Source organism: Larus michahellis, chromosome Z, assembly GCF_964199755.1.
Source record: "Larus michahellis chromosome Z, bLarMic1.1, whole genome shotgun sequence".
In the NCBI taxonomy this organism is placed as follows: Eukaryota; Metazoa; Chordata; class Aves; order Charadriiformes; family Laridae; genus Larus; species Larus michahellis.
Genome location: NC_133930.1, coordinates 38,777,958 through 38,850,046, shown reverse-complemented (window position 1 = coordinate 38,850,046; position 72,089 = coordinate 38,777,958). Strand labels below are relative to the sequence as shown.

At 39.7% G+C, this 72,089-nt stretch overlaps 2 protein-coding genes across 3 annotated transcripts; one reads left to right on the top strand and one right to left on the bottom strand.

The window, feature by feature from the left end:
- Positions 1-35,633: 35,633 nt before the first annotated feature.
- On the bottom strand, positions 35,634-50,970 carry CZH9orf85 (chromosome Z C9orf85 homolog). The gene is made up of 4 exons (XM_074570047.1): positions 50,762-50,970; positions 41,152-41,258; positions 38,107-38,220; positions 35,634-37,332 (listed from the first exon to the last, which is right to left on the bottom strand). The coding sequence occupies exons 1-4, from the start codon at positions 50,861-50,863 to the stop codon at positions 37,155-37,157; spliced, it is 501 nt and encodes a 166-aa protein (XP_074426148.1). The 5' UTR covers positions 50,864-50,970; the 3' UTR covers positions 35,634-37,154.
- Positions 50,971-51,085: 115 nt separating this feature from the next.
- Positions 51,086-69,178, top strand: ABHD17B (abhydrolase domain containing 17B, depalmitoylase). 2 transcript variants are annotated; one of them, XM_074570046.1, is made up of 5 exons: positions 51,185-51,437; positions 57,849-58,082; positions 58,170-58,323; positions 66,649-66,828; positions 67,656-69,178. In XM_074570046.1, exons 2-5 carry the CDS (start codon positions 57,857-57,859, stop codon positions 67,873-67,875), a joined length of 780 nt encoding a protein of 259 aa, XP_074426147.1. In that variant the 5' UTR covers positions 51,185-51,437; positions 57,849-57,856; the 3' UTR covers positions 67,876-69,178. The 2 variants fall into 2 exon arrangements, with proteins under 2 accessions (XP_074426146.1, XP_074426147.1); XM_074570045.1 differs by having other exon boundaries at positions 51,086-51,437; positions 57,849-58,323.
- The last annotated feature ends 2,911 nt before the right edge of the window (positions 69,179-72,089 follow it).

Here is a 72,089-nt window from a genome sequence, read left to right as displayed (position 1 = left end):
CAGGACTCTGCTGAGGTAAAAGTGCCTGTGGAACCTCAGCATCAGGATACAATAATTATTGGTCTGGTATAGAAGTGGATGTTCTTATTGCATTTTATTGTCAAAATGTACCCTGTATATAATTTGTAACATAGCAACTAAGTCAATGGAGAGGCAAAATGTAATTGATTTATCTGCTATTGAGTGATTTTTGTCTGTAAAAGAGAGAGATGAGTATGCAGCAAATACTCGTGAATATTCAGAAAAAGAAAGAAAGTGAAGCATATCTACTGTCAAGTGTGAAATTACGTTGGGAGCTAGGGTTAATTCAGCACAGGCTGCCTCAAGCACCTCATTTTCCCTGAAACATTTATATCATCAACATCTGTTTACAATACTTTATCTTTCAAACTCCATCTAAAACTGAAAATTACCCCACCCAAAAAGGGGAAGAAGCAATGACCACACATACAAGCTCCATTTCATTTACTGCTATGGGCATTCACTCTGCAGGTCCCAGACAGAGCTTTCAGCCTTTGATTCCCAAGTCTACAAAGGCTTGGGAAGGCAAGGCTCAGACACCTCCGAAGGAAGCTGGAGTTACCTGCTGATGTTTTCAACTTCCAAAAGGGGCCAGTACTGGCATAGTACTGTTGTAAAACATTGCATCATTAGGATTTGAAGATAGTACATCTTACTTGTTTACTGATACATAAATACCTTAAGCACAGGTTGGCTGATGCTAATTTTAACACTGATAAAGGTTTACTGCCTTGTTCCTAACAGGAATTGTAGTAACTAAGCCAGAGGTTTACTTAAGAAAAGCCAGGAAATACTACACAAATATCAGTAAAACTCATTTTTCACTAGAAGTACAAGCATGAATGGGTGCAACATGCCAAAAGATTTTGTTGGCAAACTTGTTTTCAGTTTCCACGGAACATACAGGATGAATCAGTACAGTTACTATACTTTGTGGTAAGATTGTGGTAAGAGAGAACAGAACAGAACTTGGGTGTCTGCTGTTGTTAACAGAGGTTTATGGGCAACAAATTGGACCAGGACTTGGTGTAGTTGCCTGAGCCCTTTCACTGAGAAAAATTCATCTGTAGAATTACATTACAAGGTGAATGTGTATTTTCCTCAGTCCTCCCAGTAATGGGTGGAAACAGGAGACACCAGGATATCAATACCTGGCTCCAGGACTGGTGCCTCTACCAAAACTTTGGGTTTTTAAACCATGAAGAACCTTCAAGAGACGGGTATGAAGGTCAAAGTATGCTGGGACCTGACAGGATCCACCTGTCCTGATGGGGAAACTCTGTCCTTGGGTCTTTGGCAGGACTGATTGAGAGAGCTTTAAACTAGAATCAATGTGGGGAGGGGATACCAACAGGATTGCAGTAGGTAAGCCAAGAGCTAGCATGGCGTCACCTGGGGGTGACAATGCTAGTGGGAACATTTACACTGCTTCTGGGAACACAGAGGGCTCAGGAGTGCATCTGAAATGCTTGTACACCAACGCGCACAGTGTAAGAAACAAACAGGATGAAATGGAAGTGTTGGTCACTTCCCAGAGCTACAATATCATTGGTATTAGTGGCACTTGTTGGAATGAATCACACAACTGGACTGCTGGGATGGAGGGCTGCAGGCTGTTTAGAGGGATAGGCAGGGCAGGCGAGGTGGAAGTGTTGCACTATACGTCAGGGAGAAGTTTGATTGCAGAGCCCTTACAGTTAGTGAGGATGTGGTTGAGAGCCTCTGGGTGAGGATTAGGGAGGTGGAAAACAAAGGAGATATTGTAGTGTGTGTCTACTACCAATCGCCCAGCCAGGACGTAAGCACCGAGTTATTCCACAGGCAATTAGGAACAATTTCTGGATCAGTAGCCCTGCTCCTTATGGGACATTTCAACTTTCCACAAACCAACTGGGAATATCATACTGGTGTGATGGGCAGGTCTTAGAAATTCTTGAAGTTTGTAGGAGATGGTAACTTCTTGTCACAGGTATGCAGTGAGCCAACTAGGAAAGATGCCCTCCTAGACTTGCTACTTGTGAATAGAGAAGGACTCATGGGGGATGTGATGGTAGGTGGCTTTCTTGGACACAATGATCATGAAATGGTTGAGTTTAAAATTTTCAAAGTATTGAGAAAAAAAGGACAACAGGTTTCCTACCCTGGGCTTTAGTAGCGCAAACTTTAAGTTCTTCAGGGAGACACTTAGTAAAGTGCCCTGGGAATCTGCTTTTGAGGGCTTAGGAGTCCATGAGTGCTGGTCAGTCTTTAAGAACCACCTTTTAGAAGCACAGAGCTGTGGTTTGTATATGCAGGGAGAAGGCATGAAAGTCCAAAGCTCAACTAGAGCTGAAACTGGCCAGTGTGGTTTTGGATAACAAGAAGGGCAGTGAATGTAGTTTTTCTGGATTTTAGTAAGGCTTTGGACACCGTGCCTCACAGCATCCTTCTGGACAAGTCGTCCAACTGTGGGATGAGCAGGTTCACAGTGCGCTGGGTGAAGAACTAGCTGAAGGCCAGGGCCCAAAGTGTTGTAGTGAATGGGGCTACATCTGGCTGGTGGCCAGTCACCAGTGGTGTTCCTCAGGGCTCAGTTCTAGGGTCAGAATGGGGTTCAATATTTTTATAAACAATCTGGACGTAGGAGTTAAATGCACCTTTAGCAAGTTTGCTGATGATACCAAACTGAGAGGTGCTGTTGACTCTCCTGAGGGACAAGAGACCTTGCAGAGAGATCTAGACAGAGTGGTGCATTGGGCTATGATTAATTAATGGGATGAAATTTAACAAGTCCAAGTGCCGGATTCTGCACCTAGGATGGAGTAACCCCAGGCACAAGTCTAAATTGGGGGAGGAGTGGATGGAGAGCTGCCCTGCAGAAAGGGGTCTGTGAGAGCCGGTTGACATCAAGCTCAGTGAGAGTCAGCAGTGTGCCCTGGCAGCCAAGAGGGCAAACCCCATCAAACACAGCACAACCAGCTGGTCAAAAGAGGGGATTATCCCACTGGATTCAGTGTTGGTGCAGCCTCACCTTGAGTATTGTGTGCAGTTCTGGGCCCCACAATTTAAGAAGGATGTTCAGGTCCTCGAATGTGTCCAGAGGAGGGCAACAAAGCTGTGAAAGGGCTGGAAGGAATTGCCTATGAGGAACAACTGAAGACTCTGGGTTAGTCTAGTTTGGAGAAAAGGAAGCTGAGAAGTGACGCTGTCTACAGCTTCCCAAGGAGGGGAAGTGTAGAGGGAGGTGCTGATCCCTTCTCCCCAGGATCCAGTGATAAGATGTGTGGGTATGCCTCAAAACTGCACCACAGGAGGTTCACACTGAACATTAGGAAGCATTTCTTTACTAAGAGTGTGGTCAAACACTGGAACAGGCTTCCTAGAGAGGTGGTTGATGCCCCGAGCCTGTCAGTCTTTAAAAGGCATTTGGACAGTGCCCTTAACAATTGGTTTAACTTTTGGTCTGCCCTGAATTGCTCAGGCACTTGGACTAGATGATCACTGTAGGTCCCTTCCAACTGAAATAGTCTATAGTAGTCTTCTAGTAATAGAACAGCATTTCTAGTCATCATAAACAACTGTACTTAACCATTTTTAAAAACTGTCTGGCTAATCTTGTTTCCATTCCTAAAACCTATGTATTATCAGTGACTAGACATTTATCTAATTCTGCATTGCTAGCAGAAGATAAAACCCTCAAGACAAGCAGACAAAAATAAACCGTCATAAGGAATTGAAGTGAGCAGTTACTATTGATTTCCTCTTTAAAGATGTCCACACATGAACACCTTTCCTGCTTTAAAAAGGAGCAAATTACTGCTTCTTCCTCCTTTAGCCTTGCCTGACAGTAGTGATGGATAATCATGAGCTTAGTTGTCCAACGTGCTTCCACTTAATGCTGGAATTCATTTTCTTCTTGAGTGATTTGTCAACTTGGAACGATGAAGAATAATTTAACTTACAAACATAATTAATAATGCACGCATCCAAACCTACGCCTGTAAAATAGCTTAATAACTGCAATGTATTAACAAGCAGTAGCATTTCTAAGCTGTATGCAGGACCTATTCATGTGTGCACATCCAGTCAAATAGTAAAATCATCGTGAAAGGTTTTGAGATCAGGTTGGAGGAAATCTGCTAGAAATATAAAAATAATATCACAGTGTTATTATTTCATCACTTTTTTCCAGAAGACATTAAAATATAAGCATATATACTGTGAGAATTAAAAAAAAAATTCAAACACTATGGTAATAGCGATGTGCATAAAATGAATTAAGCAGCTTATTTATTCACAGCTACATAGTTTTATGGATTACCAGCTCTGGAATTGAAAAGCAATTTATTTCTATGACCTGTTGACAGAAAGTTTCCTCTTTCCATCCAAAACAGAATTTCTAGGCCTTCTAAAAACGGCAGTGTCCTATTTGAGGTATACAACATTTCCAACTTCCCAATAGTTCCTCTTAGAGAAGAAGAGGGAGAGGGAAGCGAGGGAAGGAGGAAGTGGGGGGAGAAAGCAAGGACATGCATGTCAGTATTATTTACCCAGGTTCAATCTGAGAAGTTGATAAAAGCCTCCTTACCTCCCAAAAAGGCAAATATGTACGACAAGTGGGAAAAGGTGGAAATTTTGGCACTTAAAGTTCGATCAAAATATTAATTGTTTCACATATGCTTCCCAGCCTCACCCCTTTCCTAGCAGGGTTTTGTGGGATGCTGCCTACTGGCTAAGAAGCCCTATAACCTAGAGTACTCATCAATATCCTCTGTAGGGATCATGTGGACATGTCAAAAAAATATGATTTCCTAAGGCCGGAAAAGAACAGGTGTTGATGGGCCTTAATTGTTCCTATGTCCATTTCCTTAGTCCTTAGTTTTTGTCTACATTTTGCTTGTGTTCTCCAGAGGGTCTTCAGTAGTTATAGTCTTCCTCATAAGATGACTATTTTATCTTGCTTGCTGACTCTTAAGCACTCAGTGGTATAATTTCAAAGTAAAGTACTACATATGCATGCCATGTTGTCACCCAATAAATGTGTTTATGTTAGCAATTTCGTGTGTTGGACATGTAAATTTCCTAGATAGGATTTTTATTGGGTTTTTGTGCGCAGATTTGCCTTGTGTCTACAGTTAGAGTAACGCAGCATTCACTTGTGTGCACCACTTGTGTGCTTGGCAGGGTTTCTCTACTGGTTGGAGGGAACCCATGATGACATTGCATGCAGGAAGCCACGTAGAGGTCCCCACCTGCAATGTGTCTGCAAGGTCCTTCAGTAGTTTGCTTTTTACAAATGCACCGGTGTCTGTTAGTAAAGGCAGTCTGGGATGTTTCTACAGAAACCTGGTTTCACTTATCAGCTATAGACGTATTCATCTGGGAATCACTTACTATGTGTAGACACATGGTGCATACTAAAGACAAGCAACTAGCATGAATTCTGTTGCTCCTAAACACAACTTCTGAATATGATCCTAGAACCACATCAGATAGCATCAAGTCAAACCTCTATCCCTTTGAATCACACCAGTAAGTAAGGTAGGATCCTTATGCCATTAAGGACATCATCCCACACAACATCCTTGTAGCTAAATTAGACAGATGTGTGTTTGCAATCAATGCCTCGATGTCCAAACAGAGGTCAGTAACAAGTGGTGTCCCTCAGGGGTCTGTACTGGCACCAATGCTGTTCAATATCTTCATCAATGACATAGAGAGTGGGATTGAGTGCACCCTTAAGCATGTTTGCGGATAACACCAAACTAAGTGGTGCAGTCGATATGCTTGAGGGGAGGAATGCTATCAAAAGTGACCTTAACAGACTTGAGGAGTGAATCAATGTGAACCTCATGAAGTTCATTGAGGCCACGTGCAAGATCAGGCACCTGGGTCGGGGCAATCACCGGCATCAGTAGAGGCTGGGTGGTGAATGGATTGAGAGCAGCCCTGCAAAGAAGGACTTGGGGAAACGGATGTATGAAAAAATTAGATACAAATCAACAATGTGCACTTGCAGCCCTGAAAGACAGTTGTATCCTAGGCTCCATAAAAAGAAGTTGGGCCAGCAGGTCAAGGGAGGTGATTCTCCACCTCTACTCTGCTCTGGTGAGACTCCACATTGAGTACTGCATCAAGTTCTGGCATCCCAGCAGGTCCAGAGGAGGGTCACAGAAGTGATCTGAGGGCTGTCTCCTGTGAAGAAAAGCTAACAGGTGGGGTTGTTCAGCCTGGAAAAGAGAAGACTCCAAGGGAGACTTTATTGTGTCCTTTCAATATCTGTTCTCTGTTATATGTATTTTATATAATTATTTCTTGCAAGAAGTACAGAGAAAGACTTTTTACTAGGCCCTTTAGTGATAGGACAAGAAGTAACAGTTTTAAACTAAAAGAAACAAGATTAAGATTGGGCATAAGAAATAAATTCTTTACTGTGAGGGTGGTGAGACACTGGAATAGGTAGCCCGGAGAAAGTGTGGATGTCCCATCATTATAAGTGTTCAAGGTCAGGTTGGACAGGGCTCTAAGCAATCTGGTCTAGTGAAAGATGTCCCTGCCCGTGGCAGGAGGGTTGGGCTAGATGAACTTCAAAGGTCAAAAAAACACCAACCATTCTGTAATCCTAAGTATCTGCTTGCTTCTGAAGATACCAGTCTATTTTCAAAGGTCATAGCAGTGTTCACAATTTTATAGCGTGCTATTTCTCTTGAATCTCAAGTTGACATCTGGGAAACACAGTCACACACTCCGTGCTGTTGTTGACACCTCCAGAAGGGAATCCTGACAGAATTCACAAAAGCATCACAAAGGTTCTTCCAAAACAAATACCAAGGCAAAATTGTTCTGTTGGAAATGAGCCTGCAAAAGCTGTGGAGAAACCATAGTGACCAGAGCATTATGAACACATACACAGACAGCATACCACCACAAAGCAGAACACCATGACATGGAACCATGTTGTAGAGGCCACGTGTCAGTGGTAAGAGGCATTCAATCAGTTATCTTTTTTAGCCAAGTATTGTCCAAGAACCTTGTTTCATCGTGCTTGTCATTCTTTTTTGATTCACCTCAATTTTTTGACTAGGATCATAACTAACAGCTCCTTTTCATCTCTGTTTTTATGTGACTCCTATTTACGCTACAGCCTTTCTGCTGCTTATGAATACTACCAGGTGCGGGTTTGTTGTCTTGCAGCATTCAAGGATTTCTGTGGTTTTTACAATGTTTTCTTCAGTCTTCTTTAAAACTTTCAGTAAAATTTCCTTTTTTTTTTTTTTAAAATGTTTTTCAACTTTTCACGTTAATGATTATAAGATATTTCCTTTTCTTTCAGATTTTAAGCTGAAACACTATAGTTGAGGTTGTTAAAATATGATGTGTTCCATGGCAGTTAACTTCACCCATACACACAGCAAAATTTATATAAAGAAGAAGGGACAATTGTGATCCTGTAGTCTCATCATCTATGTAAAATGTACCATTGTCAATGCCTGGGGTTATGCATGTTTGGGTATGTCTCTAGGAAGATCTCGATACATAATTTGCCAGTAATGGAGAATTCGTTATGGCCTTTAATAAGATGTGCCAATTTATTTTTATAGATAATTATCTTCCCTGGCAAAAAAAAAAGGAAGAATACAAATCTTATTTGTAATTTGAATTTGTTTACCTTGAATTTCCAGAGACACAATATATTGAGTGGTAGAAAGCCTTATGCACTTTCATTGCAATCAAGCAGATCCCTTCACTCTCTCTTTGACAACCTAAATAAATTGTGGTTTTTGTCTTTCAATGTATAGCTCATTTTCTCAGCCTTAAATGTTCCTTACGGCTCTTTTCTGGATCCTGTCTAATTTCAGTGTCTTTCATGGACATTGAGAGCTGGACACCATATGGCAGAAGCAATCATGCTAACGCCAAATGCAGAGGTTATGCAACGTCCCTATTTACACGTCTGAAACTAGCATATTTGCTATTTTGCTTGTGCTGGTGCCCTGGGAACTCATATTCACTTGATTATCAATGACAGTCAATCCTATGGCACAGTTAGCTGCCAAATAAATACGTCCTACATTCTTTACACCTAAGCATACACCTTATATTTGGTTTTGTTGAAATATGTACTATTTCTTTGAATCAAGGCAGTTAAGCTGTCCAGATCAAAGAACTGCACTCTATTATTTACTACTCTCCCTACCTCCATGTCTTTGGCAAATTTTACAATGACAATTTTGTATTTTCTTCCAAATGACTGGTAAAGGTAGCGTAGAGCCAAGCAGTGGTATCTGCACAATTCTAGCAGAGATACACCATAATGTAATTCCACATTTATAGTATGCCTAGAGATCTGACTGCTTCCTCATATGAGTTGGTGGGGTGGTCAACAGCAGACTGTGTATGGTACCCTGTCTTGTGTTATATCTGATAAAATAGATTTGCTAAACATTCAGTGTCAGGTTTTTTTCTGAATTTTCAATATTTTGAAAACAGAATTCTTTTTTTTTTTTCATTTTATCACTTCACTATAGCAGAAAATTCTGATTTCCCAAAGAAAAAGAAAGCAATCAAAACCACTGAGGTAGCTGCTTTCTGCACTTTTTTTTTTTTCTATCACTTCTTTCAATACTTGTGGAAAAGAACAGTGGGATCTCCACTCCAAAGCATCTGCGTGCATCATCTGGCACACATTAGTAAATGTCAGCTCTGAAATGCTTTCAGAATCAGTTGAAAAACGTATGAAGCAACCTGTCAAGCTGTCACAGATGAGGCAGATTTGAATGACAACCATCCAGGATCCGGGTACTGGGTTTTGTTTAAGACCCAACAAGATAAAGGCTTCTTCATACACTCACGCCCTCACTTCTTCCAGTGTTAGGTTACCAAGCTCCTAACCCCCTTCCCCAGCAGGGAGGTCACTGCTAATCCAGTACGGTTGGAAAAAAAGTTGTGTAGGTTCCTGCTGTGATGCTGCTGGCAGTTACCTCTCTTGGGTGCTTACTGACTAAGGACGCTGGACATCCCCTGACATTCGTCTCCACTCAGTTCTCTGATTTTCAGGATCTTCCCACACTTCCAGGATGTTTCCTTCAGCCAGGATCTTCACCCGCTCCTTTCCAGGCCCCAGCTTTCCCAACCTGAATAGTCCATGTGCAGAAGCAGGATGTGCGATCAGCCTCCTAAGTGGTGTCTCATGTCCCTTCCTCAACTGGAGGATTCAGGATGTGCCACCTGTGTTTAGACCAGGTGTTATCAATATTTACAACTGTCCCCCATGACAGTTGCAGCTAGCAAGTAGCTGGCTTCTGCTTGGGAGTGTGAAAGTTCAGTTTCAGACATCTACTTCCATATACACATGCATCTAATTATCTGCCACCTGCTAGTATTCGCAACTAAGCTATTTTTTCCTCCATGGCACAAGCCAAGATTGTTTTTGTGATTCAGAAGTACTGTCGTGACTCACAGGCCCTTTTGCTGTGCAAGTACGACGCTTTAAATAGTACACTGTGACAGAAAGACAGAGCAGGCAAAGAGGTTTGACTCCTTTGAGCATCTTGGTCCCTGGTAAGTCACACTCATTCGCACAGTTTAAGTGTTAAACTGCTGTATTTTTGTAGTTTTTTGGATTAGATTTTAAAAAAAAAATCTAAGCCTTCATAAAAGGCAATTAGTTTATGCAAATCAAATGGGGTCCTGTTTCTCAGTCCTCCACGCAGAGTTGCAGAAAAACAGCCAAGGCACCTACAATGGATTCTCGGTGAGTGCTTCATCGTCTGGGTGTAGAGCAGTATTAATCTACTGCCTTGTCAGTGCAAGAGAAACGGATGCCTGGAATAACAGGCAAGTAACAGCCAAAAGCACTATTTCTGCTCTGGCTGTGTCATTTGAGAAAGAGGACTTTTTGACTCTACAGCCAGACTAGTTTTGGTGTATCCCTACCCTACGGCTCCCAAGGCAGATAGTGGCAGAAAGACCTGCGGGGCTGAGGGAGAAGAAAAGAAACTCCCATACATTCCCAGGAGGAGCTCTGCAACTCCCACAGTATCAGCACTAATTTCTAGTTTTGTTCTCAAAATAGATGTTAGAGAAAATGCTTCTCTCTACTTTTTGCTTTTCAGATGTTTTTTTCAAGAGATTTAGGTAAAACATTACCTTCTGAAAAACGGGAGAGTGAGACAAGGAGCTCATAGCTGGTTTTGCAGCAACTATATGCTTCCCAAGGAGCCTCCCAAGGCTGCTAGATCAGGGGTCATGTATGTGTCTTGTTCTTCAGGGGAGGCTCTGGGTAGGTGGATTACAGGATAAAGTCGGAGAGATTTTGAAACTGTAATATAACTGGACTCCAGCAACGGTTCACAAGGAGGACTACATTCACCATGCAGAAGTGGATTGCCAAAACCCAGAGAGAATACCAAGCAGCTACTGATCACCTAGTTGGTGGTCGGTAATAGAGAGATGTGTGGTAAATTCTGGTTTTCTAGGCAACACATAATAAGTTTCAGAGGCATTTGCACAGCACAGCCAGTGTGTCAGGGGACACTGAGAACTAAAGAAGTTAAATGTGTCTGGGCTGTTCCAGAGCCGTGTGCTAGCAAACCCTAGAGTGCTTTAAACAGGAATTACCACTCTCCAGTGATGCCAGATTTGGTGTGTCACACCAGAGGAATCGTGCAGAAATGTAAAATACCCAAGCAAGTTTCTGACTGGAGAGTTTCGTGAACCTCTCAGGTACTAGATATGAGTGGTGATCCTCCTTAGACTCTGACCTCAAAGTACGCTCTGTTGTTGCAAAAACTAGGTCCTATGTACATTTGGGAATCCTGACGCATGCTGGAGCTGGCTGAACCAAAATAATGGTGAGATTTTGAAATGTTTGCTGTTATACCTCCTGATTTTACATTGGCTGTGTAACCGCAGAATTGGTTTTTAAAAATGTAGCGACTTATAACAGAAGGCCGACTGTCACAGGGAGACTAATCTGTATCATTCAGTGTACAGCTGAACAGACAAGTTTGAGCTGAAAATGCCAGGCTACATTGCCACAAGCAAACTACAAAAGAAGAAGTGATCAGTTGAGGATGTTTTTCATCACAAAATGAAACTGGGGGTTAAATTTGTGTATACTTTTGGCAGTAAAGTAAAAAGAAAAACAAGATTTTGTGTTATTAAACTTTTCTTTTATTCCAGACAGAAGATTCATAAGGAATGTTTATATTGTGAAACAACTTCGTACAGTAACGGAGTTAAGGAGAAAAGACAACTTCTACTTCACTTTCTAGGCAACTTAGCTTACCTAGTTTGAGATTGAGCAGATGCCTTTTTTAATAACCTGTAATGGTTAAAGATTAAGCAACTGATCAGTTGAAGATTGTATTAACACTAACAGCAACTTCAGTTCACGTGCCTTAAACAAAAATAGCAATGCTCACAAGTATTCGTTAACTCCTCACCGCCAAATACTTTCATTCACTTCCCACATGCAGCCACCCACTCTGTGCATAACTCATTCCTTTAAATCATGCTCAGATGCACCAGATTAAATACAGTCTTGAGGTTTTTTAAGAGCGATAACGCACTATATACTGTCACAGTGAAAGTCTGTCTGCTAACAAAATATCAAATTTCACAGGGGGTGCTAAGCTTGCACATGCAAGTCTAATTAGTGCTTTTGGCCTGTTTTTTTTTCCTATTTTCTGATTTAAACTTCTGAAATTACATGTTTCACTTAGCTGCAATTCTTTTCGTTGTCCCTGTCCAATCTCCACAGGGTACTTGCTTTCACCTCCAAAACCAGAAAGAGTTTTAATAGCTTTCTGCCTAACAGACGGCCAACTGCAGTATAAAAAGTTACAGAGAGGTGGTTTCAATATGGAGGATGTGAAACAGCTTACTATTCTAGCCCTGTGACTCCTGCCACTAAAGTGTTTTGTTAGAGGGCTTATGAGATTTCTATTTAAGAATTGGAAAGTTTAGTTTTACCTCTGCAAGAGAGTTCAACAGCTGTGTAGGGAGACAAAACCAAGGTCACCCTGGCCCTTATAATAGAGTGGCCTCCACAATTAGTTGTTCTTTCAGTTGGTTCTTTGAGCTAATAAGTTGTTCTTTCATAATCGCTGTTCCCTTACACTCAAAAGCTGCACCAGTTTCTGCCACGTCAAGATCTGGCTTCAGATCATATGCCCGTTCCCTAAGTCATTTCAAGGCCCTAATTACAACAGTATGTGGTTGGATGGACTTTAGATTAAGATTCTGGGTTTTCAATAACTTGAGGATGAGAAGATAGTGGAGAAGAGAAAAAAACTATTTGCCTCTTTTACATGCAAGCTAAGTTCCTCATTTCCCACTAGAAGTTCCACAAGCAAAGGTTGTAGTGCAACTCTCACCTGCTATGCACTCAAACCATAAATCTCTGCAGCCACAATAGTAAGAGTTGTTTGATTAAGACTGCATTTATAACATTTGTGACTAGCACAATGAATAGCACAATGAAAAAGGACTAAATAAACAAGCTGGCTGTGGGTTTTTTTCTGGAAAAAAGTCAGCCCCGTGTCCTTGAAGAAAGGGAAGGGAAGTTTTCCTTAATATGATTCCCTTCTTTCTCTCTTGGGACACTGGTTAAAACTGCTTCTTTGTTCTTCCCTATCTCCCTTTTGTAGATGCATAGGTAGATGTTTGAGCAACTGACTGATTTTGTATTTGAAAGACAGTACTTGAAAGATTAGGGACTGCTTTTTGCAAAAGGGAATCTTCCTAGAATTACTGAGTATGCCATGAGTGTTTTCATACCATCCTTCTACTTCACAGTAACATCATTTTCTTTATGTTTTTCAGTTAGCTATTTGAGAAGCATGATTAAATTTTAATTCCAGTTCTTCCTAATGGGAAAGATTAGTCTTTCTCTATGTCCTATATCAGCTCACAAAAAGAAGTAATTTTCATGGCTATACTGAATTTTCCTTACAAAGACCCTCAGTGTTGCATGACACTCACAGGCCACCTTGCCTTATAGATTGGTGCATAATAGAGCTGATCTGACTCCCACTAGTTGAAAATGAAGCCTTGTATTTCCAATCAATCATCCCAAAGGCTCACTGGGAGAATGCATGTATATTCAAGAATCTAAAGTATTGTTACAGTTCTTTCATTTTTGGATCTTTTTCTTCCTTAACAAACCAATATGTTTTATTGAATCATGACTTTGCAGCTCTTATTCAATATAAAGAAATAGTGGGAAAGCACTTTGCATTTTACCGTCTGTAACTGTATGGAAATGAGAGTGGCTAGTGCTGCTACTAGGATGGTACATATTGACCATTTCGTAGAATGATCATTCATTGTATCCAGGGAACCTCAGTAGAAAGTAGCAAAAGGGATATTCTGCATAATATGAACCCTAAGCGTTCATACATTATGCAAGTATTTCAGCAGCCCACGTAGCACAGCCTGCATACAAAAGAATAAAAGTAGCAAAAGAACATTCCTGTTGGAAAAAAAAATAAGAGTCAGGTGATCTTCCATCTAGTCTTGAGAAGTTGGCATTGGCTCATGCATTCCAACTGTTGAACCTATAATAAAAAAGTAAGCATTTCACAGCGGGAGTAAACATTATATAATTCAATATGTGTTTACTTCAGCAGAATGCCTCATTTATTTCTGTGCAAAGTAAATGCCTTGGATTGAGAGTTTTACTGAGAATCTTTCTCCTGCAGGAACAAATACAATCCAGGAGAGACACGATAAGGCAATAACAGCACTTGGTGCTGGCACGAAATCAGCTCAGTGCAGTGTTTACTGGTGCTGAGGCAGTAGGCATTTCAATAGAGCCATGGCTAGTCTTGGCTTAGTCTTTTCTCCTTCCCACATGTAATAGCATTGCTTGCTTCAGTCAAAGAACACAACTTCCAGAAAAACAGAACCTGCTCCTTTCATTAGTGTCAGCTCTACTGATGCTTGCAGACATAAGACCTCCGGGACCCTTGCTGCAAAGAAGTCACAAAATAGGGGTGAACATTGATATTTCACCAAATGAAGGTTTTTCCTTCTTGCATTAGAGCCTGTATGAACTAACCTGTTCTACACCATTGTTTTTGAGCTATTCACCTACTGAATTACTTTGAAAAGCAGAGCTGACTTTGCTGTGTGTTTGCAGGGCTGGCTTAGGCGTATGTTGGTAACTGTTTAAGCCAGCAGGACTTGACAAGTGATCGTTATGACCCTTTCAATCATTCCTCCCACCAAGGCACATTTCAGTTATTGCACTGTGTTTGAAGTAACACGATTCTTGCCATTATTAAGGAACAGATGGAAGGATTAACTCATAAAGTTAGGAGCCTCGTCATACTGCACAGTCAATGGAAAACCTCAGGTAAATGCTTAAAGACAGATACTTCCCATTGTTTGTTACATCCTAGGGTAGCTTTGTACTTATTTTAAACTAGAAACAGTAAGCTTCTTCCTAACGTATCTACAGTTAATGTCATCCCAGACTGAATTCTATAATCATTTAAAGATTTATTATATTTATGGTGATAAAGTGGACCTTCGCAGTCACTGAGATCAGACAACGGATAGCACCTCACAACATCAATTTCCTTCTTAAGCCAGCTAGGATTTCTGTCCTGACTGTTGTGAACTGGCAGCTCTTCCAGTTCCTCCTTCCTCTAATGGGAAGGATTTTTCTTCTGATTTCTAGCCTAAATGTGTTCATGGACATCTTGTAGATTGGATGCACAAGGTCTCTTAGTTTATGGATGAAGTAAAATTTTTCAGATACAGATATATTCTTTCCATGCACCAACAGGTTTGAAATCTTGATTGATTCCTGCTAATGATCAGTTATAAACTATTTCTCTTATTTTTTTCTTTTTATTCATGCAACATTAAAACTGTAGTTAAGAGTCACAGCTACTATTACTGCTTGCTTTCTACTGGTTTCCAAATTTAAACATTTCTATCAAAACTTACACACTTTTTATTTGTTTTAATTTCTATGAAGAGAACAGTAACAGAAGTATGAATGCTTCCAAAACATGGTATCATGATACAGAACCTCTGTAATTCTAGGCTGTCAATAGCATATATAACTCCCTGAAGGAAGCATAATGTAGGGCAGGAAGGGGATTTTTGGCCTCAGTCTCCATGACTATGGACACGATATACAGTCAGCACTTGAGAGGCTACAGTAAAGGGCAGAGTAAGCAAGCTTTCATTGCTGCTGGTCCTGTGGTCAAGAAATAGATTTGTGAATTGTAAAATAACTGTGGCAGCTCAGCACTGCCTATACGCATGGTGTATTTATTCATCTTTGCTTTTGTTCATAGGCAATACATATTTTCTTAAAACTTTATGAAGTAAATGACTTCTACATGCTGGAAGAAGAAATCTTTCACTTTTTTTTTTTTTTCTAAATTTGTTATTTACTACAGCACTGAGGCTAGATGAAAGCAGATAAGGCTTGTAAGCACGAAAAGGGCATGCTTTCAGACTGTGCTTTCAGAGGCTGCACTGAGGCTGTTACATGCTGCTGCCCTCAGAGGCACAGTGCTGTGGCTGCAGATGTGCGATGGGTTTTCCATCTGTTTTATCCTTCTGCTTTGTTCAGGGGCTGCAGGCACATAACCAGGTCCTCCTTTTATTTGTTTAACAGCCAGAAGGACAAATAGTTACAACTGCTAACATAATAAACAAACATAAAATCAGAGTGGACATTAAGGCATTTTGTTTGACCAGCAGTGTGTGTCTCCATGACAATGATGACTGAATAAAAGCTGAGATTAACTATTCAAATTTAGATAAATAGTTCTCACAAGGTGTATGTAAATAATCCCCTAAGGAAAAGTTACCAATGCTCCCAAAAGATTTCTGTTTTCTGGATATGCACAAATCCACCATTTTGGATTCCGGCAGTTCAAACACAGGTTGTGGTCTGATGAGCTGTTCGGGGCTCTGGCTTTGCAGCCAGATATCTTGATATCTTTCAGGTTGATGGCAGCAGTGCCCTTCTGTCGATACGTAGCAATGCTTATCAGGCCATAACAAATTCTTTCATAGTTTTTTTTTTCTTCTTTATACGTCACATTAACTGAATCCTTGGATGAGGAGAAGTGGGAAAGGGGCTGAGAAAGGAGATAATGGGCAGAATGGAGTTGAAATCCCCATTATAAATGTAATGGCTGGGCCCTTGTTAATCAGTAGAGACAGTTTACTCCCACGGTGCTTCCACTGGGTAGACTTCCATCCTGCTTCAACTACCAGAATCTCCAGAGTGGTCTGAGGCTCACGCCTTCTGAGCAGTGTAAACCCAATGTAAAAATTTGCCCTGGCTGTAGTTGCAATGGTAGTCCATTGCAATTCACCATGCAGTCTAGCTTTTTGTGAAATAAGCAGCTCAGTCTGTGCACTAGCCTTGAAATTATTATGTCTGCTCCCCCTCAGGCACAAGGTGACACCTTTAGCGCTGCTGTTTGCTTTGCCTGACCCGTGCCAGTGCTCCTTTCGATCCAAGCATCAGCTAGGTCTTTTGCCAGTTCCAAGGTGAACGTGAACACCTGAGTTTCTTCTCAGGCATGGTTTAACTGCTTTATTGCTCATTTGAAGCTGAAGGTGATGACAGAGAACACATGAAAGAATGGTGAAAAAGTAGGCAACTCTTAATTTCAGAATTGGGTATTTTTGCTCCTGTGTGAAAGACTGCAGTCTCATGACTGGGGATTTTGCACTAACATGGGAGTTAAAATGCTAACCATGGGCAGGTGCTTTTCTCAGAACATGGAAGTTGCAGACAACCTGTTAGGATGATGGGATCTTAGGAAATTCAGGTTGGAGTGAGCCTCGGGTATGTCCAACTACCTGCTCAAAGCAGATCAGGGCTTTCTGAGATCAGTTTTTGTCAGGGCTTCACCCACTTGGGGCATGAAACATCCCCCAAGCTGGAAACAAACCAAGCCCCTTAGGTCCCGGCTCCACCACTGATCCAGCCCCAGTCCTGCAGCCTCTCCTCGCAGGGCAAGAGCTCCAGCCCTATCATCTCAGCGGCCTCCCCTTACCACCCACCAGTTTGTCAGGGTCATTCCTGCAATGGGAACCCAACATGGAGGTGGTACGGATGTGGGGTCTGGCAGGCACTGAGCAGAGGGGACAGTCCCTGCCTTCCCCATGCTCTCAAGGCCATGTCCTGCTCACATCAGCCTCTGAGCAGTGTCTGACCCATAACCACCACCATGTGAGCCCACCACCCAAATGGGCCCTCAACCACCAATGTGTCCTCCTTCCCAGACTGTAAAGTCCCAGCCCAGGTCCAAGAATATTGGGGGAGACAGTGCCAACAGCCTGACTATAGCAGAGGTAGGTGGCATCTGCTACTCTGCTCTCGTCCCCATGGTTTTGCCGCAGAAGGCAGTCAGGTGGGTTAGGCATGATTTACCCTTGGTAAACCCTTGCCGACAGCTCCCTGGCACTGTCTTCTCCCTGCTGTTCCCAGATATGGGTGCCAGGAGGTCTCACTCCTTGATTTTACCTGGTAGTGACAGGAAGACCGCTCACCTGTTGTTCCTCAGGGTGGCTTTTGCCCTTTGTTGAAGGCAGGTGTGACATTTGCCTCTCTCCAGTTGTTGGGGACCTCCCTGATCTCCACAACCTTTGGGAACTGATGGAGAGCATCTGCACGAGGACATCAACCAACTCCCTCAGCACCTTGGGATGCAGCCTGACAGGTCCCAGGGACATGCGTGGGTTGTGTCCTCCCTAGCAATCCCTGACTCAACCATCATCCCCAGCTGGTAGCTCCTCTCCTCCTTGAGCCCTGTTACTAAGCACAGAGGCCTGACAGACATTGCTGGCGACAACAAAGGTGGCAGTGAGGACCTGCCTTATCTGTGTTTGCTGTCACTAAATCACCCACCCCATCCTGCAATGTGCCTACATTTTCCTTAGTCAGCCTTTTGTGACTAATGTAGCAGTAGAAGCTCTTGCTGCCCTTGACATTTGTTGCGAATCTCAGCTCCAGCTGAATTTTTGGCTTCACTGACAGTGCCCCTACATGCCTGGTCAGTGTTTTGATTACTCCTTTGTATCCAGTCCTTGTCCCTCACCTGTACACTGCCTTTTCGTGTTGGAGCTGTGCCATGACTTTCTTGCTTTGCCAAGCTGGCCTCCTAATATGTCTCCTTGTTTTCCTGAGGATGGACCATTCTTGCGCATGGAGAATGCTGTCCTTAAAGGCCAACCAGCTTTGCTGAGGTACTTTGACCTTCAGAGCTTCCTCCAATGGGTTCCCACCTACAAGTCCTCTGAATAAGGCAAAGTTTTTGAACTTGAAGTCCAGGGTCTTTGCTTTGATGCTCACCTTCCCTTATATGGAAAAAAATTTGCTATTCGTGCTAGACACATATTTGACCCTTTAAAAAAACCCATCAATTGTAACTCCAAAAGAATGCCATCTTCAACACACTTGTGAAGTTTTCTGTTCCTCAAAGGAAAGAACACATTCTGTTTCTAGAGAATTATTTTTTGTTTCTTCATTTTCCCTGTAAAATCACTTCAATTTTCAATGACAAGCATGGAAAGGGGAGCAGCTGTAGAGAACATTAAGCATAATCGCTACGTAAACTCAAACTGGAAAATATATGTGCAAGCATTTGTCCTCCACCACGAACTTTCTGTGAAACAACCAACCAACTAATTTCCTATTACTGTCTCAGCTAAGTTTGTGTAGGAAATAAATCTGTGCCTCACACTTTCTGCAGGGTTTGAAGTGATATAGCAGTTGCTTAGATAATGCTAATTTCCCAGAACTCAACAAGACACATTGAATACACAGAATTTGTCAGCTTGACATTTCTGACATTATTCTCCTTCATTTTACTTTAACACAAAAGAGGGTCTCATTTTCTACTTTATTTTTTCTGAACATACAAACATAAAACATAATAATTGAGTCACATGGTATTTTTATTTGTTCATTTATATGTATGTGATAGGAGTTGCCCCTCACAAGGAGTTCACTAGACTTATAGTAGTTGAAAAAAACAGTCACGTGAAAAGGGGTATTTTCCTAGAATGTTTCTTTACTGACTATGATTTAAAGTAAAACAGGCAAACTCACCTCTTGAGTTTTATATAAACTTAATTTGGAATCACACTGAAAATTTTGCACAGGGCAAGGCTGAGAATTCAAATCGTACAAATTTTGGGGTTTTGGGTTTTGGTTTTGTTCTGTTGTGTTTGGTTTTTTTTTTAAAGGGACAGTGCTGTATGGTCATTTACAATGCATGTTTTATACTTGTAACCATGAAGCCATACATACCAAAGGTTTGTTCGTCCGTCTGTCCGTCCGTCTGTCCATCCATCCATCCATCCATCCATCCATCCATCCATCCATCCATCCATCCATCCCATCATCTCAGATTCTGTTTCTTTTCCTTGATCCAGACCTGATGTGTCCAAATAGCCATATACTACTCCTGCGTCTTGGAGACCAAGAAAAAGGTCATTTTTTCCCTATGTTCAGGAGTTTTAGGAATTAGAATACTCTTACAGCAATTAGTATTTGGCTTCTTTAGGGTAGAAATGTCAGAAATGAGGTCTTTGCACAATGACGCAGAGCAACTAACAGGATTGCAGAGTTGTCTCAACAATAATGTGTAGCCCTGCAACACATTATTGCCAGTGTTAATTACAGGCCTTATGCTTTGTACTGAGTTTGCAAGGCCTCAGGGCTAAGGCTTGTGAGATTTGTGCTGTCTGAACTTTTTTTGACCTGCAGCTTTGTTTTATTTGGCTTAGCTGTGAAAGCAATTTTTCTACCCGACCAGGTACTGGTTTACTTGTGTGTAGTAGGACCATATTTTTGTACAGTAAGCATTAATGAGCAGTTATTCTATGCAGAATGGGATATTTACACCTCTGACGCAATCATGCAGCCCAGAGAAACCCAAGTCTGGTGCAACAGCAGAGGCCCTGAGAAGTAAACATGCACAATATGGCCCAGAGGAGTACAGGCATGGGGTGATAAGAGCTAGGGCTCAGGCTTGGCACTGAAGAGAGACTCCACGTCTATGAACAACTCTCCTGTGATCAGTTAAAGAAATGGTCTGCTCTGGATTTAAAGAACTGGTTTTGGAGATAACAAAGAGAACAAATAAACAGCAACTAACGTGTAGAGGGCACCATATATAGTAAATTTGGGTGTAGTATGGCGGTACAGACCACTGAAGGTAGAGGAAGATGTAGTAAAAAGCATGTTAGAAAATATGTACAAGTGGCCTCAAGAGAATCCTGGGGAGAGAAAGAAGAAAGCAGCAACATCAGCATCATTTTCCTCCCAAAGGACTCAGGGGGGGCTGACAACTTCTGGTATTGTCCCCTCTAGGAGTCCAAAGCTATTAACTTTAAAATGCAGGGGAGCAGTGGAAAGGAGAGCATAACACCAGGAAAAAGGGAATAGAAACTACAGAATGTGTGCGTTTCAATTTTAATTTTAGTATTACTGAGACTTTTCCATACAGAAGTAATTCAACAGCAATATTATTCTTTAATTTTCTGCAATAATTAGATCTAGATGACTAATGATTCTTGAATTAGACTTTTAAGATTTCCATCATCCTAAGAAGAAATTTCTGGCTTTACTTGTGTGTAAGATATGATTCCTCTTTCCCATAAATAAGATCTTGAAAATAATGCCTCACCAGCTCCCAGGGCACAGAGAACGGACACATCTCGGAGGGACATGGGGCTGGTTGCAGCGGGGGTGCAGCAGGTCCTGGGGTCTTTGCTGAAGTCTGAGCTGTGATGGTGATCATGGGGTCTATGGTGACGTCGGAGTGAGGAGCCACCACACATCAGCAGCCTCCAGCCAGTCATAAGTTACCTTTTGACCTTTTCCCGTTTTCGGAAGCAGAATCAGAGAAAATTAGTCCTAATAAATCACAAGGTTTGCTGCACAAGGATGAGTTGTAGGTACAACCTACAACTGTACCTACAACATTCAGAAAAAGCTACAGTTAGACCAACTGGACTGTTAACCAGCACTTCTGACACTAGCACTTTTGAAAGCCATCAGCGAGATTAAATTGTAATAACAATGTAACCATGGCAATCATGATAGTGTTTATGTTCTGTTAGTTCTGTGAAGGTTTTGAATATTAGCATGCATAACACTGGAAAATAAATATGTAAGGGCAGCTAAAACAGGCTGTAAAAGACACCATTTGTGGGAGGAACGTTTGCTCCTCAGATATTCCTTGTGGTAATGTTTATCTCAGGTTCCTGGTGTATTAAATCATGAAGAATGTTGTGGGGACGTAAACAATGGTCTGATATTGCAGTTAACCACCTGTTGTGTAATTTGTATTTTGGCGGTCTTGCAACTGTTATTAGTAGGTGTCTGTGGATTGCCTAACAACCTCAAAACTTCCAACATGCTTTTATTTGTGTTCAATGACTAGGCAATCTGTTAGCAGCTAAAATTCAATCATTAATCAAATATATTGGTCAAGCCGTACATATACCACACCACACGTACATGATGTTCCTTTTCTGGCACTGATGTTCACTGGTGTTTGGTCTCTGAGGCCAGGATTGTGATGCTCAAGACCTCTTTGATGAAAGAAAAGAGAAACAAAGTTGGCTGATTTGGCCCAAATAATTATTTCCTCCTTTTGTCAATCAAAACCAGTTCATTGTGGCTCTTACAGGCATGTGTTATTGGTTTGCCAGAAGGATGTTACCTGTTGGGTAGCCATTATTTTATTCCTTCTAATAGTTGCACAATGTCCTTGCCTTAGTTCTACTGGTTTTATGCAACTATACCAAACAGGCAAACCTTATGAAATCTAAAACTTCTTCCCCTGCATCAGTCAGTCTTTTGACATGTGTGGCTGCAAGGCAAACAGAACAAAGTCACTAACAGGTCTCAGTTCTGGAAGAGAGGGTAGCATTTTCATTTCATTAATAAAGAGTGTCAAGCCATGCATAGCTTTTGGCTGCAGTAAGGCTGTGACTTAAAAGAATTCCAAACGAGTCCAGATCCAACCTCAGAAAAAATACAGTTCTGTCTAATTTGGACCTTATTTGGTGGTCAAGAAGTGCCACAGAAATGAAAAGAATAAAAGCCGTCCCTCCCACCAAACACGTCCTCTAAAAATCTCCCACACCCTAAATTCAGAAGAATTTGATGAAAATTAGGTAGAACAGAAACATGAAGAGTGTGCTCAGAATCTAGCACACATTTTCTGTGTTCACATCTTTTTTCTCTGACTCATCCCTTTAAGTCTATTTTCATTAATCAGCCATGCATGTTTAGTAGAGAAAAAAATACCCTCATTAATTCAAAGACTGGTGTAATTTTCAATTTTTTTTTTTAATATCAATTTTATTCTTTGTAGCTCAGGGAGTGTGGTAAAAAAAATAAGTTTCCACTTAGCAAACAGTATTATTACACTTATCAAAAATTCCTCCATCTTTATTCAAATGGAACAGGAAGACCAGTCAAACACATACTTGTTTTCCACACAAAAGGGCTGGAACACCTACAGGCTATGGGATTTGAAACATTAAGCACTTTAACTCTTTTTTTTAAATTACAGGAATTGGTTTAGATGTCTTTTGACAGGTAGCATACAACAGAAATGCTAAATGGCATGGATGTCGTTTATTACATCGCACTAGTGAATTGCAAGGAGTAAAACAACATTGCCGTTTCCAAAGCAGTTTGCATTATAAACCAAAACAAGAAATTGTCTTTTCACATAGATGGCCCCTCTCACCTGGTAACTTAAATTCTGTTAAAGCTCAGTGATGTGTTCTTCAGGGGAAGGCTTAGCCAAAGTCAAGAAGTGAACCACCAGGCAGCAGCAAGTCTTTGGAGATATCCTCAGCTTGGGGCTGGTAGGGTTTGGCATACTCCCAAAAGAATGAGAGCTCACTTTATATCCCTTATTTTTATCCCAGCTCATGCATCTCCAGTTTTGGGCATAGGCAAGGGGAGATGCTCACCTAGCCTGACCCACTTCTGCTGCCTGACCATCTGCCTGCCTCTCAAAACCAGCACTTTGTTCACAACACGCACAGGCAAGTGAAGAGAAGTCTTCTCCTTTATCCTGACTGGACCCCAAAAGACTCTTTGGGCCCCCAAAACCATACTGACCTCGCCACAATCCTTTCTTCCAGTGCTACAAAATTCAACTTACATTGGCCAACAATGAAGGAAGGATAATTTATTGTGTTCCTTTTACTTAGAACAACAAAATACAATTTTAACAATGCAGATCATCCCTACAATTCTGCAAGCATTGTGTGGGGTTTCTCACTCCTTCAGGAAAAGATCTTGTAGCTAGCAGCACCCTTCCTCTGTTTCTCATCCTCCAACAAAATGCGGTAATATGGGACTCTGTCCACCTCTGGTGTTAATCCAGTCACTGCCCTATGGAGGTGAACTGTTTCAGATTTCAAATCAAATCTGGATTACAGCAACAGGCAGCCTCAATTTCTGTTTTGCTGTCACAGTCCAGCAGATATTTAAAACGCAACCTTGAGACTTTCTTCAATGAAGTATAATTAAGTGAATCTTTGTCCTTTTTAGAAAAGGCTGTGCTGAAACTGCTTGAAGAAATGTGTTGTGTAGATATACAACAAAATCACTATGGCAACTCTGTTTTTACCTTGTTCTCAAGGTTTTTTTTCTTATCTTTCAGAATAATTGTATAACAAAGGTTGTTAAAGTCCTGGAAGGTTCTTTGCAAAACGATTTTGGAAGATGGTGTCATGGTTATCTTGATAATGCAGTTTCTTCTTTCTGACAAGGCTATTTAAGATAAAAGATTTTCAGATTAGCCAATTGCAACTGAAAAAATAAAAGTATGTTTGATGTTGAGTACAAAAGCAATTTTATGCAAAAGTCTTTTTTTAAGCTTCCAAGAGGTAAGCAATTCATAGAACCAAGGAAAAAATAAAAGGAAGGTACATTCACACCAGCTGACCTCAGCCATCATGTTGATCCTAGACCAGCCAATCAGGTAGAAGAGTTGCTGCTCCAATTTCGTCAGACAGAGCCACATCAAGTGATACATCTGAGCACAATTCCTGTAAACAGAGCATTTCACTAGTAGACGTCCCTTTATTGTAAGGGTCCCTTTATTGTAAGGATCACTTACAGACATGTTATTAAAGGTCATAAAGGTAATCTGTAGATGAGATATCACACTCTTTATAATTTTATAAGGGGGCAAAAGGTGTGGAGATTAGACCATGATCTTTCACAGAGTGAACATGCACAGTCCACACTGATGTATATACTGTAAGCAGCAGACGTATACAGAAAGATAACTTTGGGGGGATTGTCAGTGTTAGGCACAATTCCTCACTGGACAAGAAAACCCAGTATGCATCTCCAAATGAAGCAAGCTGGTGCCCTTTGCTGAGGAGAGGCTGTTGGGGTGGTTGGGAGTGGTGGCAGCACTCTGGCTTGACCGGGCTGGGGCGCGAGGGGCTCCTTCTGCTGCCACCTGTCCCTGCCCCACCTCCCTCTGGGCACCACCAGTCATATGGGTGCTTTTGAATGTCTTATCTTGCACATGGAGAACGTCCTTTGGACTTGTTTGGTCAGCTTTTCTCCAGTTTGCCATCAGAATTGCCATGTAGATAGGAGATTAGAGGTAATCTGCTGCATGATATAACAACTGCAGTTTGAAGTGAGGATGAATTATAAGAAGCTTTGCTATTAGCATCACGTTATGGAGCAGTGGAGTTATTTTGGCAAGGTAATTCTGGGGAGTTAAGGAAGGAGTAAAGCTGTGAGAGATGACAATCTCAGAGTCTGTGCAGAAGTTAAGCTTTTGCAATCACCATGGTTACTTACTTCTAAGCCAGAAACAGGAAGGGAACGTATAATTTATTTCCTGAAACTGGCCTGCCCCACTGAAATGATATTGCGTTCTACGTTGGCCCCACTTCAGTAATACTGTTCAAAGGGATGGGCCTGTGTTAGATGTGAAACTCCACAGCCATTAATCACAATGTTCCTGCGCTCTGCAAACAGCAATCGTAAAAGACAGGAACTGATAACAGGAGCAAAAGAAACTGAACCGACCAAGTCAAGGCTTTTTTTTTTTATTTTATTTTTTTTAAGGTGGCACAAAAATAGATTTGATTATTTTCAGAAGGTGAAGTTAGACTCCAGTTGATTGTCTGCACAAGGCCAAGGGAACTATTTAGGCTTTTAAAGCAAGTTGCTTGTGATGCATGGAACATTTTCTAGGCCTTCTGCATTGATGTGTTTGTTCTTGTAGCTGTCTTCCACATCAGGAAAAAAAACTGCTAGTAAGGAAATTAGTGTCTGAAAATTATGATTAAGAGAATATTAATGAAAACAGTATTTCTATTTGTTAATTTCTATCTACCAGACAAAGGAAGGACTGTCTTTATCTCTTCTTGTCCATTTGCTCAAATCCTCATCAACTCACTCCTAATTAGGAAGGAAAAGAGCTGGTAGCTCTCAGAGAGGATTTTTGTTCCATGTGTATTCTGCTTGAATTTAGGAAATTCTTCAACTCCAATTCTTCAATAGCTGCATACTTAACTGAGAAATGCTTATCTAAAAATTGAATCTTCACTGAAAGTTTCAATCAAAGCATGCAAGCAGCAGGAACTCCATACCATACCTGCATCACCAGCCTATTAATATACCATTTGAGGGCCTTGTCGTTATAAGTGTGGCACTTATTACTAAACAACATTGTCACTTTGCTATGTATTTGCTTACTTAACTAAGAAACAATCTAGAGAGGAGACCATAAATTTCTTTTACTATTTCCTATCTGATCAACTATGTTAGACCAGTGATTTAAGGCTAGACCACATTGGCGATAGGTAGAGTCTTGCTGCACAAAATGATGCAAGGCTAAAAATGTTAAGTCCAGGTCTGTAGAGAGATAGATTGTCTTTTTCTAGATAAAAATTCAGCAAATGACCAAATACAAATGTCTGCCACTTGATAAGCACAAATCCTCCTGTTACATGTTATTTTATGTAAACCAGCAAGAGCTTGCTGAGAGAAATTACTTTGCCATGTCACATCCAATTCCTAAAAAGTTACATTACACCTCTTTACAGAATATGACTTGCTCGATCTTCATGCACGTAAGGTAAAAATATGTTGTTCCGTATACAGTTTAGTCATGTGATGGCCTGTGTCCTTTACTGCAGTGTCATTTGCAACACAAGAAGCAATGTGGATCAAATATTCCTTGAAAAAATCTGCTTTCAACATTTACCAGCGACTTAGCCACTGCCTTATCCATTTTATAAAGCCTACCTAGAATATCTGATAAGACACCATTAGATTTATTCTGTGATAACAAAAACTAATTTTACATTATTAAAATATTAATATTTTTATTTGTCCATTTGCTATTAATACTAGCAGTAAATCAGAACCACATTCTGAAAGCTGTAGTTTTCACGTGCATCTTCATTTCATGTTTTTCATTTGCTCTTTAATTATAAATGTTTGCAATGTAATTTGTGGTACAAATATTGTGACATCATCGGTCATGATTGTGACCAGACATTTGATTTTGATACTTTTACAATTTCCTTTATGTAAAGGAAGAGTTCTTGACAGCCGAACATTGCTGGTGTAGCTAATTCAGTCACCACATATACTGCAGTCAAGGGAAGTGATTCATGAGATAAATTGTGAACAAAAATGAACTTTTTGTCTGCTATATCTCCTCTACATAGTCAAACAATAAAAAATGCATCATTTGTTTTAAGCAAGTCTTAGACTTTACCTAAAATGGTTCAATTGCAATTACCTTTCAACAGAGAAAAGCGTTGATGCCCACCCCCAGTGTGATGTTTTATATATAGAAATACTGTTCTGCTGTTACCATAGAAATAGTTTAAGATCACAACAAAAAAATATTGGGGAATGTAGGGAAGATTTAACAGATGCTGTTAAATTTAATCTATTTTGCTTTCAGTGCACAAAATACCCTCAGAAGTAAAAACAGTCAAGCCTCTGTTCATAGCAAGTGTCCTAACAGGGGACCTAGGGATTGTCGTGACAATGTAAAGTTGTGTAGATCATGGTCATTGGATTGCACACAGGGCTGTGGGGAAGTCTGGTCAGCAACAGGAGGGATGTCCTTCCTGTTGGAAATCTTTGGTGCTGCCACTCCCTGAGAAAGGGACAGAAAAATAAAAGCATGGATGATAGCTGTCTTATCCAGCTCTTCTCTGGCTACAAGTCTCACACCGTTGGAAGATGGATCCTTAAGATCAACTTTCCCAAGATCTGGGTCAGAGAATTCACTTCAGGGATGAACAGGAGTTACATCATTTTTTTGGGTTGGAAAGACTTTTACCCCCAAATCTGCCTCATTTCAGAGTTGAGACCTCCTCTGGAACAATAGCCTTTCCACCAAGAAAACTTCACATCACAAATGTATACTGACATAACAGCTTTTCAAAGGAGTCTCTGTGTGACCAATTTGTATAAACAAGGTTTTTACCATTTCTGAGCAAATACACTTGCAAATCGTCACATTATAGTGAGACTCCACATGCCCAGGAGGTCTTCTCAGTAGAAGCAAGTTTTGCTCTAAGTGTCTACATATGCATAAGGCTTCATAGTCAAAATTGCCATTAGTACAGTACAAATTTAAAATGCCAGCCCCTGAGACCATTAGATTCAGTAGCGACACTCCCATTAATTTTTATAGTCTGGTCTTGACCCAAGATGAATGAACAATTCCATAATTCTCAGAAAAACTTTCAGTACTTCCAGAACAAAAATCTTATGCAGTACTGCTCTATGAATTACTATACTGACCTTTAACACTAATTAAAACTACAAAAGACCAACCACCTGCTGCTCTCCACAATTTCATATGTCACTCTTTGCATCCAAGTCTTAAACATCCAGCACCTTATAGGTATTTTTTTTTCCCAAAAGTCTTCAAATACCTAACTAGTAAAGGAGACATTGATTTTTTTAAAAATATAGGTTCAGGTCTTTCTTTCAAGCAAAGAGATGCTTATCATGCATTTTACCCCTTAATGAATACAGCAATTAACTTTTAGTGAGAGGCAAACATTTAATCAGATTGGTGCATATGGATCCCCATGTGTATGCTCATAAATTTTTTTACAAATTTGTTCAGTCTGTACCTAGAAAGATCCGTGTTGACAATTTTACAATAATTTATATTTTTGGCACTCAGACCGAGATTACTGTGACAGTGAGACAATGCAGAAAGCAAGCTCAGTACATAGATGTATGGGGTCTGGCTGGGATGTGGTTGACTTTCTCCACAGCAGCCCGCATGGTGCTGAGATTTGAATTTGTGACCAAAACAGAGTTGACAAGCACACCCATGTTTTGGCTGTTGCTGGAGAGTGCTTGCACAGAGTGAAGGCTTCCCCTCTCTTTCACACTCTGTCCCCCACCAAGGAGTAGGCCAGGAGCGGGTGGGAGGCTGGGAGGGCACACAGGTGGGACAGCCGACCCGAACTGGCCAAAGGGATAACCCGTACCATATCACATCTTTGTGCTCAGCAATAGAAACTGAGGGAAAGGAGAAGGAAGGGAGGGGATGTCTGATGGTGTTTGTCTTCTCAAGTCACTGTTAACGCATGAGGAAGCTTTGCTCTCCAGGAAAGGAGGCTAAACATCTGCCTGCCCACGGGATGTGGTGAATTGGGATGGTGTGATTGTATGTGGTTTGTGCAGTGTCATGTTTTGTTGTGAATTGTTAGTTTGTTTGTTTGTTTGTTTTTTAAATTTGCATGACAGGGGGGCGGAGTACAGAACGAGCACATTAGCACTGACTGTGGAAAATTCAGCATCTGTCTACTTGTGTTATTGCAGCTGCAGGTGTGGAGGCCAGGCTGGGAAGCATGGCCTTTGAAGCTTTCCCTAAAAACAGGCACCAAGTTAAAAGCAGAATTCCCAGCTCGGGTGTCCGCCCTTGATCCCAGCTCCTCTCCTGAGCAGCTTGCTAGAAGTGCAGATCACCTGGATGGCAGCTCGCTGCACAGATCAGGGAGGGTTTCATCCCTGTGAGGTAAAAGCTGCTCCGGGGCATTTAAGCCACCCGCTTTCCAGACACCCAGCCTGGACCCCTGGGACTGCTGGTGGGTTTTAAAGGCATTATCCCCGCGCAGTGTGAAGACAACTTCCAAGCCAACTTTTTCACTTTGTTACAGTGACACCTGGTGTTGTACCAGAGCTTCTTCGAGAGAGACACGTGAGGACGTCCATAAACGCAACTAGCAGAAATGCTTGCATCTTTGCTCAGCCATTCGCCATATGTCACTGGCAAGCAAATGTGCCGATTTTTGAACACAAGTTTGGGGGTTTTTTTGGGCAATGTTTTCTTTGTTCCACATTCATTAAGTGAAAAAAAAAAAAGAGCTAAAAAGAGCCACATCCTTTTTTTTTTTTTTTTTTTTCCCCTTACATCCTTAGTCTAAGCAAGGTCATACCTCTCATTTGTACATGTATAGAAGTCGTATGGTGGGCAGCAGAATCACATGGGTAGGGCATCAGAGTAGGATGTAAGAGTTTTGGGTTCTGCCGCTCGTCTCTTGCTGGCCTTGTAGCTCCTGTGACCTTACACATTTACCCTAACTGATTTACACAGTATTCTCTGGAACAGCAACTGCCACACGGATTTGGGGCCCTCATCTATAATGGGGTACCAAAGCACTCTTGTAAACTAAAAACACACACATAAAAAAAACCAACCCATCCTTCAATGAAAATATGTCAAATATAAAGCCCAATGGACTATCTTGGTATTAAATCAGTTACGGAAGATATATTTAGCCACCACCAATACAGTTTACTCAAGATCAGTAAATCAAGCTCCCTTGTAACACAACTTACCTTTAGGAAGGAGCAAAGCACTCCCAGCTGCAGAATAACACAACCCAGCGGTGGTGGTGTTAAAGCAGGAGCTTTGTGCAGAACATTGCTACGCTCAATAGTGTAACTAATGGCAAACACAGCTTTAATATGAAGGAAAAAAAAAAAAAGTCATGAAAACCCCCTCAAATTACAGAGCTAAAGTGGCAGTAACTCTGTATTTTGTCACTCTGAAGGTCTCACTTCAGTTCCAGGAATGGGTTTCTTCATCTGAATTATTCTTTTTAGGTAACTTCCATTTAGGCCCCAGGAGAACAAGTACCTTACAGCATACTTACTGTCCATTACAAAGTTTCATTTAAGTTGCTTTCCTTTTCACCTAAAATTAAGAGAACTCAAACAGTAACGAGGTATTTCGTTCCTTGGAGCCTGCTTGCAAATCTCCTTTAAAATGCTAGGGGGCAATAAACACTAACTTCTTGTCAGGCTAATTATGGTAAAGCTGTAGGTTTATTATTTGCGGTAATTTCCATGCACATTACAGTGACAGCTGGAGACTGTGAGGATGAAGAGAGGCAGTTGCAGCCTGTGTGAACCTCTGTATTTCCACACTCACAAGCTCAGTGCCGTGTTTGTTTCAGTTTGAAGCTTTTTCTTCTTTTTTTTTTTTTTTTTTTCCCCCCCTTCTTCTTTTTTCTTCTAAATGGCATTTTTGACAGACCTGGCTTGGGCACCCTGCCTGTCACCCTCAGATATTTGGCAAAGAACCCTCTCTCCATTTAAAGGCTAGAGGCATGTACATTACCCTTCCTTTTGAGCCACACACTGTGTTCTCATTAATGGCAAGCAAAGCATCTCTGCTTAGTGGGAGAACAATGCACACTTTTAATTCCAGCCTCTATAGCAGAGAGAGGTCTGCACTGCCACGCGCTCGGAGTGGCAGGGGACAAGAATGCCCAACGGGACGCATTTCTGAAGTGCGCTGGGTGAGGGCTACAGTCCTTTTTTTGTCACAGCCAGTCAGCTGCTAATGTGATTTTTTTGAAGTATCGTAGACAGCCATCACCTTTCTTTGGTCTCCACAGACCTTAGAGAGAAGTTCAGCAATAACGATGTGAAAGAAGCCACTAGTTGAATGTGGTGATCCCAAACATAATTCTTTCTCAATGCAGAGAGATCCACATAATGTCAGTACTACTTACACCCAAATGCAACCTAAGCTAATACAAAAACTGGAAAAAGTAGAAAATTTTCTGCTGAAACAGAGCAAAAACAATAGCTCTGAAGTTCCAGTCACTACATAGTTTTGAGATGGCTTAATGCTTCATGTAACACTTCCCTAAAATAGGAAGATTTTGGCATAACACCACCAGTCTGGCTAGACATAAATTCCTTATGGTCTTCTCAGAGCATAGGACTATGGTTTTATAACATAAAGAATATATTATGTCTTTTCCCCAAATAAGGCAGGTACAAGCTTGTTCCATTCTTGCAGGTTCCATCACTAACTTATTATAAGAAGGACTGAGCTAATACTGAAGAGTTGTTATCCTTTGAGAATGAGATATTAGCCATTCCCAGAGAATAACTTTTTAAATCTTTGTCATGTAAGCAATAGCAAATTTGCTGTTGATAGAAGAATAGACGTAGTCTGATTTTATGGGTTTTATTTTGCCTTGGAAATGGAAGGCTTAGCGTTATTCTGCATTTCTTTACTATAAAAAAAAAAAAGATACTGTACGGCCCTTTTATCCTTTTCCCCAAGACGTGCGGCCTCATTTCATTTCACATACATCTCACAAACATCACTACTTTGAAGCAAGCAGTTTGGTTTATGGTTCTGGCATCAGTTCTGTTGCTGATACTGGGAATAACCCAGAATAATCTATTGTTGCTGTCAGTCAGAGGCTGTATCAGCTCTCATTCAAGCTAGCAGCTTCTACAGTTCTATAGTGCAGAACTACACGCTGTGGGACAAAGAGAAAATAACCCTAAAAGGAACAAAACAGTCAGGGGACAGAGTAAAGTCTATGAGGAAAAAAAAAGAAAAAAAAAATTAAACTGCTGCACGTATAGCTTGCAATTACTGATTTAATATAAATGCTACAAGTTTCACTGCTACTACATATGCTAATATGTAAACTATGGATACTCATTACAGATTCTTTTCATACATTATGTCACACTTGCTCATGTAAGATTTACGAAATAGCAAGCCAAGTGCAAGGAGCATAGCTATGACAAACTGGAGACTCAGAAATGCAAGCTGTCCTAAAAAGAGATTTCAGGTGATGCTGCCATTCAGGGAGATGCCTAATCCATACATTTTTTTATACAAAAACATGGTCTTCTATGTTGCAGTTTTAAGAAAAATATTAAAATATTTGGTTTCATATAATAATATAAGTGCTTTCAAAGCACTTCTAGTTACGAGACTACACCAGACCCTTTTAACTTGGGTTTCTAAAGCTGTATCAAAGTCAAATGAAAGTACAGATACTACACAGAGGTGAAATTCAGGTCAAACCTTAATGTGTTGGATGTGGTCTTCAGCCCCTGTTTTCAGATCCTCAAACTCAAGCTTCTTATTGGTGACTGAATTATGACTCCTATCCCCACTATTACAAACAGTTGTTTTCTCACTGACTTCAGCGGGAAAAAAGAGAACTCCTGTCTGATTGCATCTTAACTATTTTAGAGGCTCCGCCAGGAAAATCTGCTACCTGAAATATGCCAAATATTTCATTTCTAGTCTGTTATAGGTCATTTGTCTGAGAATGTGTTATCAATCCCTAGACAGATCTACCTTACTTCGAATACTAGTGTATTTTCAACTGGTTTGAGGTTTAGAAACCCTACTTTACACTCCCAGTGTATGTGATGAGAACACAATATGCAGGGCACATAGTTTGTTTCATACACAGTTTTGTCCTTTAACAGCTTTCAAATAAAAGGTAGGCAGAAAAATGAAATGAAGCAGATGCTGACAGCGTGCATGACCAGCTCCCTAAGCATCTGATTATTAAGAATGTCTCTCCCTGCTACTTAAAAACCTTTCCTCATTAACTCTGGAAGTCAGCCTGATGCTTCCTATAAACAGAGGTAGTTTTGCATTTTCCACCAGCATCCGTTTACTTGTGAGAGCTCCCGAACAAAGAAAACACATATAATTGTAGGGCTAGAGGGTTACAAGGTGTCTCACTTTTGATTACCTGCTATATTTTCCTCTTTTTCCTTGCTAATGCTATGATTTGCATCTCAGCATCCAAGTACATGCCCATTATAGTGAGAAAACAACCCATCCTTTTCCTAATTAACCAGTGGTTCTATAAACCTTCAGAGGCTGGTATTATTTCAGTACTTTAGAGGAAGACAGATTAATCAGTAGCTAAAACAAGAGCAGAAGAGCCCAGCCCATGCGAAACTAGAAGTAACTCATTGGGCAATGCTTTTTGTATAGCCTGATAGTTCAAAACATTTGGTGATAGGATGTTTCAGAGACGCCTGTGAACTTTGACAGAGAAGATCTGACAGAGAGGAATTATGCTAGGAGGCAGCACTGTGTCCATACTGGACTCTCCTCCTACTGCAATGAATCCAAGACCATCCTAAGAAATCCTTATGTATGGGAATTTGTTTTTCCGGAAATACATACAAGTCAACAGTGACAAGTTCTGACAGCTCAAGCCTATGATAAGCATTTCCCCTTGTGAAGTGCGAATCATCTTGCATGCCTGCTGACAGTCCATTATCTAATTAATTACTGTCGGTGTTGAGTCACACTAAATGAGAATTGGTAACACTCCTGAGGACAATCAGTTAACAGGAATCCAGCTGTGTCAGCAGCATCACCGCATCTCCTTTATTCTTCAGATGACTAATTATTAGCATCTGTCATTCTCTTATTCAGTAATGTATTTGGTAAGGACTCGCAAGGTTCAGTTAAATTCTTGAAACTCCCGATCAGTCATCCTAGACCTTGCATCTCAATATCCTGCAGGCATGATGGTATAATTATTTCCTTTCTCTTGAAGTTTACAAATGCAAATTCATTATTCTTTGTGAAAGAAGAGGTAGCAACCTTTCAAAATCTCAATTAAAAACTCTTAAATATACAACTACCCTAAAGATTTTCTCAGAAATTTCTTTGACTACTTTTCATCTCCTTCCTTTTTTTTGTTTTCTCATCTAGATATGATTTTACTGAAGATCAGTATTTAAAGGAGTTCTGTTCCTGCATAATCTTCTGTTCAACAAGTTCTTCAGAAAAAAACCCAACTTTCTTGAAATTCAGACTATTACTTAAAAGTCTTCAAAAAATAATATCTTACTGTAATCCCAAATATGTTCTAACTTCAGGCAAAATCAAACCAGAAAACTAAAATTGTTCCTTTAATTCCTGTTAGAGGTGTCTTCAGTAAATACAATCCTTTTCAGTAAATAAATCCTTTTTCCTATGACAGCAAGTGTGCCTAAACTTAAAGTTAGCAATTTTGCAAGCTGACTCAGAACCACCATTGTACATGGTTTTAGTTGCAGCAGTCCGTTGCAGCAGTCCTTCCCAGCAGTATATATTTTAACCACAGTTACGACCAAAGACAGAACGCTTGCCGGAATCAAGGGCTGTCTTCAGAGAGGTTGGACTAACACCAGCCAGACACCACTGCAGCCACGCTCACGCCAAAGTTTTATCAACCGCAGTATCAACTGCCCACCTAAACTCCCAACAGAGGATTAGCGGTGTGACACGAAGATGCTAACTTTAGAGGACTTTCCCTAATGTTTGTGTTTTGTTGCTACACGTTGCTTATCTGTGTGGCATGGCTCTTCCCCGGTACTGACAGCTTGTGTCACCACTTTGAGAAGAGGGCCCTTCCCCTTATTTTCTCATTATACAGCTCCTACCAGTTCCATGACACGGTTTCCTATCGTTTCAGGATTTCCTCTCGCCTTTGGGCAAAGGGCTAGGCCATTACCTAATTTTTCCAAGTGGCAGAACATTTCCCATACGTATGTCACTTTCAAAAGCTGAGTTCACTTTTGATGACACTCATGGTTTCCCCTTCAGAGACACCCTTTCTGAAGCTAGCTCTAGATTGCTCATTAACTCCCCCTTACGCTCCCCACCCAGTCATTTGCAGTGCGTATGGGGGATATTCCGTGTTCACTCTATCAATGTCAACTGGCAGGACAACAGGTGATGTGACACAAAGTCAGACGTCACTGCTGTCCTGCTGGGAGGACTTATCTGTCAATGCAACGTGACCTTCAGACCAATTTCCAGTCACTTCTAAACACCAAACAACCTCCTTTTCTGCCATGAAGCACCTCTCAGTGCTTTGCAGCTTCAATTACTCTTCCAAAACAAACCACTGCCCTTCTACAAATTTTAAACTTCTGAATTTCTTATTTTTTATGAGTTGCAGTTAAGTGAAAAAAACAATATGTTTAATCACAAAACTAGTGGTTTAGCTTATAAACAACACGTTTGTCGAGTAGAGAGAGAAAGGAGATGGGTTGTTTGGGTCATCAGTTCTTGTCCTTTAGGACTGCAAACAATTATGTAATAAGCAACTCCAGAAGGAAACATAATACCACCCAAACACTTAGTGAACTTTAGACTTTGTCTCAGTGAAAAGCCACGAAAGTCATGATGCATCACAACATGGAACATGTGGTTGTGATAACATGTGGTTATCACAAAACACTTAGCAAAAATCTACCTATGCAAAACCCCCTCAAAAAAAAGAAGAAACCAGAAAGCAGATTACTAGTCCTTAGAAAACATTAAAAAAGCATGTTTTAGATATTAAGATACAAATTTACAAATAGTTTAGAAAAGGTAAAAGGTTGTTTTAATGTACAATATGAAACTGAAAGACAAATCTAAATAAATAAAATGTAATAAAAGACAAAGCTCATTCTTACGGCCTTATGTGTAGTGATAAGCAACTACAGTTAAGAAAAAACAGTAAGAGTTCACTGTTCCATGACTGATTACAAGAATTTTGTTGTTGCCGGTTATTGCCAATACTAAATAATAAAGCTGTCCTTTAAATCAGAACAGTTTCTAGGCTATTGACTGCTGAATGTCAGTACCCCACATCTTGCTAACCAGATTTTCTTTTAAGTTAAGGTCTGCTACAGCAGCTACAGGGTAGCTATCTCCACCCAAAGGATAAAGTTTCAGTATTTTTCCCATGGCAAGGGGGAGGCGGGGGGGGGGGGGGGAATAATCCCAGAGCTAAAGTCCCTCACAGTTTATTTGAAAAAGGTAGTTTGGGAATCAAATTTTTCTGTGCCCACTACTGCAAATCAGGCAGAACACCAAAGCGGATGTGTAGCTATTATGCGGATAGTAAAAATGGCATAGTATATCGTAATAGGTTAAACCATTTAATTACTAGGACGTACTTCTTCAGCTTTATTTATAAAGGTAGCAGAAAATACAAAAGAAATCAAACCATCCTGATTCCCAAAAAAGGACAGTTACTGCAAATTCAGTTAAGTTCTTCCTAGAGCTTAACCTACATTGAAATAACCCCTAAAAAGAACTGAAAATCAGGAAGAGAGTAATTATATAAGCATGAAAACACTTGTGTAGTGTTGTGCTATCAAAGCAAACTACATTAGACCTGCAGTGAAAGGAAAAGAAAGCATGAGACCTGTTATGAGAAATTCTAAAAAGTCTTCAGGTTTTTTTCTTTTCAAAACACTGGTGGTAACAAGGTCACAGGTTTGTAATGCATACTTATATGTGGCAAATAAGCATTAACTACTCGTGAACTTTACTGGTGGTGACGATTAGGCCCTTTTTTTGCACAGAAGAGAAACAACAGGCATAGGGGTAACGACCACTTGGTATTTTGACCGTGTTTGGAAACTCACTGACAGAAGTTGCAAGTTTTTCCTTCAGCAAACTATTACAGCTGGTTTAGCTCTTCCTTTTTGTGACAAGACTCTCTATTTATTCTAGTTTTTCATGTATCTTTCCAAGTGGCAATACAACAGTCGCGTAACAATGCATTTAGAACAATTACTTGAAGAGGCTTTATTCCAGAGAAAAAGGAAGTTATTACTTGTATACAAAAAATAACTCTGCTTAAAGATTCAATTTCTGAATCTTTTCACAAGAAATTCTGCTCTTAATACAGAAAATATTTTACACAATCCATCTGATGAGCATGCCAACATTTATATGAAAGGACCTGCAAGGTTTTCAGAGCAGTTTAAGACAAACATTGGTTTACCAGTTCTGATTGCATATAGTCTCTCACATAAACTCAACTTTTTAGATCTCTGTCCTTTCAAAATTCATACTTCTAAATTGTTCTTCAAGCACATCAGAATCTTCATCATTGTCTGTACTACTGAAGTTTGTATCAAAATCCAGCTCATCCTCCAATCCACTGCTCTTTTGGCCATTTTTAGTAGTCACACTCTCAGTTCTGTCTTGTCCTTTATCAATCCTGCAGAAAGCAAGAGGATATTATCACCACCCACATCTGGAATTTATTTTTCTCTTAAACAAGAATGGGATCGTGGGTAGAATATTCCACCGGGGACGGAAGGAGGCAGGGATGTGGGGAGGAGGAAGAGAGGGACAATAACCTAAAGTTTCTTTCATGTTGAATAGGAAAGAAATAAAAGACAGTAAAGGAAAAAGACTTGGTGAAGAAAAGAAAAAAAAAAAAATATGAACACTTTGACCAACTACGCAACCACTGGCCAGTTGTCATAAACTAGCAAATTAATATAGGATGCTCAATAAAGAGAAAACTCTCTTAAAACAATTAAAAAAAAAAAAAGCTTGCTAAATATATTGCCGTAACTGTGCTCAATATCAGCCCTTGTTTAGTTTTTCTGTTCACTAGTAACTGAATCACCAAATGACAGACAAAACGCAAACAGTAAATTGGCTTATGCATATTTTATGGTGCTCTATATCAAAATCCATTCTGAAGTGCTTTGCTCCTAAGGAAGATGTGCCATTTACCCTTTGGTATTAAAATAAAGTGTCTTATCCAAATAATACTTTTTTTGGGCCAGCCCCACTAACATCAATAGGCATTTCACCCCTAGCTTCAGCAGAATTGAGGTTTCCTACTGATTCCTGTCAGGATTATTCAGAATATGGCATAAAGTACAACAGCTTCTTGGCAGTTTCCAAACAAGCTTTATTAAATGGGGAAGAAACAGTGCAGTACTGTTTCTTGTAACTATGTAACCTATGAGCTACTTACGGAATTACTATTTCTTCTTCTTTTCCACATTTAGCACAAATTTCTAGTTTACCAGCACATGGTCGACAAATAATATGGTAAGGATCTTTTACAGTCTTCTGGAGGCACTTCACACTGTGAGGAAAAAGAAAACATGATTTAAAAGTATCCATGGACACTTATTAAACATTCTGTGTTCAAAACCAATATAGATATACTTTTCAAAAGTGGAACAACATGTTACAGACCAGTTTCACATGAAACAATTAGTGTTTTAGCAAGCAGCACTATCAAAATCATCGCCTGTATTCCCTCTCCTTTAACTTTTTCAGGAAGAATGGAAGAACTATTAAAACAAGAAGCGAAGAAAAACATAAAATCAAGAATTTTTATATTTAAAGTGACAAAAGAAACCTTTCCATTAATTTCAGTAGGTAGTTTCACTTTAAAAGCTATATAACTTCTTCTTTTGGTTTAACAATAAAAGAAAATAAGAATATGGCATAAAAGGTGCACACATTTTACAAATCAAAAGCTTTTGAACTTTTCAGAGGAAAATACAGCCAGTGCTGGACTTTGTTTCCTATGAATACAGGCCTGCACAGAACTGTATTCTGAACTAGCCCAATCTAATTATGTAGAGGTTTTTGGCTATTCTTTTTCAAGATATGATAAAACTCTGTAGATTAAGTCAGTTTTAAAATGCTATGGCTTAACATTCAGCTGACATTTCTAAAGCCTCACATTTTTGGAGAACAGAACCCAGAACCATATATCCCATGTAACACAGCTGTCCTAAAAGTCACTCCTTCTTGGTTCCTCAAGTGCTCAAAAGTCTATTAAGAAAGATTTAGCATACAGTTCTGAACAATGGATTTGCAGACTTGGCTAAAACAGGATGAAGAAAAACATCAAGTGTTTTTGCATGCCTTATAAGGAGAGATGCACTAACTAGCATCTAGCAAAATAGAATTTTTACTCGCTTTCTCAAATCTCATTCTTAAGCACTATAACCTTCTCCCTACAATCTTCATCTAGGCTCTGCTGGGCCTTCATTATTAAGATATGCAATTCCTTACAGCTTCTTAAAAGCTGTAAAATCAAAAGAATTCCTGTAGGACACATTTGACAAAAGCAAAGCCTGAACTGCCTAGTGTTTCTGGTCTTCCCTCTCCCCCAGGAAAACCTTCAGTTAGATGTCACTGGAAATATCTATGTAATTTGGGGGGGTGTGTGTGTTTATTTTTTTTCCTTTTTCTTTCTTCTATGTTCACTTACATTAGTATTAAAAACATGCCTACAGCTCTTCCCAGCCATGTCACACCAAACAGGGGCACTGTCAATGCAAGACGGATAGACCTTTTTTTTAAAAAAAAAGTTAAATATGTAATAATGAAATACTTGAAATAAAAGTAAAATAGGGATAACCTGTGATTGTACTTACAATCATAATTTTGAAGATGTTAAAAAACTAAAAATAAGTTGGGGTAAAAATAAAGGGGGAGAAGTCCTCCATTCCCATTGTTTGTGATGTGAAGAACTATTTTTTTTTCCAAAGTCATATTTTTAATGTCTACAGTGTGTTTACTTCACCTAGAAGTTCACCCATTGAAAATCTTCATAGTCTTGCCCTTTCAGAACAGTGGCCCACTCCATCATTGTACTGCTGTAGGCTGGACTAGAAACTACCACCTCTAGAGCTAGAATGGTCTGCAGCCTGATTTATTTGTGCAAAAATAAGACAGAAAACATCACATATTCTGTCATAAGCAGCTGTCCCACAATGCCACTTTTTCTATTTCCAATGTTTCTCTGATTTACATGCTTTTTAACTTATTTGTTGGGTTATTTTCATTCCTTTGAGAGTAGGGAGAAAAGAAGTAAAAGAATCAGATCTACCATCACGTGATTTGTTACAGCTCGTTACTTTCAAACAGGATGCACATAGTCATTTGAGAAAGAGTTAAGACAGACAAATCCCAGCTCTATCTGTCGTGAATAGAACCCAGAATGTTTACTTTGAGAACCAGTGAGATTTCTACCCAATCGAGTTATTTTTCTTACATGAAAGGTTGAAATTGTTTATTAAAAGCAAAATATTTGCTGTATGAGGTTTCACATTAAAAAGTAAAACTTCTCACAAGTGGGAGATACAGTACAAACAGATATTACTTCCCTTTTAACCTACTGAAAATCAAAATAAAATACACCATCATTCAGGGAACTGTACACACATACATTTACAGAGCCTCTTCAAGCAGTTCATAAGTATTTCAGAACTATGCAACTGAGAATACACAAATGCAGAGCAAACTACTTTGACAAAGATGCCTGTATCATACAGCCCAGCTGTAGCTTCTTTGAGTTCAACGTTTCACTGTTGAAACACTGTCTGTGCCTGTAAGGTAAGACGTAAGGACCTCTGCAGCTGAGCAAGTAAGAAGAAAGCAGAGTACCCACTTCAGAAAATTAACCTGCCGTAAACCTATAAATTATCGTAAGGTATTTATAACTTTTGTTATGTACTTATCCAATAATACAGAACTGTATGCAAACAATGCAAAACATTTAATATTTAGGATTACAGTTTCATATATAAAAAGAGAGAAAATGCAAAGCAGTAACGAAATGCATACATTGCAAACGTTTTGAAGGAACTGAGGCCTCAGTAATGTCTTTGTGAATTACGAAAGTTAGAAGTGCAGATTCCTCTCATATTGACTTGCAACGAGGCCTTGGAAAATTGTGTCACAACTGGTTCAGCTTTGACTTTTTGTTCAAGAGGATACACAGACAGTTTTGGAAACTTACAGGCCCAGAGTTCAAGCCTTTCAACAGCTAAGAGGGAAGCAGTTGCTTTTCCACTGTGCTTTCTTTTCAAAATTTTAAGATAAAAGACTAATGAATCAGAAAACTAACATTGCATATATATTGTCATTGTAGACTCCAAATTTGGAGAATGGGATATAGTAGCAGCTACTACTTGTGAGTTTCCAAAGATAGAATATTTTCCAAAAAGTTCACAAACTACACTGTAAGCAATTAACACAAAGTATGTTAACTCACCATTTTTTAGGTTTTGATAGTAGTTTATACTTGCTGAATTTTACCCGCCACTCCAAGATACCTTTGCAATGTTGACACACTCCATCATGAAGCTTAGCATTTATTTTCTGAATGAAAAAAATAAATAAAAATTAAAATAAGAATACATTGGAAATCTCCAACTTTTACGAATATATCTTGCTTAGAAAGTATTTCCACCCATCACGTGATTAATACAGTATTTAGAAAGATGTTTGTTTGATATTAGCATAAGCATTTCACACACATTTACTGCTAGGAACTTTATTCAGTGGAAAGAGTACTGAGATAGTCTCATCCCTCAAGGTAGTCTTCATTATTATTATCATCATAATTTTAATATTATTAATAGTAGTACTTATTTATGTTATTATATTGTTGATAACAGATTATTATAGGTATTTTGTTTTTTCATCTCTATACATTTTACAAAGCATATTTAAGTAGAAATGAGCCCTGAAATACTGGGTTTTTTTCCCCAAAGAAGATAACTTGCAAGACTTAACATTGAATTTATTATTGCTCAAGCTACCGTTATACCACATACTTTAAGTAGCCTCAGGATTTTTTCTCAGATCACAATGAAGTTATTTGTTGTCAAATCATTCAATGTCTCTTTCATCATAAGATTCCTTTATGAAAAAGTAGTACATTTTTGCTCTCAAGTAGCTAAGATAAAATCCTCAAAATGGTAATTTAAACTATGGTATATTTTCAAGACAATGCAAAGTTTACCTTAAGATCTTCTACAACATTTTGTGTTTAGTTTGTGCAGGAATACAAAATGTCAACTGGCCAGTACTATTTCCACAAGAGAAGTTATTCTGAGATAGGAAGTAGTACCAAACCACACTGTTACCCTAAATAACAAGCAACGTATGTTGCTTAATCTGCACTAAACCTACTTTTATTTCTTCTCTACCTAAAAACGTCAGCAGTAACTTTATCATATGGCTGTGTGTATTCATTCAGACCTTTAAAAAGAGAAATTTCACAATTAAAAGAAAACGCATATAGCCAAAAAAAGTAATCTATTATGCCTTTTTTAAAACAGCTTTAAAATAGCTACCATACCAAAATCACATTATTAATATAGTCTAAACCACACCTATTTCTTAGAATACCTAAAAGTTCATTGGAACAGATTCTGCATTAATTGGGATCACAGTTTATGTTATTCTTTTACAAACAAACTGAAAAGTTCTTCTATGCATGCAGTAGCTGCTGAAGTAATTTCCTGATTTTATGACCCACAAGAGCTTCTTGCTACTCCACAGAGTTCTACTTCAATACATTAGACAAAAGAACAAGTCCAGCTTTAAAAACACAATATCTTATTCTATTCTGAAAACAATGTATATGGCAGAGGAAATGCTACTTATGAGTAAGACCATACTATGGGATTTGTTTTCCATTGTTTCCATTTTTACTAAATTTCAACCATTCCATATGAGTTTTCCTTTGGTGCGGTTAACCAAAGGTGTGGTGCTTTTTGGCTGCTTCAGTTAAAAGACAGTAAACTTTTTTCCCCAAATGATCCAATACAGACTTGTCATGTTAAAAAAAAAAATAAAAAAAAAAAAGACAGACAGACAGAAGGTTTTGCAGATTGCTTGAATATTGAATACAGAAAGCTCTGGTCTGATATCAGGCATGCACTATGAATTACATTTTCCAAGAAACACAAGTGTTTAGCTAATATGGAAACTTTATGAGAGAAGAAAATTATTGGTAAATTCTCAGCAGATATCTGTTAAAGGGCTGGCAATTCAAACTGCTGTCAGCACTGACTGTTCATTCTTTCAAAATTCAAGCAATTTGAAGATAAGCCTTCTTTTCAGTGCTTGACTAGCAGAAAGTAAGGCTCCAAGTATTATAGCCTGAATAAGCTTCTAATAACCTGCAAATCAGCCTGAACTTCCCAGTTCTGCCTCTCACTCTCCTGATTTGCATTAATTAGTAATGCAGGAAGGGAGAAAGACACAAACACTGTAATTTGTATTCCCAGGTGTTCTTTACTGTGATCAACTATTTTCAGTATTGCTAAGGCAGAACCTAATAAACGTCAGAAGACTACAATAGTTTAAGCTGAAGACAGCTGGCTGTCTTTCCAAAGGGAGTTATCTTCCTTTCTGAAAACTGCCTCCAGTAATTCCAGTAATATGTCCTGACATCACGGCTGGGGGCTGGGGACAGGAGCCCTGTTACTAAGTGATGCAGGGACTGGCTCAGCAATGCGTAACACACTTGGAATGCAAGAGGCCATGCTCAGAACTGCATGTGGCATAAACAGTGCAGAAGAAAAAAGTAGGAACTACTTTCACCTCTCATCTGAAGGAAATCCAAAGTTTGTCAAAGAGGCAGTCTTACTACAAATTCTGCTAAACATTTGCCATGGAACAAGGAAATATGCATAATTATTACCAATTAAGCTTTACAAAGCTCTTCCCCCTCCCAGTATGCTTATCATCTGGCTCCAGAATATACAGCAATCTTACAGTGATGAACTTCTTTTTTATTTATGTTTTTTTCTCAGAAAAACAAAAACGCAAGCCATCCCAAATTTCAAAGATGCCTTTTCATGTTATTCATTGTAGAGATCTTCGCATGAAAATGTCACCTTACAGCAAGGCCAAGACAGTAGTCATGTGGCATAAAGGCTATATTATTGGGACTTCTTCACCTTCGTTTCAAACAACAAAGCCCTGCATCTTATCTGATGCCCTCATCCCAAAGACTAGTCCTCCGTCTACACTAACACATTGGTTCACCACTGGAGAAGGTCTTTAGAAGATAAGTAACACATAAGAAACTCTAAAGTAAAATAAAGTTAATGTAATTAAATTGCACAGTAACAATCACATTATCCACATAAAGGCAATGAATCTCTATCAGACTTCGTCTGTGTATTTAGGTTACTTCTACACAGTCACATTTGAACTGTTCCATTTTCTTGCTATGATCAGCAACACTTCAAATATCCAGTGCAAAGACACAGATTAAAAACATCAACCAAAACACTGCTGAAAAGTCTTTTGACACCAAATTAGATTGTAGCTATGAAGATCATATTTATGTGTAACTTAAAAACCTGATCCAGGCATAAAGATACCTAAATTCTCCAACCTTGTCACCTGTAGGACCACAAATCTTACACAGCAACTCAAAGAAGCCACACAGTACCTGCTCAGAAGGTAACTGGAAGCAAGACAACAGCTTTTAAGTTCTAATTTCCTCCTTCTAACAGGCACAGCACAGTCTCTTCCTCCCCTTCAGCAACTTCCTGTATTTTTTAGCCAATGTTGGCACTTCAGGTGTGGGGTGTTTTAGTTAATCATTGGCTCAGCACGTCTGAATGTGAGAGAGACTATGACTCTACAATCCTTCTACTAGGCTGTTGATTTAGCAAGTCAATAGAGAATGACGGATTGATGTAAAGCAAGCAAGCAGGGAGACTTAAAGAGTTCAATCTTGTGTTTGCCTTCTAAGTTTACTTTGCTCAGAAAAAATGTCTGATACGTAGATGTTACTATTATTGAAACAGGTTGATAATTCACTGTGGTTTTCTACATTAAATTCAACATTTCCCTTGACCAAAAAAAAGTATCATATCACTTTCAAAAGCAACGCAGGCTTGAAGAATCAAAGAATGCTGTCGTTAACTAAAGATTTGGATAAGTTAGTTTTTAAGATTTTTAAAATCCTTAAAGAACGTGAGAGTAAGTTCTCCTAACAAACTGGAAGAGAAACTTTCCTGGTATTTCAGTTCCCAGTCAGAATGGGGAAGTTATTAGTTAAATCAAAGAAATCCCTCTGCTGCCTACTTTTCCTATTAACTTTTTAACGTATTTAGTACATTGTTTAAACTTTCATATATTTGTATTTTCTTCCTTTCACCCACTCAACAGCTTGCTTTCCGTTAAGGGTACAAAAAAACAACTACATGAAGAGCTGAACAAGGTTTGTCAGCTTCATTATTCCCTTCCAACTTTTCTATCCAGCTTTTATGTAGGTATTTAGCGCTCATACACAAAACGGTGGTATTACTTGTGGACCAAAATGGTTTTCTTGGTGTGAGAACTACCCTGACAGGTTAGATTCTGTTTCTGTCACAGCAGTTTCTCTATTATTTTTTTATGCTCATTTCCCTGTTTTAGTCAATAGCTCTTTCCTCTTTTCTTTTGCCGTACTTCCTTCCAAGGACAAGTGCAACTCATCCAGTGCTTATAGTATGTCTATATATTCTCCAAAGAAATTACAGTTATGCAATACAGACATACATAAACAGTCTTAAAGTATACAGTCACAAAATATTCCATGTTCATATTATATACACACTGTCAGGTCAACAGCATCCTCCGTGTGTTCACATAACCCAGTATTAAATCATTTAACAACCCACCAAAAGCAGTTCAGAATGTATTAAACACATGCACCTACACCTACTAACTTGGCACATAAAATAATCCCTAGCTTAAGCTAGCATTAAAGCACTCATAAGCAAGATGTAATGATGGGGTTTCAAAGAAGCCTCACTGTCTGTTTGGAAGTTTCTAATTATGTGTAAACCTATGGGTATTTTGATTTACTCTACTGAAAGCAGACTCCTACTACTGAGCACACATCAGTGGTCTATTCTGCTGTAAATGAATGCAATGTCAATGCCATCCATAAACTTCCCTGTCAGAAACACAGGTGATACTGCTGCAACCAACAAGGCTCAATGCAGCGTTTCTGAATAACTATATAATTGTGAAACTGTCATACAAGACACCAGCTTTTCAGGGTTCTAATACATATTTCACAGGCTGAAATCAAGTCCCAAAGAGCTTCACTTGCTCACACATTGTATTTGTACTACTTTAAATTTCATTTTTTACACATTTTCTCAGCTGTTTCTAATGTTAAAGGAGAAGCCGCTGTCTCACACACACACAGGGACACGCACATGCACACACACACAGAGACAGCTGCACTCCCTCCGTCTTCGGGCTCGACCGCAGGTTTCCTGCAGCAAAGTCTCAGGTGTCAGATTTTACAAAAATAAGTAATTTAATTGAAAGGTACAACAATGAGGTCAGCCCGGGCTGGGTGCCTCCAAGAAGGGAGGGACCTCGAACAAAGAAATCCCCGGGCAATTAGACCCTTGAGATGTGTACAGTTGCCCCTCACGCTCTTCACGTGTCTCTTAGTCCAACGGTGACTTCTGGTCTGGGGTCTTCTAACACATTATTGGATTCTTTTTCTGTGTCCAGGCCGGCAGGCCATTGACCACTCTTATCTTTTGATTTGCAGTCTCTGCTGAGGGTTGTAGCCTCCTTATCTTCTGGTTTACGTTTCCTGTGTGCCTGCACTCACTGGCAGAACATGGGGAACTGAAAAGTCCCAGACTTGGGGAAAACACTATCAAAACATCAGTGTGTTATGGACAGTTTCCTCATACTAAAAGACTAAACACAGCACTGTACCAACTGCTAGGAAAATTACTAAGAAAATTAACTCTATTGTGGCCTAAAGGCTTCAGCAAATGTAGCTACTCATGCTAAGTAAAGTTAGGCAAACAGCATAAATCACACCATATGATAATCCTAAGCAATTTACTCTAATTAAAACTTACTTATTTAAGCTAAACAACTAATATCTCTTAACACTAAAGAGAAGTTTATTTAACATTTTAACCAAAGCCTTCAAGTTTTCCTTACATCCATACTGGTTACACGTGGATGGCTTTAAGGGCCTTTTGTGCTTTATTGCTAAGGACTTTAAAACACAAGAAATGAAGACTTCTCTGAACCCAATTCCAAATGGCCATCTTGGAGATCAAGATGTTTAGCTTTTTTTAGATCAGTGACCATAGATCTGAAAGCATGCAAGTAACTGGCAAGAGAATGTACACACTTTGAAGGACTGACAGTCAACTCCCATCCTCTTCTCCACAAAGAACTGAACACACACACACACACACAGACGCTTGCTCTCTCTCTCCTCTCCCACCCCACCGTGTCCCCCTCCCGAAACCAAGTTAGGTTACAGTCCAGAATGCCCTTCTGAACCCAGAATAACAGGGGTGGCTACAGAGTGGACTTTAGCCTACCAAGCCACTCTATGTTGCAGCAAGAACAGAAACTAACCAAACTCCAATACTGTTATCTGACAGTTCCAGCTGGCTGCTGGTTTATCTATATCCCCCCTCTGAGCTTCAAGTCACGATCACTGACTCAACCTTTAAGCTCTATATTCACCTGCTCTATTCCTACTGCCCTCCCACATTCTTGACCCAGCATCTCCACTGAAAGAAGTTAGTTAACCATACAGCCAGCTGAAGAAGTAGCTGACAACAACATGATGCTAAAGCTCAGGTTCAAAGTTAATAACCTCTGAAATTTAGGGAAATGCAGATTATCATCTGGGGCGTACTTAATGAGAGGAAAGAAATGGAGAAACAGATCAGTCATTTGGGTGTAAATATGAATCACTTTGTGGTTTACCATCTTATTACAATGGAGTTCTAAATGCTCTCATTGAATGCTATTTGCTTTCATCTCTAGAACTACTCAAGCTCCCATGTTGACTTATGTAATATACTTTACATAAAATGTATATTCATATAACATAATATGTATTCCTCAGCTCAGTGCTGCAAACAGCTGTTCTGGAATATACTATGTAAAGCAAGCACGCATAAACAAATTCCAAGATTCAGTAACTAACAACACAGTGTATCTTAACCTGTCCTAGCTCTTCCATCTTCAGTTCATCCTAGAATGCAAGCTTCCCCAGCACTGTCGTAGGCAGCTACCCAAATACAGTAGAGAAGCAGTGCACTTTGCTGCAAGGGTGTTCACCTCAACTAGCCTATCCCAGATTAATGCTGTAGGTTAAAGACTGACCATTAGACGAAAGACAGATGGATCTTTCAGCATGTTCTGCAAGTAATCACATTACGGTCTTTAACCACACCATCAGAAAATGGATGTCAAGGTCAGAGTCAGACAGAGAGCACAAAACCTTTCAAAAAAAACAGAAAACAACTGGATAGTGACTGCCAGCAGGGAAAAGTCAAAAGACTATTAGATCATTTTCCTCTGCAGATACTGCTTCTCTGAGAGAAGTAGCAGTAACACTGCAAATAACTACCTCAGCTCCACCCACATACAACCTGAAGCTACTGTAGTTAATATTCAACATTGCTAACGCAGTGCACAAATGCAGGATAAAAATTTTAAGCTAAAAAGCATTCTGCAGCCTTTAAAGATTGTATTACATTGGACAGAGCAGAACAGTAGTCAAAGATAAGCCAAATACCTAAAAAATAATATAATAATTTTTCAGTGATTTACAGGAGATCCACCCTCTTTCAGCAGCTCTGAGCATTCTTCTGATCTACTGAGCTAGTGAGAGGTGGAAAGGAAGAATGCTCTACTCCTCTATCAGACCCTGTGATCAAATTGCTACTATTTCTTCCTTTCCCTCATCACACCTTGAACATCTGTGGCACATCTGATCATTCACGACTGCACAAGACAGAGATGCAAAACTGTCATCATTCAGCATAGCCTGTATCTAAACTATGACATTAATCACCACTTAACTACTTTTCAAATTTCTTAAACAGAAGAAGCAGACCTAGTCATCATTATAAAATCACTGTGTAACCCCTAGCACTAGAACTTGATCCCTTAGCGCTAGAATTTGTACTTGAACATTTGCAATGTACATGTGCATTTGCCAAAAGAAAAATGCATTCTTTCCCTTTATCACACACTATATAACACCATAATGGGAAGCATCATCTTCAAGAAGCTTCTTCCCTGTGTTCAGCGATCTCCATGAACTGGCAGGCACAGAGAGAAAAGAAATCATTCGCATGAAACAGAAAAGAAAAAGACAGAGCCCCGTATCACAGTTAATGCCCACAATGTCTACACTGAAAAGCTTCTAAAAAAATGTATTTATTTGAGTGAATAGTACTGTGTAGCCAGTTTCATATGTGACAAAATATTTAAAAAGGGAAAAAAACCCACCATGTGGGTACTAAAATGATTACTTCAGTTACAAAACTGATGTCAGAACTCAGTTTCTCTTTGAAGACTTTTCTGATAGACTAACTCTCTAGGATATTTTTGTGTGTGTATGTGTGTAGAGGCCAGACAGGAAAATACTCAATCAGGGATCATCAGTGACTCACACAATAAATAACACTGGTGCTACTCAGAGACCCAGGAAAGCAGCCTGTTCAACTTGCAGAACCAGTCCTACAACATCTGGAAAAAAAACAAAAAACAAAAACCAAAAAGCAGACCCACAAAAAACCCAACCAAACCTCCCTCTGGTGCCATTGTTTTAACTTACGACTTTTTTTTCCCTCCTCTCAGCTCTTTTTGACAACCCAGTCAGGTTCAGTTAAAGGGATATTGACGTAACAGCAATAGCACCAGGTAAGCCTCTTCTAGAATGCTCATCTCGTCTTTTGTTCTATTCATCTCTTTCAGTTTAGCTTTTAAGACAAAACATCCCACTTCCGCGTTGTTACTGCTCAGGCACACTGCTCCGTCTTCATGCTCTCCAGCATTGCGATTACATTACCACAACTACAAGCACGGGGCACGTACTAAGAATATATGGTAAACCATTACCTTTTCCTTGCTTAGAAACAACAACAACAAAAAAAGGCAATGGTCTTTTGTCACAATAGCGTGAAAATATCAAACCATGATAATGCGTGTAGCAAAGGCACCAATAAAACAGCTAAAGATACCTTTATATGTAACTACTCAGCAATGCATCTTAAGATTTTTTTTAAAGCCTTAATGCAAATATCAGTCTTTTTTCAGTTGTCTCAAAAGTAAGCAAAATGAAACTCGATAGTTAGTTGGATGATGGGGGGAGCTGTTCAAAATAAATTCTCAAAATGTTAAGATGTCTGAAGTAAGACCATGTAGTTACAAACTTTGAGACGACCAAATACCTTCCAAGAAGTCACATGGATAACATTGCAGGTGGAATGTTTACTTATTGCACTCGCTGCACAAAAGTAAATGCTTTATTTCAGTCTTAATAATTCCTTGGCTTAACGAGGGCCTTTCATGTCACAAATATGATTCAAATTATCACACAAGGCATTTGCTTATGCAACTGCCTAAGACACGGGGCCAGGTGACAGCTGACTGGAATGACTTGTTAGGGATTTTACTCCCTTGACACCTCAGCGAACGGACTTTTCAGACAGATCCTGGTCAAAGCTTCTCCACACGGCTAAAATGATGAGGTTTCTCGGCATCCGCTGCTGTACGACTTCGTTTGCGACTCCGAAGCTCTTCAAGCCAGCGGGCCGCAGAGGGACCGGCCGCCGCCGCAGAGACGCCTGCGGGCCCAGCAGGCCGCCGCACCTCCTGCCCGCGCTTTCGCCGCCAAACGCCACCCAGCCCCGTCCGCCGCTCCGCTCCGCCGTCTCGGGAGGGTTTACCCGCGCCTCACGCACCCGCCTCTACCACGCAGCGACCTACGCGGCCCGGCGCGCTGCCGGGAGGGGAGCGGAGAGGCCGAGGGGCCGGTGTCAGTGGCCGGTGTCCGTGTCCGCCCCGCCACCTACCTTGCGCCGGGCGCTGGTGTCGTACTTGTCGTTCCTGAAGGCGTGCGCGTTCTGGTACCGTTGGGGCCGCGTGCGCGACACATTCCCCTTCTCCGTGCTCATCCCCCGGGCAACCGCCACTGCCGCCGGCGCCTGCCCCGGAACCGCTCCGCGCCCCACCCTCCTCTCCCCCCACGTCCCGTCCCGTCCCGTCCCGTCCCGTCCCGTCCCGTCCCGCCTCGCCTCGCCATTGGCCCGCTGCCGACGTCTGTATCACCCCTCCCGCCCACCACGGTTCGCTGTCTCTTCGCGGCTTCCCGCCCACCCGCCTTCAGGCGGAACCTCAGTGGCCGGAGCGGCGCTGCGGGCTGCACACCTATTGGTGGGCTCCAGCCGGTCCCGCCCCGCCCCGCCGCTACCCCTCTGCCGCTGGAGCCGCCGCTCGATCCGATGCAGTCGCTTGGTGAAGCGAGGCCGGCGCCGCCGCTCCCGTAGGCCGCGGGGAGAGCAACCCTGCCAGCGGGCCGCGCGTTCTCTGTCTGCGGGGCGCGGCTACGGGCAGCGGCCAGGGCGCTGACAGCCGCCCGCCGCCGTTACTCAGCACAACCGGCACCCCTCCCCCCCACGCCGGCCCAGCGTCGGAGCGGTGGCCGTTGGGAAAGGACGGGGCCGCCGCCGAGCGGAGCGCCAGGCGCAGGTACGGTGTGTCTGTGTGTGTTTGGGTTTGTGTCCCGAGTTGCGGTGAGAGGGGGATGTCAGGGAGCAGCTGGCGCGGCCCCGGCTCAGCGCTGGCGGCGGGGTTGAGGTTCGAGGATCCGCTTCCGAGGCGTGGCGGCGAGTCGGCCTGCGGCGGCCCCGCCGCTCCCGGGGCTGTGGCGTGGGGCAGGAGCGAGGCCCGCGGCTTTTCCTCAGGGAGGGAGGTGGCGGTTCCGCTTCCCGACCCGGGCAAAGGGATGGCGGCCCTGGCGACCCCACTCCCCCCCCGCTCCCCGCTCAGTCCGCGTCCCGGCTGCGGGCCCGGGGGCCGCTCTCTGCCGCCCTCGGTGCCGCCGGCCTCCGAGGGCCCGGGGAGCTGCGAGTCTGCCTGTCCCGGGGCTCCCGTCTCCGTTGTCTTGCTGTGGGTGCCTTTGTTCGGGCAACAGGCGCGCTGACTTGTTTAAATTCTGGCTTTTAGCGGGTCGAAATAGTGCCTCCGTGTCTGTGTTGTTGACTTCTGCCGAGTCCCTTTTAGATACAGACACCTTAAGAGTTATTTAATTTTCTCGAGCCTGATTTAATGTATTTCTTCAGCTTCTGCTGCTGACGTTGGGAGTGACCCTGGCTTTAAAGTTGCTGTCAGGTATTATTAACTTTAAAGTGTTTGGCCAGAAGGTACCTAGAAAAATGCCTGACTGCAGAAACCAAAATAGTACAGATGGTACCGATTTTAAAAGCGTAGCTTCTTGCTAGTGATTGACCCACCGGTGCGGTGAAGCGCCAGCTTGATGTGGGTGAAATACAATCGGGGACGCGAGCGCCTGTCAGCTGCAGGTGGCTCTAGCAGAGCAGTCCCTTAGTGCAGAGTCTTGCTTGGAGCATGCAAAACATTGTGTAATCCCGCTTAATCCCACAGCTCTCTATCTGGGATCTTCAGAGGGTTTGTTTATTCTTTAGGTGAGAAGGAATGGCTGGGTTTTTCACTTGGTTTTTCCTGTATTCCCTTTCTCTTTTTTCAACTGTGCCATTAGGTTTTGAGGTACACCAAGTAACAAGCATAAGAAGAATGTCTCTCTACACAAGTTAAGCTTTATAACATTGCTGGAATTTGTGAGAATAGTAAAGCTATTTATCTATTTAAAATCAACCTAATCAAATGAAGTTTTGGTCCTGTCAGGCTTCTCTGGTTTTGTGTAGGCTGTTTTGCTCTTTGAAAACTACCTTAAAGAGTTACTCCAGGGTATTTATTGTTATGGCTTTTTCACTAGTGAATAGACTTCCCCTGTGTTTTTTTCTGGACTTACCATATATCCTTTCTTAATAATTATATTAGTTTAATGCTTTTATATAATACTTAATCAGACACTGATTTTTTTTTCACTAAATACTTTGTTGTTTTAACTCTTGAAGTAGTTGGACGATGTTTATACCCTTCTATTCCATATTTAATAATGCAGATGTTGAAATAAATATGACTGTGTCAGTAGTGGCTTGAACTCCAGTTTTCATTGCATTGTGTTCAATGAAAGGGTAGGGGAAACTACATTAGAATTTCTTATTTCAGCAGTATATAAAGAAAAATGGCGAGTAAAAAAAAAAAAGAAAAAACCCACACCCAAACAACAAACCCCAACAATTTGAATATCTTGTCTGCTATACTTAGAGCACCACTAAAATTTACAAACCAGCAGCTGTATTTACAAGTTTCACTTTGTTCTTGTGAATAGTTCCTATAAAATAGGTAATTTAATTTAAATATACAATTACAATAATTTATATTTAATGTAAATATAAGATTTCTAGATAAGTATTTGCAAGGGTTGGGCTTTTAAGGCTAATATGTAGCGAAGTGCTCAAAGATCTGCATAGTAGGAGCCAGTCTCTTGTAATGGCTTGCAGAGGAAAGAGGACAGGAATAACTGCTTGTGAGAAAGAACTACATTTATGTTATCCTAGGAATCACAAAATAAATACTCGAGGTGCTCTTTCAAATTAGATAGACTTTTCTTCCCTTCTTCTGTGAGCCTTAATGAAGGCAAAAAGGTTAATTGCTGAAGAATGGATAGAAATTACTGCCTGTGGGCATTTTTACATTTGTCGTTTCCAATGTTACTTTCTTATTCATGAGAGAGTTAAAGAGACAAATTTGATAAAATGATCTTGTCTGCCTTTTAAAAGCTATCCCAGAAAGGGGTGGGTGATGCCACTTGGGTCTGTTTTATTTTTTAGCCTGTCTTGGTGCAAGAGTGGAATTTTATCAATTTTCCGGTTTCTTCCACAGAATTTTCCTACTTAATTTATATGAAAAATGTGGGATAGTTTTAAAAGATATATATTTTTTTTTCTCTTATTATGTTCATTTTGTTGTTAGTAATTTTACCAGCAACTCTGTTTCCAGAGCAGCACTGGCTTCTTTATCACTACTACTTAATTTATCAGAAATAGCTATGTTGTTGGGAGGTATTGATCTCTGCATCGGATGATGCTACTGTAATAAACACTGAGATTTACATCATACATACTCAGAAGGTGTTAGACTATAACTTAAGTGGTCACAACATATCTTAGGCAAACGAGTCCCATTAAAGTTATTCATCTGTACTTGCAGAAGTGTATGCTTAAGGTAGTTTGTGGTTGGTGTTGTTTTTGCCCCAGTTTCAGTAAGAGTCCAGACAGAGCATACGCCAAGCCCATTTGTTATTAATTTTTAATGCAACTTCACTTGTGATACCTCGTTGCCTTTCCATAAATTATATTTTACATTTAATTGGTCTCTTAAGGCTGTTGATCTCCAAAGCTTTTGGAGATCACACCAAGGCTGAGTGATGCTAAATGAAGAGGTCTTTGTGACTTTTCTTTTAGTTTTTACCATAACAATTTTTTGGCTAGGTTAATCATTAGGAAATCATGTTTTGTGTCTTCTAACATTAAAAACATTTAAAAAAAAAACCCACACCAAAAAAAACCCCCAAACAGAAAAACCCCCCAAAACAAAAGAAACAAAAAACGCAGACCAAAAAAACCCTAGAACAGAACACTACTCAGGGGGGTAACATTAAATTTAATCCCTCATTGAAGTATCTAAGCAGTACACCTTCTGAGGAAAGATAATGCTTGTTTAGTTGAAGTTAAATTATGACATCTGGTGGATAACTACTAGGAGGAAATGCCGATTCAGTTGAACTTTTAAACACTGATATCAGAATTACTCTATACACCCTGGGGACTCTCTCACATCCTGGTTCCATTCCAGATCCGGACGTTAAGAACACACTTGTGAACACAATGAATGACAAACCAGTTCCAGTATAATGGCAACATTGTTTGCATTTAGTTGAAGGTATCCTCTTGGCGAAGTTCAGTAGGTGTTTTGTGTCAAATTTGTTCAGTTAGTCATGCTAGGGATCTGCTGTTTTTCGTAAGTCTTCTGAATGAAGAAAGTAGCAAATATTTATTTTAAAAAAATTGTTACTAGCCATGATTTAGATGGCGAAGAACTCTGACATCAGAATCTTTAGTTTCAGTAGACGGAGTTTCCACTGGATTAAATGGACATTATTTAATTATTATTAAATGGACACTACAGTCTAGTATGGGGGAGAAATAGTACTTAAGCCATGATCTTCAGTATAAGTCATTGCCATATGTGGCAACATCTCATTTTTAGCACATTTGAGTTATCTTGGGGCACAGTACCACCTCATCTGATAAACTGTGGTTACTGCAGTACTGCCCTGTGTATGAATTCCACAGGCCAGCTTCCAGTCTTCTGAAATGACTTTGACAAATAGCAAATATTTTCTGAGTGAGATCATGTTTGTAGTGTTGCTGGGCTGTTTGTAGTTATAAATAATGTAAACTCCTGTTTTAATTCTTTCTGACAAGTGGACTGGGAAGCAAGTAAGAAATTCCTGCAGTTTTCATTGTATGCTGGAGCAGAGTGCAATCTGCTGTTCCTGGGCAGAACACACTATTTATACCTCACTTTTGGAGGTACATATTCTTCTAAACTTTTCACATAAAGCGTTTCCCGCACCCTGCACCCCCTAGAATAAATTGTAGTATCTAGCTTTGCCCTTCAGCTTTTCTGCAAGGATGGGAACACTTACTCAAACAAATTGGTTTAGTAGTTTCTGATAGAAATGGAAGTGTCGTTGAATACAGGGTCATAAGCACTTATTGAACGAAAAAAAACCCAACAACCTGTTGAGGCATCACAGCAGTTCCTCTGGGCTGTGAACATGAACTTTCTAAGTAGAAGTGAAAGAAGTGTCTCCTTCAGTGCTCACAGCTGTAACAGAAGTCAAGAAGGAAAATAGTCTTGTGTTTTTCCTGTGGATAAAACAGCCCAAGCTTTTTGCCAATCCCTACGCGTCTTCCCCTTCTTGTCCTGACTTGCATGTTTAAAATAAACTTAAGGTCCAGCTAATCTCACCTGCCAGGAAACAGATGAGGTATTCCAAATTTGAGTGACTATTTGTGCTGATTACATAAATACATGAGGTTGATCCTTTAGCTGGCAGAAATACGGTCATTTGTTCAGGATCTTCATTTAAGAGACAATCTGCCTTTTTATGGAAGGTGATCAGTACACCCTTCCTGCCATCTCCTCTAAATTGGTAGTGTTGGTCACCCATATCTAAGAATCTGTGATTTTGATTTCCCTCACAAAAATCTGTTTTCCCTTTTTCACTCAGGGTGAAAGCACTTGGTTGTAGCAGCCTTGGTGCAAAAAAAAAAACCCAACAACAACAAAAACCCCCCAAAAAACCCACCCACAAACAAACAAAAAAAAGGGGGTTTTGTGCCCTACAAAGAGAAGTAGTATTCCAAGAATGCTCATGCTGTTTATCGGACTGTCGTGCTGTGCCTGTGTTTCCTACTGTACAAGTACACTCTATGTAACATTGTACGCAGTATGCATTCATACTCTATCACAGGGAAGAGACCATTCATGGATCCAAAATACAGATAGGTTCTGTGATCTGTATTCAACAGTTCTTACAGCAGCGACCTTGAAGCTTTTCTAAAGAGAAATTTATACGGGCATGAAAACTATGCTTTTTATACAAGTTAGAGGACAAACTTTGAAATATGATCTAAATATCACCAAGTATTATAGTTAGCAGTAAGATTTTATTGTTGGATTACCCAAGTATTTCTGAAATGACATGGGACTGTGGACGTCAGAAGTCAGCTTGTTTAGTTCCCATCTGTAAACTTGCATCTAGCAGTCAAAGGTGGTACATTAAACTGTAAGTGACCTGGCAGGAACTGAGCTCGAGACCTGTAGATTGATTTGGGATAGAAAAGTTGTTTAAGTTGAGGTGAAATATCAGATGCCTTAGCACAAGGAAAGTAGTGTAAATGCCTGTCTTAGGTGTGCTGGTTTCCAGTACGGCTCTTGGCAGATCTCATCACTCTTCCTACCTCTGAGAAAAAGTATTGTCACAATAAAGGATTTTTTTACCTCTCCCTTCTCCCTGCTGTAAATTAAGAGGACACAATGCCTGCTTTTCAGAGCAACTGTATATTTCCCTAGGTTGCTTTAGGTGTTTGTGTGTTTACTTCTCCCACCCCCAACTCCGTTAACCAATGCTTTGAATTGGTATTCTACATTATATTGATTTGCCAAATATGTGTGGTAGAATGTTTGGGTTGGGATGTTTTTGTCAGTGCATTGAATAAAAATAGTCATTAATATAATCCCAATTCCTGTGTGCAATACAGAAGACCTTCGCTAATAATTTCTTTGAAGGGTTTGGAAACATTTATGTCAGCTAGTATGTGGAGCAAGGAAGAGTTTGTGGCTGTGTTTTAGTGTACTGAGGGTCTACAATGTTTGCTAAGCCAGCAGAAACATCTTGTTTTGGCTTCTAAGTTTTGACCGTCATGCACCTTTCATACTGCTGCTACTTCTTGCAGGAGCCCATAACTCATGATTGCAATATGTATTCTCTGTATTTAGGAAATGTTGTAGTGATTTTTGGCTGCAGAGATCTGCATAGCAAACACTGCAACATATTTTAATTGTTCTTTCTAACATAAGTATTTGTCAATGGGATGAACACTTCTCTTAATAGCTTAAGATGAGGGACTTCATTTCCTCCAGAGAAACTCCAAAACTCATGCTTGTTCTTTCACTGGCTAATCACATTTTAGTTTTAGTTTCTGGCAGGGCTTTAGAGTTACCACTCACTCTAATAATATGCTCATTCTAAAGTAGCTAATAATATCAAATAATCTGTTATATAGAAATGTATGTAACTATTTATATCCATGCTTCGTTAGATGTTTACACTAAAATTATCTATTATTTTCTAGAAAGGTTAAGCTTACCTTTTCCATGATTTTTTTTTTTTTATAAAGGATTGTAACTAGGAACTGATACCATTCTCTCTTCCTGTTTCAGACTAGAAGATGAATAACCTTTCCTTTAGTGAACTGTGTTGCCTGTTCTGTTGTCCGCCATGCCCAGGGAAAATTGCCTCCAAACTGGCATTCTTACCTCCTGATCCCACGTACACACTGATGTGTGATGAGAGTGGTAGTCGTTGGACTTTACATCTCTCAGAGCGAGCAGACTGGCAATATTCTTCTAGAGAAAAAGATGCCGTTGAGTGTTTCATGACTAGAACAAGTAAAGGTAACAGGATTGCCTGTATGTTCGTGCGTTGCTCGCCTAATGCCAAGTATACTTTGCTTTTCTCACATGGAAATGCTGTTGACCTAGGACAGATGAGCAGCTTTTACATAGGACTGGGTTCACGGATTAATTGCAACATATTCTCATATGATTATTCTGGATATGGTGCAAGTTCTGGGAAGCCAACAGAGAAGAATCTGTATGCTGACATTGATGCTGCTTGGGTGGCTCTTAGGACAAGGTAAGACATTAGTTGACATTTTTCTTTTACAGCTTGCTTTTCAAATGGTTGTACTTAATCTGCATTGGTAGTTTAAACAGAAATGCTGTATTTTAGGATTAATGGATTCATATCCAAGCTGATTGATGGTGCCTTATGCTGAAGGCATTGTCAGTACTGAGAACAATCAGTATATAGTATCAATATACTACAAGAATTGGAATGGGATGAAATTTTGAAAAGGTTGCAGTCTTGAATGATTGGAAGATAATCCTTATTGTCATAGTTTGGGATGTCTTCAGTTAGAAATATCAGACAATAAGAAAAATCTACAATAATTGATTTCCCAGTAACTGGACCACTGGTGTGATGTGGGTGAGAGAAAGTACAGGTTGGTTTTTCAGCTAATTCCATCACCTACTTCTTTTCTAGGGAGGCACAGTGGAAAAGCTGTTATAGGAGAACCTTGTGAGACTCTGTTTGGATTTCTGTATGGTGTTAGACCACCTATGTTTCAGAATTCAGACTATCACCACCAGTATTTCCAAAGATAGCTTTCTATATAAAACAAAAAAATTTTTTATCTTAGCAAAATATGATGTGTGGGAGAGATTGTAATTGATCTGTGTAAATACATTATGGTGGGAACAAAAAACAGGAATTTGAATCAGTAGTGTGAGCTCAAATAAGTTAAAACTGGACAAGGAAAATAATGCAAATTGGAAGGATGTTGCTTCAGCAATTTCTGTGTTCTAAGACTCCAGTTTTAGAGAGATAAAATCTGGAGGCATTCTCTGATATAGGTAAGAATCCCAGGCACCAAATAAACGCAGCACTGAATACCCACTTCTTAAATTTGAGAGCATTTTTCACTATGTTTTTTTCCACTTAGAGGAATATTATTCTTGTGTTACAAGTACCCAAACCACAAAAAGATTATTTTTTTAAAATGCCATGTGATTGTAAGAATAGATGTTCACCAAAAAAATCCAATCATATTGTGTATTTTGCACAAAAAAATAATCTGTGAAAACCTGAATTTAATGTAGAGCAGCTTCTTATTGTTCAGTAATTGCAAGGTGAGTGTGCTGTTTAATAAAATAATATCAGGGATGTGACTTAGTGTAAGGGCATGTGTAAAGACTCTTTAAAAAATCTTGGAGCCTGGTAGTTGTCGCAGTGAATTTAGAACTTGATCAATGTAATGTTAACTATTTTTCTGCTACTGTGGAGTGGATCATGCCTTTTCAGTGTTTTAAATACACATAATGTCTTGCATTTCTTTTACATGAAAACAAAGGTGTGATAGTTCTTTTTAAAGAAGCATATTTTATTCATATATTAAAGTAGGGGGAAAGCTTATTATCATAAACCTCATACAACCACAGGGGACAGGTATTCAACCTCATATATTCAAAAACATGCGTACTGTGTTGTTAGATTAGGTTTTGTCATTTCTTTTGATTACAGTGGAAAGCTGAGACGTAACTAGACATCCGTTCTGTAAGCCAAGAGCTGCAACAGGTGCACTGGTGGCTGCGATTTGTAGTTGATAGGTGATCTGGAAGATAGCCACTTGGTGAAATACGCAGTAACATTGGCCAAAAACATAATATGGTTTGTGAACAGTATGGAAGATAGTCTGAATTGTTTGAATATATCAGCAGATGGAAGAGAACTAGATGCTGAAATTTAATTGCTTGTTTACGTTAGTTTACAGGCTCTGTTTCAGGAACTAATTTGTATTTATTGTCTCTCCTTCCCCCTGATGAATTTCTAATTGAAAACCTAAAAGGATATGTGATTGGAACTGTATTCTCTCCTCCATTCTGGAACAATCCATAGTGTGCGTTCCCTAGTGAAATAAAATTGTTCATTGTAATATCCTATCTGAACATGCCCTTTGCTGAACAGACATTGTTGAGAGGAACTCTAAACACATACTCCACTTATCTGCTTTTCTTCCATTCAGGAATTACCTCACCTTAGTCCCATTTGCTGTCTTCATTTATTTTTTGTGTCAAAACCATCTTTAGAAATACGCAGTTCTATAGAGTCTGTAGAGCTTGGATTGGTCTGCCTGACTTGTGGATTTCACAAACGTGAACTGAATTTTTTCCATTGCTTCAAAAGTGGTTGGTATTACGAGTCTCCTCTGTTGTACTTCCAACAACTTTTCAATTGGCAGACCTGCTCTTGTCCATGTATCTCAATGTAGCATTGAGAAGTTCAGCATGTGGCTCTGGATATCCTGGCTCACGCAGTTTGGTTACCCGTCTGCGGTATTCTCTTGAGCCCTGAATCTGTGCTTAGCTGTGTTTAAATACTTGATGAATATCTGGACCAGAATGGAGCCTTTGAGCATTTGCTGCAGCATTGAATCACTTTTCTAGCATAGCCTGTTCTATCAGTGTTATACTGACAGCATCTTTAACGTTTTATAATGTAAGTGTCCTGCAAAAACAAATTAATTCAGCGGATTGTTTGCAGAATAGATGTAAGTATAGCTGTAACTCCTTTGAAATTCATGTTGGTGGGATGAGAGAAGAAAGGGATCCTAGGCTTTTAAAGTGTGTGTCAGATTGTGATGAGATGAAGAAAAGAATGGAGAAATTACCTTTGGAGGTTGATCACAGCCACGCACAGCTCTCTGCATTCCCTTTTCTGAGAAATAGGATCATAGAACCCAGCATTACAAGGTGTTTTGGGGGTACTTGAAATGCTGATGGGGGCTGCATTCTACAGTCAACACAGCTGCTTGTGGTAGAGACCTGTTAGTGTGTTAAGTTTTGTATCTTGGAAGGACAATCTGTATGGTCATCTGTAAATTGGCACAACTGTCCAGTGGGGCCTAAACACGTAGGGTGAAATAGTCTGGAATTAGTATTGAGGGTGGTGGAGAGGTTGGTCCAACACTACTTGCTTAAAAGTGGTTGTTGTAAGGGTATGTGATTATCATTCATGTAAATGAATACAGAAGGCTAATTTGGCAGCAGATCAGAAGAGGTAAACAGCAGATGCAGTTTCTGAATTGTCTCCCTATTCTTTACCCTCTTGGAGTACTTTAATAGGAAGCCGTAGCTATCCATGTGGATGCTGACTGTAGAAGGTAGCAAGGTGATTCACTGCCATCGTGTTTGGGAAAGTTGTGCTTTATTGCATATTCATGTGCATGGGACTGTATAAAAGCTGCAAGTGAGGACATTCTTTTTCTGACTGTCATAGCTACAAAGTGTTGAAATGCCTGGAGTCATTTTGGGATACGCCTATTTTCTGCTGTCCTGGTCTCTGAAGACCTTTGATGACACCCTAGCAAGGGTGGAAAGGTTTAACCAGCCCTACGCAAATGCAGGGCAAGTGGCACTCATTCAGAAACCTGAAGACTTCCTGGAGTTAACCTCATGACCAGGCTTACCTTTAAGAAACCAAACAGCCTTTTCATTGTTGCTTATCATGGACTGTATAACAATTGAAAAATTGAAGAGTAAATCTCACCATCAAACTGATGTGTCAAATTGGACAGAATGTTCATAATTTGAACAGCCAAATACAGGAATAATATCAGATCTATTTGGATGTCAGCTGAAAGTGCTCTTTTGAGAATTCATAAACTACATGTTTGGGTTTTTTATTCAAAAGTGGGGGGGCGTGCTAGAAGATGAGGTGCCTTAGCTTCGAATATTTGGAGAGAATTTGAGCTTTTATGTAAATTGATAGGAAAAAGTAGCTCACTTTTATCATGAAGAGAAATCTTGCCAGTAAAACAAATGTACCAGTAGCACTATAAAGTTTATAAAAGGCCAAACCATCATGAGAGAGGCAGAGGTGATGCAGTTTGTTAATTATTACATGCATGGTCAATGGGCTTACCTCTCATAAAACAGTTCCCCTTTTCTTCTAGCAATGTTACGTGTTGTATACACAAGAAAGGGAATGTGCATCTGAGTTGAGGAAGAGCTGTACGCTCATCAATCTTATTCGTGGCCTGGAATGTTGCTAGTTAAAGGTGTGGAGGTTGTTGATGCCCTTCATGTTCTGCAATTTGCAGCTATAATTTTGTGTGTTATGTGCATGATGACAAAAGGTTCTGAAATGTGCATTGAAAATTCCCTCTGGATGTTCTCCCTTGTTCCTTGTGCCACAAGCACTGCTGGCCGTTGGTTAAATGCATGTGTTGCAATAGCTTCACACAGAGTGGCCTCACCAGAGCATCTATTGCACCTCTTCATTAGTGTAAGCCTTAGAGGTACTATTGAAAATGTACCCTTCTAAGGTTGATTTTATTGATACTTTATTTTATTATTGTAAAGTGAGCGAGTCTTCTAGATTAACAGCAGTAGTTCAGAAGTAAAAAGATAAATTGCTTTCTGTCTCCCTTAAGTATATCAAGGGCAAAATGATTTGTATTCTAAGAGCCTGCAAGTATAGTATGATAATTTCAGCTGGTATTTGGTTGTTACAGGTAACAGAATTTAAAAAAAAAACAAAAACAAAAAAACAACCAAAACACACTTGTTACAGCCAGACATGCATTTTGTAGCTTGCATATTGCACATCATAGTAATGTGATGTATATCCAATTAAAGTGTTCAAGCTAAGATCAAACAGGGAATTGAGCAACCTGATTTAGTGAAAATTTTCACCATTAGTGAAAAATGGTGCCGGGGCTGGACTAGATCATCTTCAAACCCAAACTGTTCTATGATGCTATGAAAAGAAAAAAAAGTAGGTGGGAGGGGTGGAAAAAGGTGGACTGCCACTAAGATAAGTGTTTAGTAAAGTGCAGAAAAGGTCTTGTAGCAGAGACAGAAATGTAAAGGAAACGGTAAAAGAGTTTCTGCTACAACACATTGTGAAGTTTGTCACAAAGGGGGGAAAAAAGAGTATTTCATTGCTGCTTAGCAATTTTTCTTTTCCTGCCGGAAGCTGAAAAGATCTGGCGGGGGTGTTGAGGGTTGCCTCTTTTAAAAGAAACCATCTATATTTGATCAGCATGTGTAGGCTTGCAGAAGAGGATACTGGCTTCATTAGTTGCCCTGTGTTAGCTTGGGCCCTGATTCTAGGGAGTGGTCTGATGGTAGTTACAAAAACTTCTTGCGTTGTTGCTTTCTTTAACCCACCAGTGGCATGTCATTTCTTACCTGGCTGTGAAGACAGCCAGCACAAAGGAGCAGAAAAGTAATTGCTCTATCTTCTGACTAATTCAGTTTCCTGAACTAATTGGTGAAGCCAAATGAGGAGCAACATGTGACTGAAGATGCAAATAGGAAAGTGGTTCTCTGCAGTTTGGCAGTAGCTTAGCTTTGTAGTGACATTAACCTGTATTTTTGGTGTGATGATAGGGCAGAAGTTTGTGAGTACTCAGACATTCTGTGTGGATGCTAGCAAGCTTATGGCAACAGAGGTACATTTAGTTCTATGTAAAAACTGCTCTTCAAGTTCTATGTGCTTTCCAGGCAGGTAGCCCTTAGGTGCGTGAATATAAAGGATGAATCGGGTGTTGAAAAGAATTGAAATCCCAGTTACTGTGGGAAAGAGAAAGATGTTGTGGGCAGCCTTTAAACTGTGGAATACATCTATCTAAATTTTATGCCAGATTCAGTCCAGTATAACTTGTCCCTGAGGAGCAGTTCTTTCTCTGAGAAGGTAAATCTGTGCATGGCTACTTTAAAGGTCTTTTTCCAAGGTCCTTTCTGGTGATTATGGCTTAAAAAACCCCACCATTACCACCACCAACAAACTGAAGGCCCGTCTATTCTGACACTAGTTATCTAAGATAACTTGAGTATACACTAATGTTTACATTATTCTTATGATCAACATAATTAGCTTTCAAAGTTATCAACAGTTTTTACAGCATGTCTTGTAGCTGTTGTCACCAGAACAGCTACTTACAGCGTATGGCTCTGTAACTGTCACATTCCCCTTCCTCAGGATGGCCTGTAATTCTAAGTCACTGATTAAGAGAACAACATTACTGCCACTTTTTCTCTTGATCTGGCATTTCCTTATTTGGGAGACAAGGTGTGAAGTCAACTAATAATTTTCTGCCAGACTCCTGGAGTTTTCTTGGAGTTTACAGGACTGTCAAAAGGAGTAGATGAATTTTATGAGTGGAGAACTAATAGTTATCTTTTCAAGAATTCTTCCATCTTAGATTGGAAAGTAATACTTTTGGGAGAGAGGAACTGAGGGATGTTTGGGCTCTTCCTTTTTCCCCAAACTCTTCAGGAGTCTGTTCAAGAGGAAAGGGAAAAATGGAGACAGACACAGCAGATGATGTTCTCTGGTTTCCAAGCTTCTTGGTTTTTTTGTTTTTGGATTTTTTTGGTGGTTGGTTTTTTTTTTTTCAAGTCAGGATATTCAAAAGTCTGACTACTTTGAACCACCGCTTCTGGTGATTGCCCCCAATATTTTACTTTCCAGACTGTGAAACAAATAGTTTCTGGTGGGTGCTGTGAAGGCAGTCTGTTTGGCTGTGATGGAGAACAGATTATTTTAATCCAAATATAGTAAATGCTTTTTTTGGGATTATTTTTGCAGCTAGCATTTAGCTATCTTTAGGCTGAAGGCCTTGGATCTAAAAATAGGGGGAAGAATAATGAGAAAGAGGAGAATATATCCTCCAAGTCGTACTTTTAAGTTTTGCTTTAAATTTCTGTGCAATGGCCTGCATCTTGTAGAACTCAATATTTGAGGAAATGTGAGTATGATAATTTTCAAGGTTTTTTATTTAAGAACTATGCAATGTCATAACACACTGCAAACCTCATGCCATACTAATGATGCAACGTGTCAGGTATTAATGTGAGTTTTGTTCAGATTATAGGAAAGGGATAGAAGGCCATACTGTGCTTTTAGAATGGACAAATGTGATTTGAATTATTTTGAACTGGGACATTCATTGTGAAAGAATAGGTGCTAGCTGTTCACAGTTCCAGAAGAAATACAGAAATAGTGAAGACCTTACATTTGTTTTGGTTTCAAAGCTTTAATTTGTTATATTTTTATGTGTTGGAATTTTGAGAAAATATTTGTTAATCAGAATGATTGAATTTTTTTATTCTGAAAACTGTTGTGAGATGGAGGGCTTGCCTGTAGTTCCAGGCTGATGATTGAGTCCTCATATGTTAGAACTCTTAATTTGATTACAAAACTCAGAAAGCTGAATAAGCTGCTGATAATACATGAGAGCAATGTTTGGGTTATTTTGGTTTGGTGGAGTATTTTTTGTTGGGTGGTTGGGTTTTTTCGTTTGGTCTTGTTTTATTTGTTTTGGGTGGGGTTTTTTAATTTTTTTTTTTTGTAATGCGGTACAGCATCTCTTCCTATTTAAGGTACTTCATTTCCCAAATAGGTTCAACAAAGGTAGCCAGATAGATACAGTTTTGCAGTCTGAACCTGTACTGAGAGTACTTTGTTAGTATAGATCAATGTATAGCTGTATATGTTAGTATAGATCAATGTATACAGCTCACTTCTGCTGTGGGCACTGTTTTGCCAGAGTAACTTTCCGCTTTTCCAGTGTTACTTGGGAACCAGCTGCTCTTTGTACCCACACTACTGCAGAAAAATATATTAAATCTGACTTGTGTAAGTGTTAACTAGCTGTTTCATGACTCTCTTGTTTGCCTCAGGTAATTACAGAAAAAAATGAGTGTTTTCATCTTACTAGGAGGGAGGCTTTGACTAATTTTGTAGTGCTTATTGGGCTGTCTTAATTGTGGATTAGGTTGGGTATTCCTCTTGCTAGCTTGCATCTCCAATCAACTGTGATAAGAAAGAAGCGTCTATTACATAGAATGCATAACATTCTTGCCACTGTCTTTATGGGCATGATCTAGGTCAAACTAAATTGCTGATCAATGTTATCAACTTGTAGTATTTATCACGTATCAGAAGACTAAGCTAATCAAATTTTTGCAGATTTGACTATGCTCCATTTGATGATACCCATAGAGCTAGTAAGTCTGTAATCAGTTTTCTGTTGTAGGTCCACTAGAGTTACCAGTAAAGGCTTTCAGCTAGTACAGAATTCACAATCTGGATTAAAAAACCAAACAAACAACAAAAAAAACCCAAACAAAAACCCACCATATTTCAGTATCATTCAGGCATAACGCCAAAAAAAAGTGCAAATACAAAGTAAATAATTGTTCCTTAAGTCAGGAATGTTATAGAATATACTTTTTTGTTCTTCTACCAAGCTCCTGTTTCATAGTTAGTTTATTTTTAATATAAATTTTCATCCTCAGAAATGTTTTTTTCCTTTTGCCTTGCTATGTAGTTGTGATTTTGTCTGTTTCACTTTATATGCCACTTTTGTTAACATTTTTAATTTTCTAGGTACGGTATCCGCCCTGAAAATGTGATTATATATGGCCAGAGTATAGGAACAGTACCATCTGTGGATCTTGCTGCTAGGTATGAAAGTGCTGCTGTAATTCTTCATTCTCCACTGACCTCAGGAATGCGAGTAGCTTTTCCTGATACAAAGAAGACCTATTGCTTTGATGCATTCCCAAAGTAAGTTGTAGGATTTTGTATTCTGCATGCATTTTTCCCTATTACAGAAGTTTTGGGACTAGGGAAACAAGTAATACAACAAATTCTCTGAAATTTCTTTCAAAGATTTAAAAAAACAGTTGGAGAAAAATCAGGGTGAATAACAGCAATGAGGAATATTTGATTTGAAGGAGTTTACAAACTTTGTAAATCTTCTAGGTTTTTCACATCTCGATTCATTTCAGTGGGTATCTGATAAAGAATTGATTAGTTTTCTTATATGTAACCCCTAATATCACCAATTCTAACAAGCAGTTAATCTGGGTAACTGAACAAAATCTTCTGTAGACCTTAACTGAAGAAAATTCCTGTCATGTATTTCAGAACTATACCACTAGTTGGTCATTACAAACTGGTATGCTTCTCTCAAAGAATTACTTTTGAGCATCTAACTTTTTTCCCCATAGATGGTCAAACTTTTAGTGCTAAAATTCTCTCACCTCTGACAAGCACTTTTTTACTGAAGAACTCTGAAGTAATATTTTAATCAGTCCAGTGACTTTTTTTTTTAAGTGAACACAGTAATGAATACCACTTTTAGATGGATTGCTCTGTTATTTGATCCTAATAGTTTCTAGTAGTGTTTTTCCTTTCTGTGTGGCTTTACATGTGCTACTGTAATGGCTTCCAGGGTGTTGATAAGATCTAATTTTCTAATGATTTAAACAACCTGAGAATTAAATCATTTAAACTACAATGTGTACTTAAAAAGTGAAATTAACAGTCTGATCCTTCAAAAAGATATAATAAAGCACACTGTGTTCATATATGTGATCTTTTTCTTACAGCATTGACAAAATTTCTAAAATAACATCTCCTGTGTTAATAATCCATGGGACTGAAGATGAAGTAATTGACTTTTCACATGGCCTAGCATTATTTGAGCGTTGCCAGAGACCAGTAGAACCACTGTGGGTACAAGGAGCGGGACACAATGATGTGGAACTCTATGGACAGTACCTTGAAAGATTAAAACAGTTTGTGTCACAGGAACTAGTGAACTTGTAATTTTCTTTATACATTTACGTGCTTTTTCATTTCACTGCAGAACTGCCCGCCTTGATAAATACATAAAACCTGAAGGTTGTGTTTTCAAATCATGTTGGTTGCCTTCATTAAATATACAGGTAATGGTTTGTCAACATAATTAATGAAGGTTTTAATACCAGCGTTATAAACTGGAATTACATGATCACACAGTCAAGCTTGGCAGTTCGTATTTGTGGGGGATTTTTTTCTTCTGAGATGTACAAAAAAATCAGAGTACTGTATGAAATTTTAATTATATAAAATCAAATGCTGTAAAAGTGTTGCCAAATGCTTTAGCATATCAAAAACGTGTTTATAGATATTTTTTAAACATCTCAAAATGTACTGTGACTTAGTCTGTTGCACAGGTGTAAATTAAAAACCAGACTTTTAAGCAGTTGGTCTGTAAAAATGTAATAGCCATGAAATTTGAGCAAATACTAATGTATGTAATAAGAATAGACAGTCACTGGAAATGACTCATGCCCTGTTATAGGGGGAGGGAGTCAAAATATATCTCTCTTTCCATATTTTTTCTTATCTTTTGTGCTTAGTTTTACTTTAGTTGTTTTTTTTCTTGTGTTGTCCCTTACCTTTCAGACTAAACAAATTTACCCACTCATCTTCTCAGCTGTCCTAATCTTGCCAAAAATAATGCCACAAGTTACCATTGTTGTAACGTAAATATCATTCACGTGATTGCTACTGAGGCCACTAAGTACTTCATTGAAACCAGTAAGACTTTTAGAGCCTAGGCGACTTTGTGGACAATGTAGTTTAAACATTGATTGCGTAGAGATGCAATATTTCATTAGAAAGAACCTGGAAGTTTATCCAGCTTTGTAATAAACAATTTGCAAGTTTGCCGTTGTCTGATCAGACTTACTTTTGGATGTTCAGTGTAAAAAGCTTACTGTTTTTTGAGTATTATATGGAAATTTTATTAATCGCACCTTGATGGGGTGGGAGGGCGGGGCAAGAAGAGAACATTGACACTTTTCTATTAACTCACAGTAAAATAAACTTTGTAAGTTGCCTTTCCCTTGAATGCATTTTGCTTGAATAAAACTATGAAAAATAAACTTAATTATAGGTAGACTATTTGTAAACAAAGTGATATTCCAACAATATACACTGTGCTTCTAATTTTAAGGCCTTATGTAGTTTAATTGTTCTGCTTGGGTTTTGTGATTGAGACTATTGTATACTTAAATGTAGATTCAAGTATCGTGAAAACTTTGGTTAAGATGTGTTGATTAACAGTAAACATATTCCACACGCATGCTGTTCTTCCTTTCTTTCTTTAAAAAGAAATAGCAACAGTCGCTTGCGATATCAAAAATAATAAGCAACTCCCCATTTACTCTAGGAAATCTGAGACCTAAAGCAATAACCCACTGCTATGAATTGTCAGCACACTTCTTTATCAGCAACTGCTGTTATGATCACCCTCCCACCCCCATGCCTTATTTTATTTCTTTCTACCATTCAGCATACAGATTTTCTGCTGCAGAGCTACTTATAAACATTCTTCTGTAATGAATTAAAATTTATCTTTCTTTGAAATCATCAGCAACTTCTTGTTGTATGCTCTCTGGTTGGTTAATCGACTAGAAAGAAATTCGAATTTGTTCCCAAGCAACCGGGTTCTTGTTTGTCATCTTGATCAGGTATGCTTCAGTATATTCTGAATTTCAGATTAGTATTTGGGCACAATAATATTAGATTTAAAGATTTTCATCCTAATCCAAGATTTTGCAATTGGAAGTGTGCTTAAGTAGATGTGTAACTCTGCTTTATTACATCATACTGTATACACAGTTTGATTTTATTTTCTTATTACCTTCCAGCCACTATCTCTGACTTAGATGGAAATCATTACCATTACATGTTTGTTTTCTTTGGGATGAATGAAATCTGTTTTGAGAGTCCTCTTCAAAAATTCACAAGTAAGGAATGTAGAACTACAGTGGTAAGTGGTACGGATTGGCTGATAGTACTGCAAACTGCAGGCAAATGATCAAGTGTCATTACAAGAACTATGTGATTGTGCCAGGGAATATTATGGCACCCTGTAATTGAAAAGAGAGAAAAGGTGGAATAGCAGTTTTCCTGCTTTTGTTTCTGTGTTTTGTTGAAGCAGAACAAAAGGCCTGACTAACAGTGTTTTGTCTTCAGTAGATGCAGCTGTGCTGGATTACACTGGTGAGTAAAGGTTCTGGTCTCTTTGGGACCACTTATGCATGGTTAATCATTACCGGTTTGTTCTCATTTGTATTTTACACCTAGATTTTTCAGATGAGTTGTTTACTGAAGGAATTAAAATTGGTTTTAGTCACTGCCTAGCTTGTACTGAGAATCATATTATGGCAACAAACTTGTTACCAACATAAAGCAACTTTGAGCTATTGCAGTTACGAGGAAAACATTTGACATGGTGGTTGTCTTGTCTTTAAACCATCATTTTGGTGAAACTGACAATGGGCTGTTGTTTTGTGTTATAAATGCAATTGTCTCATGATAAATAACAGTTGATTCAGCATTCATTAACAGGACAATGTTGTATTTTCGGGAAAAAGAAAAGAGCATTTTGTGAACCACGTGGCGTGGTCTCATTCTTTTCTTTTTTTTTTCTTTAAGACACAAATACTTGACAGTAAACTATCTTTTTCAGTTCTGGAAACCTTGGCAAATCAACTTTAAAAACAACTTCATTTATGTAAAATATTTACCTCATAAACGTGGGGTCTTTGGGGACAGGCCTTGCAATGTCACATTCACAGCTACACATTAAGAAAAAAACCAAAGTCCCCTCTCTTCACTGTCTGCCTGTGGCAGCAAAGAATTCTACTGTATGTTCAGTTAGCTACTCTTATTGACTGTTTTCAAACATGCCTACTTTTTCAAGGTGGTGTGGTTTTTAGTGAAAAAATAAAATGGCATGTTTAGTTCTGGACTCTTTTAATTGAATGACATTGTGTATCTGGGCTAGCTACTTGGTACCTATGGACTATTCCAGGTCCTACAGATAGTTTTTCTCGCTATATAGTAGGCATTATTAATATTTTAAAGACAAAGATAAAGAAAATAGTGTTTTGAGAACCAGAGGAAAACACATTCTGTATAAGTAGAGGGCTGATCGCTTGAAAGCAGCTCTGCAGAAAGGGAGTTGGGGACCCTGGTGGAGAGCAGACTCTGCACCCTTACAGCAGAGACGACCAACAGCATCCTGGACTGCTTTAGGCAGGGACTTGACAGCAAGTCAAGGGAGGTCATCCTTCCCCTCCACTCCATACTGTGAGTGGAGACACATCGGCAGTGCTGGCTCCAGTTCTGGGCTTTCCAGGGTCATGAAGATACGGATGTACTGGAGCAAGTCCAGTACAGGGCCACAGCTATGACTGAAGCACTGGAGCATCTGTCATTGAAAGAAAGGCAGAGAGAGCTCGGGCTGTTCAACCTCGAGAAGAAAAGGTTTGGGGGAGGATCTTAACTATGTGTTCGAATATCTGATGGAGGGAGGGAGTGGAGAGAGCTAGATTTTTCCCAGTACTGCCCACTGAGAGGACAAGGAAAATAGGAAATCCAATCTGAATACCGGGAAAAAACTTTTTTTTTTTTCTGGGAGGGTGCTAGAACACTGGACCCAACTGTGGTGATCCCATCTTTCAGAACCCGGCTGAGCACAGCCCTGGGGAACCTGCTGTAGCTGACCCTGCTCTGAGCACAAGAGTTGGACTCGATGATCTCAAGGGGTCACTTTCGACGTCAGCCATTCTGTGGTTTTGTGAAGTATGGCATGCAGATGGTTTAGATATTTCTGTGCTATCACTATACACCAGCTCAGAAGTGGAGACTGTTAAGTTACAAGAATTATCTTCATTTACTGCTCTCCACTTTTGGAAGTTTATTTTTCAGCAACAGAAAACAACAAAAAGACTGCTATGGAAAAAGCCCTTTATTTCTTAATCCTGACACTATCACTGTTTGATGTGCTGTTGCTGAGACTGACTCTTAATACCAAAAATTTGTACCACAGATGGTGTCATCAGAGATCACATTGCTACCCTACTACAAAAGGAAGATTGAAAAGCTAGATGTAAAGTATAGGCATGCTATCCTGAAAAGCAAAAAAAGTGCTTGAAAGACATTCTCAAAGGTGGGAATGTTGCATTCACAACTACTGTTACCCT

Bases quoted from the DNA above. Each gene is read 5' to 3' on its own strand.
- CZH9orf85 (XM_074570047.1), bottom strand. From the start codon at position 50,863: ATGAGCACGGAGAAGGGGAATGTGTCGCGCACGCGGCCCCAACGGTAC. The intron at 41,259-50,761 runs GTAGGTGGCGGG...TTTTTCATTCAG, and splicing joins ACACCAGCGCCCGGCGCAAG to AAAATAAATGCTAAGCTTCA. The intron at 38,221-41,151 runs GTGAGTTAACAT...TTTTCCTCACAG, and splicing joins CTATCAAAACCTAAAAAATG to TGTGAAGTGCCTCCAGAAGA.
- ABHD17B (XM_074570045.1), top strand. From the start codon at position 57,857: ATGAATAACCTTTCCTTTAGTGAACTGTGTTGCCTGTTCTGTTGTCCG. The intron at 58,324-66,648 runs GTAAGACATTAG...TTAATTTTCTAG, and splicing joins TGGGTGGCTCTTAGGACAAG to GTACGGTATCCGCCCTGAAA. The intron at 66,829-67,655 runs GTAAGTTGTAGG...TTTTTCTTACAG, and splicing joins TGCTTTGATGCATTCCCAAA to CATTGACAAAATTTCTAAAA.